The sequence below is a fragment of the Lampris incognitus genome, chromosome 10 (genome assembly GCF_029633865.1).
Source record: "Lampris incognitus isolate fLamInc1 chromosome 10, fLamInc1.hap2, whole genome shotgun sequence".
NCBI classification, from domain to species: domain Eukaryota; kingdom Metazoa; phylum Chordata; class Actinopteri; order Lampriformes; family Lampridae; genus Lampris; species Lampris incognitus.
The window spans coordinates 22345060-22417148 of NC_079220.1; the positions used below are offsets into that span (position 1 = coordinate 22345060).

At 44.9% G+C, this 72089-nt stretch overlaps 1 protein-coding gene across 1 annotated transcript; it reads left to right on the forward strand.

Annotated features, from left to right (window-relative positions):
• Window positions 1–5278: 5278 nt before the first annotated feature.
• LOC130119444 (uncharacterized) lies at window positions 5279–38513 on the forward strand. The gene is made up of 9 exons (XM_056287946.1): window positions 5279–7149; window positions 13582–13643; window positions 17733–17870; window positions 23664–23812; window positions 28102–28270; window positions 29996–30124; window positions 34781–34916; window positions 35469–35611; window positions 37913–38513. Exons 1-8 carry the CDS (start codon window positions 5279–5281, stop codon window positions 35587–35589), a joined length of 2775 nt encoding a protein of 924 aa, XP_056143921.1. The 3' UTR covers window positions 35590–35611; window positions 37913–38513.
• The last annotated feature ends 33576 nt before the right edge of the window (window positions 38514–72089 follow it).

Consider the following 72089-nt stretch of genomic DNA (forward strand, 5'->3'; position numbering starts at 1 on the left):
TTGGAAGGTGTCACCGCAGGACTTCCTGTTCTCACCTGCAGAACCTTACAGCTGGTTAGGATGCAATGTGTCAACTGAAAAGGTTATTCCATTCAAATCAGATCTGGCTTCTGTTTAAAACAGATTTTGAACAAACATGAAATAAATGAAGACACGTGTGACTACTGTGAGTTATATGTCTTTTTTTTGAAGGCTTAAATGATTACACCACTCATGTTCCCTGTTATGTTATATAAAACATACATAGCTCCATCTGGCAGAAATTACGACTGTACAACTGTGACAATAACACAATCAGCCTTTATAGGTGTGAAAGCTTATTAAAAGAGCAAGAAGAACAAACACTGAACATTACCAATGAAAGCTGCAAAACAAAAAACAAACAAACAAAAAACCAAATGAACGAGTATTGAGAAAAGGGATGAATAAATAAAGTTTGGCTTTAAACACTCAGTAGAGTGTTAATGAGAACTCATTACAAATATAAGTTCATAAGAATGTGTTCAGACAGCCAAGTGTTTTATTTTAGGGGAAAAAAAAACACCACAGAGAGTCAATACTAACACCCCAGCCTAAAAGACATATCTTTGATCCCATTAGAACTCAAAGTTGCCATGATTGCATGTTTATTCACAACACACTTGATACACAACTTGACAAATACAACAAAAAAACAAAGCAGAAAAAACAAACAAACAAACAAACAAACAAACAAACAAACAAACAAACAAACAACATTGAGTCATTGGAGGGACATGGCCAGAACAAAACTGTTGGAGAACATCATCTTCATTTACTTTAATTCAACGAAAGAACGTCCAGTGGACTTTATTGGGGGGGGGGGGGGGGGTCCATCACATTTATGACTTCATGACTGAATGCCATATTTCAACCAAACCCCTCATATTGTCATGCAAGGCATATGTCAGTTTCTCCAAAGGCTCTTCCCCAAAACAATCATCCATCATACATCTTTGAAGATCCAGGTTCACCCTTCAGGCTACATGACAATATTCTCCAACACGGGGATTGGCGGTTCGAATCCCCGTGTTACCTACGGCTTGGTTGGGCTTCTCTATGTGTCCTGGTCGCTGCACTAGCGCCTCCTCTGGTCGGTCGGGGCGCCTGTTCGGGGAGGAGGGAGAAATGGGGGTGGGGGGTGGAAATGGGGGGTGGTGGTGGATAGCGTGATCCTCCCGCGCGCTACGTCCTCCTGGCGAAACTCCTCACTGTCAGGTGAAAAGAAGCGGCTGGCGACTCCACATGTATCGGAGGAGGCATGTGGTAGTCTGCAGCCCTCCCCAGATCGGCAGAGGGGTAGAACAGCGACTGGGGCGGCTCGGAAGAGTGGGGTAATTGGCTGGCTACATCCATCCATCTCTCCATCCATTATCCAAACCGCTTATCCTGCTCTCAGGTTCGGGGGGATGCTGGAGCCTATCTCAGCAGTCATTGGACGGCAGGCGGGAAAAAATTGGGGAGAAAAGGGCCCCCCCCAAAAAAAACAGGATTCCAAGTAACTTGGCATTGTGTTTTTCCATGTTATCCATGTCAGCTTTTAAACTACAGTAAAGGGATAACTCTAAATTAAATCCAATTATAGCAGCAAGCAACTTTTTTTCCTACAAAGTATGAGTTTTTGAAATTCCATTCAAAAGGCACTTTAGGACTAACAGGGAAAATGGACAGGCTCAAAACCCACATGGACTCTCGTGAACTCGAATCACTGGACAATTGTTTTTGTTCAAGGTGGGACTCAAACTCGCAACCTTGCACCAGGACGGAGCTACCAGTCATACCGGACCTCTACACCCAGAGGTGTAGGAAGAAAGCCCAGTGGATAGTTGGGGACACAGCCACCCCAGCCATAAACTCCTCACTCTGTTACCATCTGGCAAACGATAGTAGAGCATCCTGATCCGAACCATCAGGCTTAAGGACAGCTTTTACCCACAAGCCATAAGACTCCTGAACACATAGACTCTGGACCCTTGAGCACACACACACACACACACACACACACACACACACACACACACACACACACACACACACACACACACACACATCATCATCATCATCATCATCTCTCTCTGCACCTTCCTCTCTCTCTCCTGCAAAATGCAGATGCTTCACTTTATTCTGCACTGTTCCCTTTCTGCGTGAAGGTATTAAGATGGACTGTGACAGGAGGCACCCTGGACAGGCCGCCAGACCGTCACAGGGATGTACACATACATTTAACATATTTATCACAACTACATATATTTCAATGTCAACTATTAATTCTAGACTTAATGTGTGATTTTAGTTTGAATTTAAGTTTATTCTTCACTGGCCTGTATACACGGTGCATTTTAGCTTACTTTTAGTCTATTTTTAGTTATTTTAGCTTGGTTTAGTTTTAATTTCTTGGGCTGAACTGTAAATACTCAACCTGTCATGTCATATTCTTTAGCTTTTTTGAGGCTGAACTGATGCCTAAGCATTTCATTGCCAGCGATGCCTGCCACACTGTATTGTTGTGCATTTGACAAATAAAAAAACTTGTAACTTGAACTTGAACAAAGTGCTTTGAGAGGATTATACTCCCTCACATCAAAGACATCACCCCCACAGATCTGGACAGCCACCAATTTGCCTATCAGGGGAACAGATCTACGGAGGATGCAGTCTCAACTACACTTCATACAGCCCTGTCCCACCCGGAGCATCCAAACACATATGTCAGGATGCTTTTTATTGACTTCAGCTCCACTTTCAATATGATAATCCCCCATAAACTGGTACACAAACTCAGCAACCTAGGATTAACCACTTCACTCTGTTCATGGATTTCCTATGGACTTCCTCACTCACAGACCACAAAATGTCAGGATAGGTAACAATACATCTTCAACCCTCATCCTGAACACAGGTGTGCCGAAGGGCTGTGTGCTCAGTCCAGCCCTCTTCACCCTTTTCACGATTGTACCCCCATTCACTCCTCCAACACTATAGTGAAGTTTGCTTATGACACCACTATAGTGGGACTCATAACCAACAACGAGGAGACACACTACAGAGAGGAGGTCCAACATCTGGCTGGGCGGTGTTCAGACAATAACCTGGTCCTGATCACTAGTAAAACAAAGGAGATCATTGTGGACTTTAGGAGATCCAGGAAGACCACCCCACCCCCACTGCACATACACGACAAAGAGGTGTATATTGTGGTTAACATCAAATTCCTGGGAATCCACATAACCGAAGAACTCACATGGCCACTCAACATCTCCCACCTGGTGAAGAAAGCACAACAGAGGGTTTTCTTCCCCAGGAAACTTAAACAAGCCGGTCTCCCCTCTCAGCTGCTGGTCAACTTTTACAGAAGTACAATCGAAAGCATCCTCTGTCAATGTGTCACAGTGGGGTACACCAGCTGCACAGCAGAGTACAGGAAGGACTTGGCCTGGGTGGTAAAGACAGCACAGAGGATTGTGGGAGCTGTGCTCCTGAACCTGGATGCCGTGTATGCTGGCTGCCTACAGAGGAAAGCCAGCAACATCAGCAAAGACGCAACATACCCAGGTCTGTTCGTTCCCTTGCCATCAGGGAAACGATACCGCACCATCAAAACCCAGAATAACAGGCTCAGGAACAGCTCCATCCCCAGAGCTGTAGCCTCCACCCCCCCCCCCCCCCACACACACACACATCTGTCTATAGCTGCTGAGGACTAACTGGTACTAAAGCCGCTGCAATATGGACAACTATGTGCAATAACCACATGCGCTATTTTGAACTTTAAAAGCCGTTGCTTTTTTTATTGTCTTATCATCATTTTTGCTACTTCACTTATTTTTACTACCTCACTTATTTATACTAAATGTTGTTTGTCCTTGTTTTGTTTTTTTAATCATTTACCTTGTCTAGTGTTGCTGGTCTGAGAGTCACCAAACGAAATTTCGTTGTGTGCCACAATGACAATGAAGTATCTTATCTTATCTTATCTTATCCTATCTTATCTTATCTTATCTAACCTTGCTCTAGGGAGCAGTAATTGCCAGTGGCTGGGCCAAGGTAAATTGTGGCGGAGGAGCGACAGAATGTTCTTTCCCCTCCTCTTGTTTGGGACACCAAGCGGCCTATTCTAAGATGTTTGCATGTTGCGGTATCTGATTGACCAGCGACTGAGCATCGGAAAGTAACAGCAGGGATGACATCACCCTGATCAATTTAAAGTCCAAGAGGTTTATATTATATGCGTGTAATCTGTCACGCCTCATATTACAGCAAAAAATAGAATAAAATAAAAACCTTAAGGATATCTATAGATACTAAGCCCATGCCTCTCAAACACAAGGTATATCCATGATTAATATTATACATTTAAATGGAGAATGATTTAATATGTAGCTCAGTTCATTTTTTTTAAAAGTGTGATAAAACTGACATTATTGCTAAAGCTGACATTTATATTATCGCTAATATGCTAATACTGATAGTAATTTGATACTGGTAATTCCGGTAATGATAAAAGACTAATTATAATTTGGCTATTTCTACTGCTACTACCGCCAGTATTAATAATGATAATATGCTATCATAACAGTAGTTGTTCCTTTAGTAAATTAACCAGTTCCCCCAGCGCAGCAACCTTAAAAACATGTCATGTGTTGCATGTGTACTATTTACTTTTTGTAATGAGAACGAGGAGAGAGCGAGAGCGAGAGAGAGAGAGAGAGAGAGAGAGAGAGAGAGAGAGAGAGAGAGAGAGAGAGAGAGAGAGAGAGAGAGAGAGAGAGAGAGAGAGAGAGAGAGAGAGAGAGAGAGAGAGGTATACCGGAAGTGAGTGAGCGCAGCGGGTGGGGTTTCAGACCAGGGCGCGAGAGAGGGGCTCCAGGGTGCGCGAGTCTCCGTATCATTATTGATGTCTTCGTTGCGCAGCCGCCCGCTACATCCATGTTGTCTCCGGAGGAGGACTCGGTAGGAGGCTAACGGCTAAAGGCTAGCTTGCGACCCGTTTGGGGGTTGATTTCCAAATGCATTTTTCATGTTTTGACGTCGTAGAGCGTTAAGCGGCTTTGTATTTTCCCACGGACGATTCGGAACTTTAAATGGCTGTCGCGCCGTTTACCCCCGGGCTGCCCGGCTAGGTTAGCTTGCTCCCGTGAGGGAGGAGGAGGATGAGCTTGCAGCTAGCTAGCCATCGAGCTGTTTATTTATATCAATGTTATGTAAGAACGGAGCCCGTTGTAGCCTAGCTAGCTCTACGGAACTGCTTTAGCGAGGAATAATGAATAACGCGCAACAAGATATGTCCCCAGATTTCGTCTTGATGCGCTTGGTGTCCGCGGCCGAGTACGACCGACTGGACGAGCCCGATGATTTGATGACCGGAGGAGGCGGCGGCGGCGGGTTCGGTCCCGTCAAAGCCGCGTTGGTTCACCACGGCAACATCAGCAACGGGTTCGATTTGGACCCTAGCAGCCCCTCGGCGGGCCTCGGCTCGGCCTCTCCGCATTACAGTTCGCCGCTCCCCGGGAAAGGAGAGCTGGACAGCGGAGTGGTGTTAACTCAGGCCCCGCCCGGATCCGAAGCGTCGCTGTCGCCTCCGCCGGGAGGTGCCGCGGACTTCTCGGCGGCGGCGCAGCACTTCGTCGACTTCCCGGGACCTCACGCACACGCACACGGCAGCCACGGTACGCGGGCGCAGCTGATGGTGTTCCAGAACCTGCTCCGGTCTGGCGACGGAATTTTAGAATGCGGTGTGGAGCAGCCGTCGCCGGCAGCCTTCCTCCACCGAGCGGTGAGCGGCGGCGGGGGGAGGGAGACGCAGCAGCCGCAACCTGCGGATTCGGGTCCGGGCAGCACAACATCCAGTGGGAGCGGCAGGGGCGGCGACACACATTGCATATCCTCCGCTGAGGACTCCATGCAACAGCAGCAACGACAGCATCTCCAGTGGCACGCCGTGTTAAAACTGTCCAAGGCGGCTTCTGATAGCGCTCAGACTGCATCACAGGGGGGGCCTGAACTGAACAATGACTCCGGTTCTGTTATGTGCCACCGACATCGCCTCCTGCTCACAGACCGGCTGGCTAAGTGGCCTCCAGGTTTCTTGGACCAGACCTTGCATTTGGGCCTCCTGGACCCTAGGAAGAATTGTCCTGCTGGGGAAGAGGACCCTGTCTTTGCCCTGGCCCAGAGGCTGGGGCAGCTAGGGCACAGCACAGACCTACGGGAAGGGAGAGAAGGGGGAGGAGGAGGATCTGGTGGTGGCAGCGGGGAGGAGATGGTCCTTGCTCTTCCTCGGTGCTCGTGTCATAGTGTTCTGGCTTCAGGTGTGGGTGGCATGGGGCCCGGTGAGGACCCGAGTGAGACCAGTGATGCTCTGTTAGTGCTTGAAGGTCTGGTTTCTGAAGAGGTGGGTGGAGTGGGGGAGGGAGGGAGTGACAGGGGAGTTGGGGAGATGGGGAACACAGAGAAGGGAGAGAGAGCTGGAGGAGACACATTGGGTGGAGCAGGGTGTGTGTTCTCTAGTGGGACTTTAAGTGGTTTGATGCGACAGGTTCACAGATTGGCAGAGGAGGCTGGTGTTTGTACAGAGCAGACCTGCCGTTCCTCATTGGCTGTTCTGGGCCCTACAGTGTCCTTACCCTTGCCTGCTACCCCACTGGTAGAGCTTCACCCCACCACCAGTACGCCTGCTCCCACTCTCTATGCCCCTGTCCGGCCGCAGACCTCCCAGACCACAGTAGCCCTTGCTGGGCTACAAGTCCTGCCAGACACCCTTCTCTCCTCCAGTCCCAACTCCATCTCCAGGCCCCAGCATCAGCACCAGTCTCGCTCCCAGCCCCAGAGCCGTGCCACTACCCCCAAGCTGGGTATCCCCCCTGGGGGAGCGGGTAGGGCAATCTCTCCCCTCGTTGTCTTGGAAGGGGAGGTTGGTGGAGGGGGAGGGGAAGGACAGAAGACACCCAGGGGCAAATCAAGGAAGGGTGGGTCCCTGAAGGTACGACTTAGCAAGTTGTTCCGAACCAAGAGTTCTAGTGGGGGTTCGGGGGGCCTGCTGGACAAAAGGCCTTCCCTGGCATCGTCCACGTCCTCGGGGGGAAGTCTGCTCGATGTGTGGGGATCCACCTCCAGCAACGCAGAACAGGACAGGTAAGGGGAATGAGGGAATAATACCGAAAGCCGGGTCAAATGAGACAAAAGTTAGAAAGTTTTACTGTACAGAGAAGACATAACTATGGAAATTATGGCAGCAGTTAAAAAAGTTAGCTCAATCTCTAGGTAGTCAGTATATTCACATTCTAGCTTAGTTAACACTGAAAGCTGTTGGAGGATGTAGACATAGTATACCTTCATTAGAAAATAGATTTTCACATAGTGATTTCACTGGGTGAGCTACACATGGAACACGTATAATACAAATTTGTAAAGATGTTATCTATATACACTCTTATAATTCTCTGTTAAAACAGTCTGCATTGTATGTCTAAAAAGTGGAAATAGTTAATGTTATTAATCACTGCATTTAGGAAGTAGTATGACAGATTTACAAGTTAGTGGACCTTAACTATACAATAGTTGTTCACAGCAAAGGATTTTTAATTGAAAGAAGTAATCAACACTGATATATGCATATCTATATTATGTTTATACAGTATACTATTTTTGCACGTACCATCACACCCTGAGCTACTTGAAGAACTAGAACCAAACCACTCTATAATGGCTACAGCTGCCTCATTCCCAAGTTTGTCAGCATAATGAAGTTGGCAGCAGTTGAACTCTTGTTCACTTTTTTTAATATTCAAAATCTGAATCTCTTAATAAGCCAAGTTAGTTTGCATGTACAGGGCTTATGACTGGTGGAATGCTCACTTTGAGGCTGCTCATTGCGTTTTATGCTCCCATAGCAGGTTTATGGACATATTGCTGGGATCTGCTGAGGGATCTCCCCATTGGGAAGTTAATTTGTCAATAAACCCCCTCTTCATGGGCACAACAGCTAGTACGCCTTCTCTAATTTTGCTGTGTATGTGTTAATTCTTCTGTCTTGCACCTGCCTTTACTAGCTGAGTGTGTATGCGCTATGCACCTATGCCCACAGACACTACATTTTAATGGAGGACCTCTAAGTATTTAGTTTTGTTAGGCAAGGAGGCTCAAGTGAATAATAGCTATCTTCTGTATGGAGCTGAAAAAGCAAGTAAGGAGCAAGACTATGTGACAGCCTCTCCGTAGCCCCAACTGGGATCAGGTTTAGCCAAGGTTCAGGTTTACATTGTTACGTGTCCCATTTTTCTTGCCTGTAAGGGTAGTGAAGCCAACAACGGTTAAGCCTAGACATACCACAATCAATGGTTTGAATACCAGATAACTTGTTTTAGCACAATCAGAATGTTCATTTGTCAAGTACCTTTTCACACGTCATGAATTTTGAATTAGTTGCATTCTTAACTGTGACACTTGGACATCCGACAAAATGGAAGAAAAGTAATATAAAAAGTAATATGAGTAAAAAGAAGTGAAAAGCAGTGTTGAAAAGGAAAGTGATAAATAATATGTATCCAGCTCAAGTTTTATTACAGTGCTGGTTGTCTGACGACAAACTTTATGCAGGCATTAGGGAATGTTAAAGCGTTGCCAGGTAATTTTTTAAACTTAAATATGTCATCATTAAGTTAATTTTGGTTGCATTGTGTGATGACTGTGGGAGAAAGGCACGATTGCTGTTCAACGTCTTATATTCGCTATATAAATATTGAATAACATTGACTATGTAATTTGTCTGCCACTGGGCTTGAAACCTTCCGGGAAATATCGGGATTGCTTTATGGCACACGTGTAAACATAGCAAATCAATAATCTTGGGTACGTAGGTTTTATTTTTTATTTTTCTACTTCAAATCAGTGTGCTCTTTAACATTTGTCTTTATGTAGAGCGTTCCACTAAAATGAATGACCAATTTGTGCAAACATACTTGGCTGTCAATACACTTGAACTTTTATGTCACTTTAGTGCAGAGAGGCTTTGCCGGAGCATGTATTTGTGCGATATGGGTTGATAGGTTATAGTCAAGTATGGTTTTTGAGACAGTGGCACTGATGAAAAGACAGGAGGTGGAGCTGGAGGTGGCAGAGTTGAAGATGCTAAGATTTTCATTGGGAGTGACGAAGGACAGGATTAGGAATGCGTATATTAGAGGGACAGCTCAGGTTGGACGGTTTGGAGACAAAGCAAGAGAGGCAAGATTGAGATGGCTTGGACATGTGTGGAGGAGAGATGCTGGGTATATTGGGAGAAGGATGCTGAATATGGAGCTGCCAGGGAAGAGGAAAAGGGGAAGGCCAATGAGGAGGTTTATGGATGTGGTGAGAGAGGATATGCAGGTGGCTGGTGTGACAGAGGAAGATGCAGAGGACAGGAAGAGATGGAAATGGATGATCTGCTGTGGCGACCCCTAACGGAAGCAGTCGAAAGTAGTAGCAGTAGTAGTACTGGTAGTCAAGTAGAGCAACAAGTCTGAGGTAGCAGCTGTCAACACCAGCAAAGTACTTAGTGTCAGAGTAAAGAATAACCTGTTGGGTATAACAGCTGTAACACAAGGGTTACCATTGCATAAGTACTGTTTGGGTAAGTTTAATTCAAAGTGACGCACATATGCAAGAGTTAGACAGTGTGAAAGATTGCCAACTGGCTCCCAGATTACCACAAAAGTTGGCATGGTAACCAATTCCATTTTTGGCAAAGCCATGCACTGTGGGAATCAGCAGAGTTGGAAAAACGTCTTTGACCAATCACATTGCTCTGGCTGAATATATTTCTTGTATAAATGATTGATGGGTGACGTGCCCAGGTGTTAGAGGCCCATCATTTGATCCCTAATTTTTTTTCCCGCTCAGGACACATAACTTTAATGCTGTTGTTTTAAGGTATCACCGTTCTCCTGTCATTGCTTGGTCGCAATGGTAGTACGAGCTGGTGGGAATGCAGCATCTTCTCTCAGTGATAAGTGTAAAGCTGTTCAATTTGCTCATATTGCTGTGGTGATATCAAGCAGTGTCTGGTAGGGACATGAAAAGGAATTTTTAGACCACTGCGAACTTGAATGGTCTCTTCAATGTCACAACTCCAATCTGCACACTTGGAAACATTTCTTAATGCCTGATTCAAAGGGCCGTCGTTTCAAAGAGTTGCGGCAGATAGAGTTAAAGGCAGCCTCCTCTCTTTGCTCTCAAGGCTTTATTTCTGTCTTTCTCTCTGACTTTTCCGTTCTGCCTCTTTCCAGCTTGCTGTGTTTCCCTGTCTTCTGTCTTTCTCTGTCTCTCTATGTCTCCGTTTCACTCACGCGCTATCAGTCTCACTCTGTATTTCAGGATGACAATCTGTTCCCCGGTCTGTCCCCATCTCTGTTTCTTCATGTCTGTTTGTCTCCAACGCTGTCCCTCTTAGACTCAACCTCACTCTCTCTGGTTGTTTCTCTGTCCTTTTGTGTGTCTGCGTATCTGTCTTTCAGATATGTCCTTTGATGTGTTTGTCCTTTTGCATAGTAGTTTGCCTGTGAGGTCTGTTGAGGGGTTTATGTGTCCGAGTCAGTGAGGTTATGTGTGCATTTGCATGTATTTGAGAGGGGAAAAAAAGTTCTGTTTTGTGAAAGTGTCCTCTACACCAGGGCTGAATTGAATGATTACTGTAAAGGACAACATCTCCGTCCCCACTGTCCTTTCACTTCTCCATCTCTCATTTTCCCTGTTCCTGGTCTGTCCCTTCTTCACTCTTCCCCTTCCCCACGGTTCCCTGCAACCCTGGGTAAGGATAAGTGGTTTGGATAATGGATGGATGGATGGGTATGTTTTCATTTATTCTCTCACAGTTTTATTAGCCAAATGAGTTTGCACAAACAAGGAAATATAACATGCTCACTGAAGCAAGAGAAATGATGAAAAAATAAAATTAAAACATTTGGAAGTCATTTGTCTGTTCTTTTCAGGATGCGCGCATCTCTGTTGGAGTCAGATTGCTTGATGGGAAGCTATACACTGATCAGCCAAAACATTAAAACCACTGGAGGTGACATGAATAACGTTGATTATCTTGTTACAACCCACAGAAGAGCTACTATAGCTCAACTTGTTGAAAAAGTTAATGCTGGCTATGATAGACAGGTTTCAGAACACAGAGCAAGTTTCAGAACACAGAGCAAATACACAGCAAGCTGTATTCTGAAATACAGCTTGCTGCGTATGGGGCTGCATAACTGCAGACTGGTTAGAGTGCCCATGATGACCCCTGTCCACTGCTGAAAGTGCCTTCAATGGGCACGTGAGCTTCAGAGCTGGATCATGAAGCAATGGAAGAAGGTGGCCTAGTCTGATGAAGCACGTTTTAGTTTACATTATATGGATGGCCATGTGCGTGAGTGTCATTTACCTGGGGTAGAGATGGCAACAGGATGCGCTATGGGAAGAGGGCAAGCCAGCAGAGGCAGTGTGATGCTCTGGGCAATGTTCTGCTGGGAAACGCTGATTTTTGGCATTTATGTGGATGTTACTTTGCAAGTACTGCCTACTTAAACATTGTTGCAGACCAAGTGCACCCCTTCTTAGCAATGGTATTCCCTGATGGCAGTGGTCTTTCAGCAGGATAATGCGCCCTGCCACACTGCACACATTGTTCGGGAATGGTTTTAGGAACATGACAGAGAGTTCAAGGTGTTGCCTTGGCCTTCAAATTCCTCAGAGCTCAATTCGATCAAGCATCTGTGGGATGTGCTGGAAAAACAAGCCCGATCCATGGAGGCCCCACCTTGCAACTTAAGCCGGGATCAGACTACACAATATTTTTGTCTTTGACGATGGTCCCCATGCCAGATTAGGTAACCATAGTGCCATAAATCCTTGCTGTACCTTGGCCGGGAGACTGGCAACACTACAGATATGACCCCGACCAGTCATTGTATGCTGCCTTTCATAATTTTGCACGAGTTCATAGGTTGTCAGGGGGAAGGGTCAAGAGCTTGTCAGTCATGGCTACAGGAACGTTATGTGTGATGCTGGTGGTCTTGTTTAACGAAATGAAAAACAAAAAGGGAAAAAAACGATTGTGGACACTGTTGCAGCTAGTGCTACTGGGGCATGATAACCTAGCATAGCTTAACCAGCTACTCACCGGGTTGCTGAAGTGCCTCTGCTATTTAATGCCAACATTTAGCCTATCTTTTTTGACTCCGTCATGGTCCTTCCTCGAGGAAACTTCAAAAAGGCAGGTGTATTGTTGCCACTGCTTAACAAACCTTCCCTCGATTTTGTCGTTCCACCTGACAGCAGCAACAGCAGCATTGCTTTCTCTTGGCGATGTTTACATATGTTCACCAGAGAGCACTCTGTCATTCTATTGGTCAACGTCAAGGAACACGTCAAATGAGATGTCAGGCTAGGCAGGAAAATACAAAAAATATTTGTCAGGGTGTCATGGGGTGTCCCAGCCGCCACATCGCTGTTCTTCAATTATGTCACACTACACAGGTAAAGACGCCCGTTTGTCATTTCCAACATTCATAATCGGCCCTGACGCTGGAAATTTGTTGGCGACGACAAAATCGTGTCAAAATCAGGTAGTCTGATCCCGGCATTAAAGGAATTAAAGGATCTGCTGTTAGCGTCCTGGTGCACGAGGGGGACATACACAATATTAGGCAGTTGGATTAAATGTTTTGGCTGATCGATGTATGTTTTAAACATAGTATATAAAGAACTGCATATATACAAGGTAGTATATGAATTCATTAGTGGGCAGAAAAAAGATAAACTAGGAAACACTGTGTCTTCTATACAGTATGTACGTATATAGTCTCTGATAGAGCCTGTTTAGTTTGCACATATGGAAAGCTGTAGAGTTCAGTAAAAGAAACGTGTACAAATCTAGAATGAAACGCACCTGGTCCCAAGCTTTTTCAGTGGTTTGAAGCAGTGTAGAGAAAATATTGCATTGGGATTTTATATTATTTCCTGTTTAGTTTCTGGTTTTGGAATGGAAACCATAAAATTTTGCAAGAATTTGAGTTCGTCCATTCACAGAAAACTGCAGGTCCTCTGGGGCCCAGAGTGCCTGGAAAACAAAGCCTTTATCTGCCTGGATCCTCAGTTGTGGACCTGGATGCTCCTCTGTGATACATGATTATTCTAGGGTGACTTTAAGGGAGCAATTTAATGTTCATCTGTTATGGTGCTCTGTCCCACATCCTCAGCAGTCTTTATTACATGTTACCTGTAATGTTAGCAGTATCAGGATCTTATCTTTTTCTATTGTAATGCTGACTTTAAGTTGGCAGGCAGCCTGAAATTTGAAAGTCTCCATTATTTCTCTTTGTCTTTCTGTCTTTTCTCTGTCTGCTCTCTTCCCCTCTTGCCCTGTCTTTTTGGCCTCTGTCTCTGTCTTTGTCTCTCAACTTGCCTCTCTATCTTCTTCTTTCTCTCCCTTTCTCCCTTTCTGTTTGTCGCTCTTCTTTTTCTTTATTCCTCTCTCTCTCTCGCTCTCTCTCGCCTGTTCTCTCTCTCTCTTACCCCCCTTTCTCGCTCTCATGTTAGGCTGCAGGTCTCCCGGCCCCAAAGTGCCTTCTCACCAGTGCCCTTCACTCCTGCCTTCACTGGTAAGTGTGTGTGTGTGTGTGTGTGTGTGTGTGTGTGTGTGTGTGTGTGTGTGTGTGTGTGTGTGTGTGTGTGTGTGTGTGTGTGTCGGTGTGTCGGTGTCGGTGTGTCGGTGTGGTGTAGGTATTTTTACCTGACATTGTGTGTCCATGGTTATGGGTATTTCAATTTTGGTGTTCAGGGACATTGTGCTCTTGATCACTACAGCCGCTGGAGACACCTCGTTTCCTACATTTCCTCATGTTTTTCTACTTTTTGCACAGCCAGAAATTTCAACCAAGTATTTAAACCTGTATTAAGTCTTGTTTTTTTCCCCTCAGAACAAGGGAATTATACCTCCCACTATTATTTGGAATTCATATCACTTGATTTTGTTATCTGTCTACTATGGTAACTAGATCGAACAGTGGCCTAGCTTGGAATGAAAAAATTGCGAGAGAATGAATGCAAGAATTAGAGTAGACCTCAGAATTTTAAAAATTATGAACTTTCAAACCTTTTTGGACATGTGTAATTTCAGTCTCTTTGCCTATCCTGGGAGGCATTTTTCTGTGCCTTCACTTTTTCCTGTGACCAGAAGCCTGCCAAACTGACTTGTAGCTGATCTTGGTCAATCTCGTGTAGGAGACAATCCAATCTCTGTACACAGGATTGCCCAATAAGCTGTCATCGCATTAGTGGCGGCTCTAGCATGTTTTACATGGGGTGGCAAGGGGGTGGTAGGAGGTCTTGGAAGGGTGCTATGGGGGGGTGATGTAATTCTCCCCCCTTCTGGAGAATTTATTTTTTAATATATTAATAGTTGAAAACAATCGATATACTTCAGCGGGGCCTTAATGAGGTGATTTTAATCCAAATTAAAGGCTCTATTGACAAAATAATCACTGTGATTTTTTTTGTGGGGTATTTTAGATAAATGGGTTGTTTTGATCAGAATAGAATTAAAATTGAGTGAGCGATTGAAAATAAATTGACTATTTTTCTAAAGAGAACTGGGGTTAATTTCCCATGTATGTGCGCATGACTCGGACATACTTTCTTTCTTTTTTGGGGGCCCCCCTTTTCGCCCTAATTGTATCCGGCCAATTACCCCACTCTTCCGAGCCTTCCTGGTTGCTGCTCCACCCCCTCTGCTGATCTGGGGAGGGCTGCAGACTACCACATGCCTCCTCCAATACATGTGGCATCGCCAGCTGCTTCTTTTCACTTAACAGTGAGGAGTTTCACCAGGGGATGTAGCACGTGGGAGGATCATGGTATTCCCCCCAGTTCCCCCCCGAACACGCGCACTGACCAACCAGAGGAGGTGCTAGTGCAGCGACCAGGACACATACCCACATCCGACTTCCCACCTGCAGACACGGCCAATTGTGTCTGTAGGGACGCCCGACCAAGCCAGAGGTAACACGGGGATTTGAACAGAGATCCCCATATTGGTAGTCAACGGAATAGACCACTACGCTACCTGCCACTTGGACATACTTGAAACAAAATATAAGTAGTGGTCATTAACATTATTACCATTTTTATCATTGTCATTATCATAGTTATTAATTATTACAATTATTATTCTCAAAAGTCATTGAAAAGCCTATCCTCAGAAGAAAACTGTGTTTGTTTCAGAGAAATGAATTATTAAGTTGTCATTGCACATATTTTTTTACATGTACTATACATATACAGGCCCTCATTCATGCTACTGGCTTCTTTATTGTTTCTAGACATAGGCCTAAGATAGGCTTCTATGGCTTATTGGTGCATATTCCTTCAAAACGATTTGATTTCTTCAAGTCTAATTTGTCTATTGGTATTGTATAGAACACTGCTGAGCTCTGATTGGTCAGCATCATTGAACTCATCACGGGTGCCATCAAACTTGTGTCCAAAGCTGCAGCATGAGGTGAACAAAGAGGTAAAAAGAGTTCTGATATGCCAGTCTTTCTGTCTGGGCATTACAAGGTGTTCTAGACATCACATTGGTTGTCCTTCACCATGTCAACACGACACAGGATTAAATGGCTGATTGTCATCCCTGACGCTCATTTATGCTGACGCTCCGCATCTGTTGGATCAGGCATTATCGGTGTGATTTCATTAAGTTGAGGAGGCTGTGAGTCAGTCAAAATTGTACAGTGTGTGTGTGTGTGTGTGTGTGTGTGTGTGTGTTTGTGTGTATGGGGGGGGGGCCTTAAAGCAGACCTGCGGGATATCTTAGCAAAATGTATTTAAAATGTGATGCTTTGCAACTAGTAGAGAGAGTGCAGTCCCGGCTTTCAACCCTGAACTCAGGGGCCCTTCACTTGGGTGGGCTGTTTCAAATAGTCAGGCAGCCCCGTACTTTCTGGTTTACCGTTCCACTATCAAAGTTGGTAGGATAGTGGGAGTGAACTTTGGCCTGGCTTACTGCAACACTAACATGGACTTTTGATCTGAAAGACAAACCTGACCAGGCGTGCGGGAAGATGTTTTAAGTAGGGGGGGCTGCCAACTAAAATGAAAAGTATTGTGGCGAGCCGGCATGAAAGAATAAATCGCAAGGCAGAGATCTCTTTAATCACAACTCCCGTGCCCCCATACACCACATGACCCCGGGAGTGCTGTTTTATTCACACCGGCCAGAACGGACCAGAACTGACAACAATGTAATGAGTCCTCCCTCCATGTGCCAAGTGGCGACATCAGTCCCAGTCATGGTCCTACAGTCAATTAGTCAGTAAACGGTCTCCTACTTAGTCTGAGTCGAACCCCCAAAACAGCAACACAAGAATAACCACAACATGAAGACCACATGGTTAAACACAATTTAAAATCTAACTTTTAACAGTCCCATCAGCCATTGCGCTTCCCCAGCACAGAACTGCCGACAGTCAGAGCGACCGCCTCCCTCGGTCGCTACAATATGACATTATTGTTTGTTTGTAAGGTGTGTGTTTAGCAGATTTGGAATGGAGTGTTTACTCACTTTATTATTAAAAATGTACATTTCACGCAGCCCTAGCCCACTGTTTTTTTTTTTTTTTGCATTTGCATCTTAGGAAAAGTTAGGCATACTGCTGGGTCCAAGATTTTACACAGCCACCTGCCACTACTGGGTGTGTGGTGTGTGTGTGTGTGTGTGTGTGTGTGTGTGTGTGTGTGTGTGTGTGTGTGTGTGTGTGTGTGTGTGTGTGTGTGTGTGTGTGTGTGTGTACCCACCACTAGGGAGAGCTGCAGCCCCCCTCCCCTTCCTGCGCTAATGAACCTGACTGGTCATAACACATCATTCAGTGTACTAATGTACTATTATTTTCAACAGAATTTTTTTTTTTTTAGCAATGCTATAGGACCAAAAAACAACTCCATCTGAATGGCCACTTCCAGTTCTCAACTGTTACCAGCTCTCCTTCTGCTGTTTGAACTCTGCTTCTCTGCTCCTCACTAACCTTTGTCAGCTTCATTCTAACACTTTGTTCTCCTCTTGTTTGATCTTGTTTTTTTGTTTTTCTTTTCTCCTCTTGCTTCCTTGCCTCTTTCTCTATTCCTCTTCTCTCGGTTTGTGTGTTTGATGCAGGTGAGACGGTGTCGCTAGTTGATGTGGATATTTCTCGGAGGGGGGGCACCTCTCTGCACCCCCCAACCCCCCCTCCCCCACCCAGACGGAGCCTCAGTCTGCTTGGTACTCGTATTTTCTTTATGTCCGTCTGCTCATCCATGTTTATGTCTTCCTTTCATTCCTTTTTGCCCTCTGTGTTTATTCTTCCTCCTTCGTCCTCAAGAGCAATTTAGGGACATAGGGCCAAAAGAGTTATTTTTAACTTTGTCAGTGAACGTGTTGTGAAGTGTCAGGTTCAAAATATATTTGACATATCCACAATTTAACCCAATTATTGACTTGTGGAACATAGTAGACGTTTTAAATGGTTTCTCTAGAACAAATCACCTTTTTTTAGAAATGGCCAAAATTTACCAGTATTTGGATGGCAATTGTTTCCTGCTCCATATAAATGTGACTGCAGATGTTAACGTGAATGTACAGAGAAGATAGATATAAAACAAAAACTTGGATGAATACAATAGTGAAATAATGATCTTGTTGTTTTTCATTAATCCAGATGACTTTGGTGGGCCACCTCAGCAGCAGGGGCCTTTCCTAGAGCATAGTGTGGGAGCCTCAATGCAGTCGCTCCCCCCACGGCCCCTGGCCCTGCCCCAATCCCTCAGCACCATCCAGCACAGTCTCAGCCTCAACGGTAAGTCTCTCTTGCTCTCTCGCTCTCTCTCTCTCTCTCTCTCTCTCTCTCTCTCTCTCTCTCTCTCTCTCTCTCTCTCTCTCTCTCTCTCTCTCTCTCTCTCTCTCGCTCTCTCTCTCTCACACAAACACACACACACACTTGTTTTTTTGTTCTTGTGATGACCCTCATCGACTACATTCATTTGCTACTCTGAAAATCCTAACCTTAAATGAACATACTGCTGTTCTTGCATTACTCCTGACCATTTTCCGAAGAATACAATAGGTCTCCCCAATCAATCAATCAATCAATCAATCAATCAATCAATCAATCAATCAATCAATCAATCAATCAATCAATCAATCAATCAATCAACCAATCAATCATTATCCCACTCTTCTGAGCCATCCCGGTTGCTGCTCCACCCCTGCAGACACCACATGCCTCCTCCGATACAGCCGCTTCTTTTCACCTGACAGTGAAGACTTTTGCCAGGGGGACATAGCGTGTGGGAGGGTCACATTATTTCCCTCCAGTTCCCCCTCCCCCCCTGAACAGGCGCCCCGACTGACCAGAGGAGGTGCTAGTGCAGTGACCAGGACACATACCCACATCCGACATCTCACACGCAGACATGGCCAATTGTGTCTGTAGGGACGCCCGACCAAGCTGGAGCTAACACAGGGATTCGAACCGCGATCCCCGTGTTGGTAAGCAACGGAATAGACTGCCACGCCACCAGGACACCCACAGAATACCATTTTCCGTCCATCCATTTTCCGAACCGCTTATCCTGCTCTCAGGGTCGTGGGGATGCTGGAGCCTATCCCAGCAGTCATTGGGCGGCAGGGGGGGAAACACCCTGGACAGGCCACCAGACTATCACACAGGGCCAACACACACACATCCAGGTCATGGTTATCCAAAGGAATTTAATCGAGTGCAACTGGACTTGGTATATATCCGTGAAGACGTTTCGCCTCTCATCCATGAGGCTTCATCAGTTCGTGCCTTTCTGGTTAGACCAAGCTAGTCTGACTGACTGGTGATGAAACTCAGATATTTATCCTCTTTGGAGTCGTTATCAGAGCTAATGATGTCAATGGCTCTTTGTGTTCCGATGTTTAGCAACGCCCGTCGTTATCAGAGGTATTGATACCCTGGGGCTTGAACTCAGGACTTTCTTACTGTGAGGTGACGGCACTAACCACTGCGCCACTGTGCCGCCCCCACAGAATACCATAGTTTTGTAATGTTAAAAATGTATTTGTCCTACCTTCCAGGCAGCCATTGGTTTCCATTCATTTCAGTACATATAAAAATCAAGTTTCAGAGACTTGAAATGTGCTTGAGACGTGCAAATTCATCACTGTCAGTTACATTATTGTTGCAGGATAATTATGTTGGAAGTGTGGAATGATTTGAGAAGTTGTGCTTTCCTAACTCTGTGACAAAACATTTTAACACACATGCACAGCTGAATGTATTTGTCCAGAAAGTAGTCCTTGGAACAAAGACTGTTTTACAAGTGACATTCAAATGTCCATGACTTCTTCATGGCGACAGTAACATTTGCTTGGGGAGTGGAGAATTTTATGGTGGATTTATCTCCTGAACGTTTGAATTAAAGAAAATACAGATACTGTAGATATTATAAAAAAATCTAAAACACTATGGTATGCTTTGGAAAAAGGTCATGAGAAATGTAAAGTATATGCTATTAATAGTAAATGGCCTAAAACGAGCAAAAACACTAGTATGGCCATTAAACCAACAGAACCAAATAATTGTCATCAATATTATGTAATATTATTAATAGTAATGTTTAATTGTAATAATGTGACTGATAATTGGCCGCGATGATGTTACTAATTTTTACTTAACATCGCATTTGTCAAAACAAAGTTACAAGTACCAAGCATCTAAGGAAAATAACTGAAGTGGATTGATATAATACATAAAAGTAATCACATAAAGCACATACAACAAAAATCTCAGCCAAAGCGAAAGATGGAATATGGAAAATGCTATCAAAGATTGACTAAGTAAAAGCCAAGAGTTCAACTCTCAAGAGAAAAGAATGTTTAAAAATGTTTTACAAAGTTGAGACTGACTTCGCCAGCCTGATCACTATAAGGAAAGTTGTTGTGAACCCCTACAGCAAAAGCCCCGTCACGTTCTTTCAAATGGTAAATTTTTGGTTGGTAAATTTTTGTTCAACAAAGTAGCCTGATACACTATCAAAAGAGAACAGATGGATAATTTTCATAAGCATAAATCTACTCTTACTGGTCTCGAGGATGCTCATTGGGCAGGTTGGGATTTGGACATGATTATCGTATTCAAATGCTGCTAGGTGCCCCCCCGCCCACACAGCCACATCAGGAGTTTTTTTTTGTTTTTTTGGATTTCCTCCCTTTTTTCTTTTTTTCTTCCCAATTGTACAATCACCCCACTTTTCCAAGCCATCCCGGTCACTGCTCCACCCCCTCCAGGGTTTTTCCTATCTCAGAATGGGCCTTTGGGGGGTGATTACGCATGACAGTAAGCATGATTAGTCCGTGTCGCTTCTATGCGCAACAGTAAAGTCAATGAGTCTGTGTTGCCTTATTTGACATAAATCTATGCATTTTCCTGTTATTTCTGATCATTAGAAACAAAAATTTCTATTATGCTTAAGTAAATGAAACTCCAATTAACAAACTGGTTAAAAAAATAATTTTATTACAACATTGAAAGGGGGGGAGTGGGGTTGGGGGAGAGGGGTTGAGGGAGAGGAGTGGGGTTGAAGGATTGAGGTTGAGGTGGGCAAAGATAATTCATAATGGGGAGTTGGGTTGGGGGAGAGGGGATTGGGGTTGAGGGAGTGGGTGGGGGGGAGGTCAACTCGAAAAGAAACTAACAAGCTAACATTTACGGTGCGTTACTGTAGCGAATATAAAACATTCAACTCTAAGACTAATGTAGATACAGCAGGCCGCCCAAATACAAACTATTCAGTATTTTACAACAGTTCACCATAAAATGTTTTTTTCTCCCTCCTCTCAACTGTTTTTCAACAACCCCTTCTTTTTTCTCCGCAACAACAGTACAGACAATACAATAATATGCAAATTCTTATTATTAAGAAAGGGATGATTATACATGTATACATATTTTATAGCCCAATGTTACTCATGATATTTATAAATTGAAAATAAGCTGAATTTAATTAATGCGCGCCTGTTGAGATGATGAGCGTCTGGTGGGGGTGATTTCGGTCTATCGTAACTCTGTTACACAGTCAGTGACCGGCAATCCGGAATAAAATATGTAGCTATAAATATACTCAAATCAGTACACAGAAAATAAGCTGAATTTCACTGGAAACTTAACTCACAGGTGATCCGACTCAAAGGCTGTCTTCAAAAAAGCTCTGCTGTCTATGTGCCAGCTGCCTTCTTCAACAAGCTTCGCTGTCACTGAGCTCACGCGCTGCTGCCACTCTGAGCTCGCTCTTTGCAATCGTGGGAAATCTCCGACATGACACGAAATGGACCCATAGATATGAAGCCAAAATGTTTAAGATACTGATAACCTGTCTATTAACTCGATGACTATTGGTCCAAACCATGGAAATTGCAAGAAAGGGGCTGAATGGGCTGAACTTGAAACAAGCTATTAAACACTTTTGGAGAGGATTTGAATTGCTATTTTATTGCTATTTTTATTCTCAGTTCTTATCATTTTGGCGCTGGTGATTTTCCTTTGGCGCTGGCTAAAACCTCTTTGGGGGGGGGGCGCCAAAAATCCCTCTATGCAGAAAAACCTTGCCCTCTGCCGAGCCAGGGAGGGCTGCAGACTACCACATGCCTCCTCCAATACATGTGGGGTCGCCAGCTGCTTCTTTTCACCTGACAGTGAGGAGTTTTGCCAGGGAGATGTAGCACATGGGAGGATTACGCTATCCCCCCCAATTCCCCCTCCCCACCGAACAGGCGCCCCCGACCGACCAGAAGAAGCACTAGTGCAGCGACCAGGACACATACCCACATCCGACTTCACACCCGCAGACACAGCCAATTGTGCCTGTAGGGATGTCTGACCAAGCCGGAGGTAACACGGGGATTCGAATTGGCAATCCCCGTGTTGGTAGGCAACAGAATAGACCGCCACCCAGACGCCCCACATCAGGAGTTTTTATGTAGAGCATCTTGATTATCCTTGTAGCGTAGCATATTACCCTCTTCCTTTTAATTGACCAATAATCTGGAACGTGGATGACAAGTATACAGGTGTCGTGCTGAAGTTTCACTCCCCACCAGGATTCTGCTCTCTGATAAGGTGTAGGATACAGTAGTCTTGTTTTCTTCATTTCAGTACTCTGCTGTTCATTAAAGCAAAAACTGTTTTCAGAAGGACTTGGCTCATATAGATGTTATCTATAATTGGCTTGCTAGCGTTGACGACTTAATGATAAACAGACAATCTTCAGAGTAGATTTTGGTTTTATTTTCGAGTACGTGTATAATTGCAACATTCATTTAAGCAAATCTTTTATTCGATTATTCATCCTGATTCTATATTGCGCAGCCTTAAAAGTATTTGATTCTAATGGCAACAAGGACAACGTAAGAAGGGAGGCGTAAAATTTTGGAAAAGCTGTTTTAATGGCTGCCAAAATTATAACCTCTTCTATTCTGTTATTTTATTAAATTATGAAAACGTTCTTAATTTAATAAAAGCTTAAAAAAATAGGTTGTTGAATCATGCTTTTCAATCAACATTAAAGTATTAAAAGGGAACAAATAACCTTTGTGACTGCTTTCATGATCTGTCACCTGTTTTGGGCCTTGATTTGTTTTTATTGCTAATTAATTTAGAATAAGTATTCGGATATTCTTTCGGGAGTTGCACCGAATAGCCAAAGTTAGAAAAAAAGTATTCAGGACAGCCCTATCTATTAAAAAATAAAAATAAAAATCAAGAAAAGGCAAGTGAAAGCATTAAAAAAATGTATTTTGGTTATTGCATATTAATATTAGATGTACCTGACCTATTCTTCTTTTTGTTTTTGCACACATCCAGACCTGCAAATATAACCAAAACCAACTTTTACCTGATCTGGTGCAGGAGCTGAAACTGTTTTGTCAACAAGTTATGTTCAAATAGGGTTGTTGTAGGGTTGAAAGAAAGAATACACGTTTTCCCTGTTGTTTACAACATTGTTGTGCACTTGCAAAACCCAACGCATTCACTCTCACTGTCCCTTATCAGGCTCAGCAGAAGCGACATAGAGAACAAACACACACACACACACACACACACACACACACACACACACACACACACACACACACACACACACACACACACTAAATACTACTAGATGCTACCAGATCTTTATTAGTCTTGATGATTTGGCTGCAAATGGACTTTAACGCTCTTTAAAAAATCTCAGTGAACTTTGTGAATTAAAGGATGGGCTTGAGTACCACATAATTCTATGATTATTAACTCTGGAAAACAATAACCAAAACATATAATTACATGTTAAATTTTGCAATCCTAATTCAGACCTGAGATCCTGCATTGTAGTTAATGTTTTAGGGTATAATGAAAGGAAAAAATGCAAAAAAAAAAAAAAAAGATTGAATGAGGTCATTGTTTGAGCCATATATAGCCATTCAATTCTTTCTTTTTTTTTGTCTCTTGTGGCATGTTAAATTTACAAATTTTGATAACCGGATTAAATTAGTGTACATATTTGATAACTGGAAGTGTGTGTACATGCGTGTCTCTGTCTGTGTGTGTGTTCATGTTTTGTTCCAGACACTTTCCTGCGTGGTCTGCCTAGGCCGGTACCACTGCGTCCGGATGGCCAGCCTCCCCCTCCCAGGCTGGCCCCGCGCCCTCTCCTCTGCCCCCTCAGTCGGCCCGATGCTAGCAGTTTCGCTACCAGCCTCAGAGAACTGGAGAAGGTAGGGGCTGGAGACAGCAACTACATTTTTCTTAACCTTTTATCGTACCAGGACATCGCACTACTGGGCAGCAGGGTCAGGTAGTCCTTCAAATAGATGCCACAGATTCAACCCCCTCTGAAAGTGATTGCCCCACCAAAGTGTCCTTAAGAAAGGCATTCGATCAACACCACCTCGGGTCATGCCAATCTGTATATCAATGTGGAGAGTTCAAAAATGACCACAGGCCTGCTTTGTCAGTGACCAGAAGAGAGCATCACAAAATAAGTCATGGTTTCTCAGTGGTGAAATAAAGGCATGGAAAAGATATGCATGCTTGATTGATTGGAGACTCTTAAATTGGCCACAAGTATGAATGAGTGTGTGTGTGTGTGTGTGTGTGTGTGTGTGTGTGTGTGTGTGTATGTGTGTGTGTGTGTGTGTGTGTGTGTGTGTATGTGTGTGTGTGTGTGTGTGTGTGTGTGTGTGTGTGTGTGTGTGTGTGGGTGGACGGCTGACCTTTCTAACATGTTTTTTACGGTTTCTGTCCAATGCCTCTTGGGATTGACTCTAGACAAACCGCTGTTTTGCCTTTGTTGCGCCATATTGCCTCTTTCTGTTCCCTTTTTATTGATTCATGCCATGTCAAAGTTTGGTGTTGCTTTAGGTGTGAACGTAGTGTAAGCGTGGGCGCTTTCATGACTCTGCCAAAGTTTTTCCCTTACAGCTCACACTCCTCCACAGACAATCATGAGCCCTCCCTTCTCTCCATCTCAAAACAACCCACACAGCAAACCAGAACAAAAAAGTGGGGCAGAATTGCATGGAGGTTGCTAATTTCTAGTGCTGCACGATTTGATGAAAAAGTCATATTGCGATTATTGTGGACAATATTGCGATTTGTGATTGCGATATAATAAACAAATTTATACATAAACAAATAACACACATTTGTCGTGTTGCCGTGACATTCATTTTGCATGTTTTACACAGTACCTCTTTCTGCTCAGTGTCGCTGAGCTTGAATCCAAAATTTCGCCTTATAACAGAGGGTGTGTTTTGTTTTTTTTGCCACCAGTTCATCAGTGTTAACCTGCTCGTTGTCATCGGTATCCATTTTTTCCTTCTTTCTGGTCTGCACAGAGCAGGATAGTCATGTGACCGTAGACTGCACACGCTTCACTGCCTAAACAGAGACTGATTGGTCATCTCTTAATTACGGGCATAGATATGGACACTGCATACAAACAGATGTTCACACACACATTTTATTATTTAATTAAATTGCAGCCTTTTGCGGTTATGTAATTGCATAGGCTGACATCGCGATTGCAGTTAGATTAATCGTGCAGCACTACTAATTTCCCACATTACAGCTTTTACTTAGGTGGTGAATCTAGCCTGCCATTTCCTCCAAACTCAGAGAAAAACAAAGAACAGCATTGACTAAGGACAAGGAAAATATATGCTTTTGCAGAATAACAATGCTCATTTTCTGGGGACCTTCGCTTGATGAAACTTGAACCTGTGGAAACTGGTCTTTGTCTGGTGTGGCAAGCAAAATGGGCTGATGAGATAAGATAGACTAAAGTGCGTTTTTTCACAAGCTGTTTCCTGGTACTTGGCTCTGTTAACAGTCCATACCAGGGACCTCCATGGCAAATGGAGCACTGAAGAAAAACAAAAACAAAACGATGAGTAAAAAAAGTGACCTTTCAAAATTGTCATGGTTTTTTTTGTACCTAAAAGTGATTTTAATGCGACTGAAGGTTCAAAGAGAGATGCCCCGCGCTTCCTGAAGGAGGGAGGTAGTGTAATGACCACGGATGAGTAGACTCACTAGCCCGTGGTTAACGGGTCGGACCCTTTAGTCAACTGGTTAACGTTGTCGTCCGTGTTGCGGGAGATACGGATTCGCGTCCCGGCTGTGGTGGTTCCCGGGCTGCCCCCCGAATTCGCTACAGATATCTTAGTTGTATCACCTCTTTATTATTATTCAGTAGCATGAATCGTTAATTAAAATCAAAATCTGTCTTCGTATTTTTTCCATGGCTTTACTTTTCCTTTTAAGGAATAATTAATTACCATCTTATTAAACTAATCATGTTGTATGCTAACCTGTGTTCAGTGGGACTGGCACAAGGGTCCTGTGGTATATTCTGTTAATAAGAATATGAAGTTATATTACTAACCCTGTTAATGTTTATGTATTAACCTAATGATATAAGTATCATTTACTGACCTGATTATATTCTAACTTACTTTTGCACAGTATAGTTCACACCGAAAGCTGATCAGTCTGCAGAGAGTTTCAAGTTGCAGGAGCAGAGTGCATACAGACTCTTTTGCCTCATTCAGTTCACGCATTAGGAACAGCAAAAACAGATCTACGAATGCAGATGGCAATTTTCAACTTTTCTTGAGATCTAAGATAAAAAATTTTATTAATCCAAAGGGAAACTTGTCTAATGCATTTACCCATCCAACCTTGCCAAAAATACACACAAAGGCTGGAAGGGCTCAAGCAAAGAGCAGCCACAGCACAGAGTAGGGGTTAAGTGCCTTGTTCGAGGCTTTTAACAGCAGGTGCCACTGATCTGGCTCACATCTTGCCAGATTTTGTCCTGCCTAGCCTGAGGTTTGCATCAGGGTGTCGCCCCGCCTGCCGTCCAATGACAGCATCCCTGTGACCCTGAGTGCAGGATAAGCAGTTTGGGTAATGGATGGATGGATGGAATTACAATGCTAATTGACAACTTTACATCCAATAACAAGCCTCAACACATCACAGTAGACTAAACACACTCCAACACACATGTATAGCAGATCGCTATGATCAAGCAGCAGACGCAAGAATGTGCAACACATCTTTTTCTAGCTCCAGTGGAGAAGCAATACCTATGCTTGAAATAGAAGCTTAATTTAATATTCATCGAATATTCTTAAGAGATTTTACTTGTAGTGTCTAAAAGATAGACAGTCATTAGTTAAGAGGTTGTAACCTCATACAACCTTGGTTCATTAACCCTACAATGTAGTAGAATCGGGAGGCTTTCACATCAGGGACCTGGGCCTGGGTAAGAGTACGCTTGACCCCAAAGTTCAATTCGTTTGATTAGTGCGAACACTGTAGGCCCTACAGGGCCCTGTGATGGACTGGCGGCCTGTCCAGGGTGTCGCCCCGCCTGCCGCCCAATGATTGCTGGAATAGGCTCCAGCATCCCCGCGACCCTGAGAGCAGGATAAGCGGTTTGGATAATGCATGGAAGCGCAAACACTGTGAAGAGAGTCCTGAAACTACTGTACCAAAACACGGAAGTGGACCGCTATGTGACGTCATAACTGTTCAACTGTCCTGTTCAAACATGGCCATGAAAGGATCTCTCTGGTCCACTGAAGAAATTAACATCAATAATAGTAGGCATAGTGTGAAGGTCGACTCCATTGTATGGGCTTGGGAACTTGAGATTGGTGCACTTTTCTACACTGGAGTGACAACATAAACAAATGTCATGTAGTTGATGACGCATGTCTTCTGCTTCTTCTTCTTCTTCTGCTCCTGCTTCTTCTCCTTCTGCTTCTCCTCCTCCTCCTCTTCTTCTTCTTCTTTTTTTTTTTTTTTTTTACATGGTGAAGGTGGTCACGGGGCTTGAGTCCTGGGCTGTTCCGGTGGCGTCTGGACACTGCTTGGCCTCCTCATCATATTCTTCATATATTTTATAATCACATTATAACTCTGTTATCCTCTTTCACTGTTGTATTCTGCAAATTGTGTAAACACAACGTCCATTGCATGTTGTCCATCTTGGGAGAGAGATCCCTCCTCTGTTGTTCTCCCTGAGGTTTCTTCCTATTTTTTCTCCCTGTTAAAGGGGTTTTTAGGGAGTTGTTCTTTATCCGATGTAAGGGTCTAAGGACAGGATGTTATGTTGCTGTAAAGCCCACTGAGGCAAATTTGTGATTTGTGATAACGGCCTATACAAATAAAATTAACTTGACTTGACTTCTTCTTCTCCTCCTCGGTGCATACCGCCACCTACTGCATCGGAGTGTGTAGATACGCAAGTGTACTGGGGTATGGAACAACATTACTAATGTGAAAGCTGAGCGACGGAGGGGATCGTACACAGGCGCAGTACAAAGCAATCGTACCTTATATGAAAACGCCCTTAGAAGAGATCAACTTTGACAGTGAATAACATTAACTTACGTTTTACCTGCAGTTAGAACCAGCCAAAGCTGAGTGAGTTATTATTTAAATGCTTATCATAAAGTAAGGTGTGTTATGTTCTTTATTGAACTGTTTGCAGTGCGGTTGGTACTGGGGTCCTATGAACTGGGAGGATGCCGAGATGAAGCTGAAAGGGAAGCCAGATGGCTCCTTCCTGGTCCGGGACAGCTCTGACCCACGATATATACTCAGCCTGAGTTTCCGGTCCCAAGGAGTCACACATCACACTCGCATGGAGCACTACAGGGGTGAGGCACACACACCACACGCACAATACAAGTCGAGATACACACACACGTGTGTGTGTGTATATATATATATATATATATACACACACACACACACACAATATAATGGAGCACTATGGCACCTCAGTCCTTATATGTAGATAACAGGGTTAGCTTGATTAGAGTGTTGATCATTTAAAATGTTGGATTTCTTATTCCTTGAAGCAATCTTAAAATTTAGCCTCAGTTGTCACTGCAGCAACTCCTGAAACTCGTACCTCCAAAATCCTACATTTAGTCTTGAGTCTTTTGGACCAGTTTAACCCTAGCCCATATTTGAGCCAAATCCCATCCATAAATCTGTCTCAGGCAGACATTTCATTGTTCCTGAAGACCTGTTGGTCAAGGAGCTCTTCTGTTTAGACAAGCTTAGAATGAAGCACATTTCTGGAGAGACTGTCAAAATCCTTTTAGCTTGTTTAAGCAACACATGAACCGATCCAAATGTTTTTATCACAGCAAACTTTTTACAAGGTGGCAATTTTAACATGTAGGTGACGTTGAAAATATTGGTAAACTGGCCATGGAAGGATTTGCCTCCCAGGTATACCCTCTACTGTTAGTCGTAGCATGTTAGACAGGAGGGCAAACTCCTGCAGGGTTTAAGCATGTTGTTTCACTTTGACATCACTTGCAGTGTGTTAAGAAGCTAATGTATCTGGGTTGATGCTCTGTATTAGTAGATATAAGGATACATGTCTTATGCTGTGAGGCTTGCCTTGCATCTTGATGACCGAACTACAATCGGCTAAACAATTGACACTAACTCACTGTTCATCCATCCATCAATTTATTTATTTATTTTCATTTAGCAAGTGCTAAAAATATATCTATGAAATATACATGCTAACTGCTGTTGGCAGGTATATTTGGAGCACTCAAAAGTTATGTCATGGCCAAGAGTACATGTAATTTCTAGTGGAATTAGTGTACGTTCACAATGGATAGATTGTCAATAGTGACTCAAGTGCCATGAATTCGTATCAGTCACTCTTATGGATTAAGGTATGCCTGGAAAAGGATTTTTTGTAGCTCTTATGGAAGATGGGGTTTATTCCACTATGAGTCCAATTTCATTTTTGGGGCAGGTGAGAAAAGCCTGGACCTTTTGCTTAGTCCTCTTGATGTAGAAATGAAGAAGGCAAGCAGGGATGTATATGTGCTGATAGAGGTTTGCAGGTTGGCTGGTGCAGTTCCTTGAACTGCCCAAAAAGTCAGAATTAAGGGTTTGAACTTGATACGGCTTTTTTTGTTTTTCTTTGCCCCTTTCCATTTTGTAGCTTTGTGTTGATGTGCATAAAAGACTTTGTTGTTGTTGTTTTCCCATTAGTGTATGTAAGTTTTGTACCCTGATTAGTTCAATTTGAATAATAATAACCTGAAGGGCTCGCAGGTTTCACTCTTACAGTGCATTCCTGAGACCCCCAGCATCTTCAATTGTCCCTCACTGACAGTGTAGTAAGTTTTAGCTCTCACTGAGTGTGGCATTGATGCACTGGTTGGAGTTTATTTTTTGTCTTTGATTACCAAAGGTAGTCCGTCTATGACAAGCCATCCCGAAATTCAATATGACCTGTTGAACTGCAGTCCGTTTTTGTCTTTCCTGTTCTTTGTTTTAATGGGCAGTCATGGGTGGATGTCTTATTCAGATAACCTTAAGCCAATCATGTCTCTCTGCCTCCTCAGGAACCTTCAGTCTGTGGTGTCATCCTAAGTTTGAGGACCGTTGCCACTCTGTGGTAGAATTTATAGAGCGAGCCATCATGCACTCCAAAAATGGGAAGTTCCTCTATTTCCTGCGCTCCAGAGTGCCTGGTAACTGTCCACCAATCACTGTATATCTCTGTTTGTCTGTCTGTGTGTAGGACATGATTGTGTTGTCATGGCTCCTTCTCTGCTCCTTCTGCAACCTGCTTGGCCTATGTCGTAGCGTACGTACATCTCTCTGACACTGGGAAAGAATAATGGCCTGATTATCTACTATGGGGTCATTTGAGAAAGACACAAATCAAGTAGCTGTTTTTAAGAATGTGTTTAGATGAAATATATATGTTCAGATGGAGAGTTTTTTTTATAAAGTACATGAAAGTAGATGAAACAAGAGAGGGAAAGAGGAGTAGATGGAGGGTGAGATGGAGAGAACCACCAAGACAGAATGAGAAAGTCAGCGGTAGATAGAGACATAAAGACAGTTAGCCACAGTCAGCAAGGCAGAAAGAAAGGCTTCTTACGTGCTTCTCCTTCTTTGCCTTTTAAATACATATTAGGCTTGGGTGGAACAAGGTATTATTGTATACCAGGGTATTTAAAAATCCTAAAGGTATGATTTTCAATACCCGCAAAATTACAGACACTCCTCTTTCTATTAAACTGAAACTAAGATGGTTATCCAAAGGAATTGAATCGAGTGCAACTGGACTTAGTATATATCCGTGAAGACGTATATATATATATAGATATATACCAAGTCCAGTTGCACTCGATTCAATTCCTTTGGATAACCATGACCTGGATGAATGAGAACATTCACAGACAAACTAAGATGGTGTATTGAGGCGATGTATTGTAGTACACAGCTCACACCACCAGAGGTCAGTTTCTACTCGTGGAACAGGCAGCTGAGCTGAGCGAGATGGTGACAGCGAGTGGTGGACATAACGTTACATTATAACTTTTATCTTGAGGTGACTTCTTCCAACAAAAAAAGCAGTATATTAGCCACATGATTTTATTCAACTGCCAGTCTGCCACCACCACCTGCATATCATCTCTGTTAAGACCAATGATGTGTCGGTATCCGCTGTGGCAACAAGTGTCATTGGGGTCCTCCAGCAAGGTATGCTGAATCTATGGAAGAAGGGCGGTTATTTCTTCTCTATTCATTCATTCATTCTATGGGCCATAAGTATTTAAACCCAGCAAGACTTGTCTAAGTAGGCTAATTGCATATTAGACACACAGCATTGTATGCTAGACAATGTTATACATGCAGCAATTACTTCTATCACCTGCAGCTCAGCTGTTACGTTTTTTTTATTTACACCAATACCGTTTACCCCGGTGAAATGTCAGAAAGTTATAGTTATGAAGGTATGAAAAAATAGATACTGCCCAAGCCACAAAAAAAAAAGTATATATATATATATATATATATATATATATATATATATATATATAGCACTTTCATCAACACCACTGACGGTTTCCGAAGAAAAAAAAAGCTCATATAAATAACTTTGTTAAAAGAAACACTCAGCAGTATGGAAGGGAAAGTGCTCAACAAATAAGGAGCAAAAATAATCCAGTGAGTCAAGTAAATTCTTTATGAAACAGTACGAGCCTGTTTCATGCCATAAGCAATCATCAGCTGTACAAGCTTGTTTCGTGCGTCATGCACTCATCAGCTGCCAATGTGGTTAAACAACAAAGAAAAAACACAGCCAATAAATACTATGTTGCCCCGCATCATGCCCCTAGTTACGATGCACAGCAACAAATGCGAGGATAAAAAACATTTGCAAAATTAGGTAGTTACGATGCACAGCAACCAATGGGAAGATAGAAAACATTTGAAAAATTTGAATAATAACACAAGAAACATTAAAACCAATGGGGTAAGGGTTGGGGCTTGTTTTGAAAAAGTAAGGACTTAAAGGACTTCGGCACTGTTGAAAAAGCATAACAATATAACATCCAATGGGGTACTTTACGAATGTAAATGTTTTCTATCCTCCCATTGGTTGCTGTGCACTGTAACTAGGGGCGTGACGCGGGGCAACGTAGTATTTATTGGCTGTGTTTTTTCTTTGTTGTTTAACCACATTGGCAGCTGATGAGTGCATGATGCACGAAACAAGCTTGTACTGCAGTGTATTAAAAAATAATTTCCTACACCCTATCTTAATATTCCACTCCTCATTTGTTGAGCCCTTTCATCAACACCATTGATGGTTTCTGGGGAAAAAACGCTATGTATGTGTGTATATATATATATATATCTATCAGAGATGCTGAAATAGATGTTTGCAGGTTACTTACATACATGCCTGAGGTACAGTGCATCCGGAAAGTATTCACACCCCTTCACTTTCCCCACATTTTGTTATGTTACAGCCTTATTCCAAAATGGATTAAATTCCTTTTTTTTCTCATCAATCTACACACAATACCCCATAATGACAAAGTGAAAAAGGATTTGTAGAAATGTTTGCAAATTTATTAAAAATAAAAAACTGAAATATTGCATGTACATAAGTATTCACACCCTTTGCTATGACACTCAAAATTGAGCTCAGGTTCATCCTGTTTCCACTGATCATCCTTGAGATGTTTCTACATCTTGATTGGAGTCCACTTGTAGTAAATCCAATTGATCGGACATGATTTGGAAAGGCACACACCTGTCTCTATAAGGTCCCACTGTTGACAGTGTATGTCAGAGCAGAAACCAAGCCATGAAGTCAAAGGAATTGTCTGTGAACCTCCGAGACAGGATTGTATCGAGGCACAGATCTGGGGAAGGGTACAAAAAAATTTCTACAGCTTTGATGGTCCTGAAGAGCACAGTGGTCTCCATCATTCATAAATGGAAGAAGTTTGGATCCACCAGGACTCTTCCTAGAGCTGGCTGCCCAGCCAAACTGAGCAATCGGGGGAGAAGGGCCTTGGTCAGGGAGGCGACCAAGAACCCGATGGTCACTCTGACAAAGCGCCAGCGTTCCTCTGTGGAGATGGGAGAACCTTCCAGAAGGACAACCATCTCTGCAGCACTCCACCAATCAGGCCTTTATGGTAGAGTGGCCAGACGGAAGCTTCTGCTCAGTAAAAGGCACATGACAGCCCGCTTGGAGTTTGCCAGAAAGCACCTAAAGGACTCTCAGACCATGAGAAACAAGATTCTCTGGTCTGATGAAACCAAGATTGAACTCTTTGGCCTGAATGCCAAACATCACGTCTGGAGGAAACCAAGTACCTCTCATCACCTTGCAAATACCATCCCTACAGTGAAGCATGGTGGCTGTAGCATCATGCTGTGGGGATGTTTTTCAGCAGCAGGAACTGGGAGACTAGTCAGGATCGAGGGAAAGATGAATGGAGCAAAGTACAGAGAGATCCTTGATGAAAACCTGCTCCAGAGCGCTCAGGACCTCAGAGTAGGGCGAAGGTTTACCTTTCAACACAACAACTACCCTAAGCACATAGCCAAGACAACGAAGGAGTGGCTTCGGGACAAGTCTGTGAACGTCCTTGAGTGGACCAGCCAGAGCTCAGACTTGAACCCCATTGAACATCTCTGGAAAGACCTGAAAATAGCTGTGCAGCGACGCTCCCCATCTAACCTTACAGAGCTCAAGAGGATCTGCAGAGAATAATGGAAGAAAGACCCCAAATATAGGTGTGCCAAGCTTGTAGCTTCATACCCAAGAAGACTTGAAGCTGTAATCGCTGCCAAGGGTGCCTCAACCAAGTACTGAGTAAAGGGTGTGAATATTTATGTACATGCAATATTTCAGTTTTTTATTTTTAATAAATTTGCAAAAATTTCTACAAAACCTTTTTCGCTTTGTCATTATGGGGTATTGTTGGTAGATTGATGAGAAAAAAAGGAATTTAATCCATTTTGGAATAAGGCTGTAACATAACAAAATGTGAGGAAAGTGAAGGGGTGTGAATACTTTCCGGATGCACTGTAGATGGACATGACAGAGCATACCAGTATACGTACAATGTACAGTACAGTATATACAAAATGGTTGGATTTATTTGACAGTGTTAAGTGTTCATTTGAATGACAGCCCATGGAAAGAAACTTTTTATATCTGGTTGTTTTGGGGTACAGTGCTCTGTAGTGCCTACCAGAGGGGAGGAGTTGGAACAGGTTGTGACCAGGGTGTGATGGGTCTGCAGTGATGTTCCCTGCCTGTTTCCTGAGTCTGGAGGTATATAAGTCCTGAATGGAGGGCAGGTTGGCACCAGTGATATTCTCTGCAGACTTAACTGTCTGTTGTAGTCTGTCCCTGTCCTGTTTGGTGGCCGAACCAAACCAGACAGTGATGGATGTGCAGAGGACAGACTGGACTATTGCAGTGTAGAACTGAATCAGCAGTTCCTGAGGCAGGTTGAACTTCTTGAGCTGGCGGAGAAAGTAAATCCTCTGCTGGGCCTTTTTGATGATCTGTCTACATCTATTTACCTGTCTGACAATCTATCTGTCTACCTGTCTGGCTCTCTGTATTTTTGTCACTCTGTGTGTGTGTGTGTTTGTGTGTGTGTGTGTGTGTGTGTGTGTGTGTGTGTGTGTGTGTGTGTGTGTGTGTGTGTGTGTGTGTGTGTGTGTGTGTGTGTGTGTGTGTGCGTGCGTGCGTGCGTGCGTGTGTGTGTGTTTTAGAAAACAAACGTAATCTTGATTCCCCCCCCCCCCCATAAAAGTGCACCTGTTTGTTCATCTACGTGTGTATGTGTGTTTTGCAGGTCTACCCCCTACCCCAGTCCAGCTCTTGTACCCAGTCTCCAGGTTCAGCAGCGTTAAATCTCTCCAGCACCTCTGTCGTTTCTGCATCCGCCAGCTGGTCCGCATCGACCACATACAGGAGCTACCCCTGCCCACGTATGTGTACACACACACACACACACGTACACACACACATGCACGCACACATATACACACACTTTCCAGCATACAGAAAAACACACAAATGCTCACAGACAAACATATACAACTGGTTTGCAATGACCACTTCCAAGTGCTACATCTGCCCATATATACATAGACAAACATAAACACACACACAATTATAATATATCTGTATAGAACTGTGTGAATCATTGGATTGGTTAATTGAGATGCAAATTAGTTATGACATTTCTGATTTAAACTTTTGTTTCCATTTTAGATTGTAAAATCACCTATGTCCTTTTCACCTGCTTGCTTTTCTCTCCCTTTCTGACTGTCTTTCTCTGTCTTGGCCTCTCTACTTTCTCACTGTTTTGATGGTGCTCTCTGTTTCCCCATCAAACTTCTTATTTCCCTCTTTTGTCTCTTCCTTTCTTTCCATTGTCTCTTTCTCTGTCTTTGTCTCTTCACCTTACCTCTATCGTGCTGTCCATCTATTCTCCCTCTTTTTGTCCATCTATTCTCTCGCTCTCTCTGTCTCTCCAGTCCTCTGATTGTCTACTTGAGGAAGTTCTACTACTATGACCCTGAGGAAGAGATGTACCTGTCAATCAAAGAAAGGGGGCAGGACCAGAGCTCCCAGCCAGGGGTGGAGTCTCAAACGTAGCACTGGAGCCTAATGGGATGAAGTGAGTGCTTGGCAGTTGGCCTCATCAAAATGCCACTATGGCCTGAATTAGTCTTCCAGTTTCAGACCAAATACAGTTAGGTACATAAGTATTTGGACAGTTACACAATATTTGTAATTTTGCCCCGTACACCACCACAGTGGCTTTGACATGAAGTATTTGAGATGTGATTTAAGAGTAGACATTCAGCTTTAATTTAAGGGGTTGGATAAAAATATGGCATTAACTGTTCAGGAATTACAGCCATGGATATACAGGCTCACCCCATTTTCAGAGGCTCAAAAGTAATTGGACAACAAACATAACTATGATTATAACAATTATATTTAACGTTTGGAGGAAAGTCCTTTGCAGTCAATGACTGTCTGAAGTCTTGAACCCATCGACATCTTCAAATTCTGAGTTTCCTCCTTTGAAATGCTCTGCCAAGACTTAACAGCAGCTGCCTTCAGTTGCTGGTTGTTTGTGGGTCTTTTGGCCGTTAGTTTGTTCTTCAGCAAGTGAAAAGCATGCTCAATTGGGTTGAGGTGAGGTAACGGACTTGGTCACTGATGAATATTCCACTTTTCTGCCTTGAGAGACTCTTGGGTTGCTTTCTCTGCTTGTTTTGTGTCATTATCCATCTGCAGTGTGAAGCGCCGTCCCCTCAGTTTTGTGACATTTGGCTAAATCTGAGCAAATGGTATATCCTCATAAACATCACAATCCATCCTGCTACTTCTGTCAGTAGTCACATTATCAATAAACACCAATGACCAAGTTCCATAGGCAACCATACATGCCTATTTCACAACACTACCTCCACCATGTTTGACAGATGATATGGTATGCTGAGAATCATGGGCTGTTCCTTTTGTTCTCCACACTTTTCCTCTTCCGGTACAAGTTAAACATCGCTTCATCTGTCCAAAGAACCTTGTTCCAGAACTGGGTAGGTTTTTAGATGTTTTTTAAACACAGTCTAATCTGGCCTTCCTGTTCTTAAGTGACACCAGTGGTTTTCACCTTGTCGTAAACCCTCTGTATTTATTTTCATGCAGGCATCTCTTGATTGTAGACTTGACAGTGATACCCCTACCTCTCAAGAGTGTTTTTGACTTCACTAGATATTATGAATGTGTTTGTCTTCACTAGGGAAAGAATTCTGCGACCATCCACTGTAGTTGTGTTCTGTGGTCTTCCAAGCCTTTTGGTGTTGCTGAGCTTGCCAGTGCATTCTTTCTTTTTAAGAATGTACCAAAATGTTGATTTGGCCACTCCTTAAGTGTTTACTATCCATCTGATAGATTTCCTTTGCTTTTTCAGCCTAATGGTGGCCTCCATCACTTGTATTGACACCTCTATGGACTTCATGTTGAGAGTTCTGATGAACAGTTACCAAACGCAAATGTAAATACTTGGAATGAACTCCAGACCTTTTATCTGCCCAATTTGTCATGGGATAACGATGGAAAAGGTCTTACTTGCCCATGAAACCACTTGTTAGTCAAGTGTCCAATTACTTTTGATCCTCTGGAAATGGGGTGACTATATATAAAACTGGCTGTAGTTCCTGAACGGTTAATGCAATATTTTTGTCCAACCCCTTAAATTAAAGCTGAAAATCCACACTTCAATAACATATTGGTTATTTCATTTCAAATCCACTATGGTGGTGTACAGGGGCAAAATTACAAATATTGTGTCACTGTCCAAATACTTATGGACCTAACTGTACATTGATAATGTGTCTCACTGCAGTCAGGCAGAATTGGTAATCGGGAGACTTACTGCTATGTGACACTGGGGTATAGTGCTCCACTACAGTCAGTATGCTATTATTATTATTAGCAGTAGTAGTAGTAGTAGTAGTAGTAGTAGTAGGCCTTCCTTAAGGCCACCATGATACAAATAAAATTGACTTGACCATGATAAGATCAGTCCCTATAGCTGAGTAGTAGTAACGCCATACACAGTGTTTGTTGATTGGCCATCAACAAAAACTGTGTCTTTGATGGGTTTTTCAAAAACAGGTTTTGAGATGAGTTCATAATGTTTTTTTATCACCCCGTATAAACTGGTTATATGTTTCTCATTTATTATGTGAATGCTGTCATTTTATTTTCTATGTTTGTGACTTGATGTACTCTAAATAAATCAAAGAAACACTTGTTAGGTTAAGCTTGATTAGCCCATGATTTTAATATGGGCTAGTTCAACTGAATGTCAATTCATCTTTTAAGTAAGTCACTGAGAAAAAAAAAGGTCACATACATTGGTTAATGTAAAACTCAGTTTTCTCTCTCCTTTTTTTTTTAACAGGTTTTATTCATTTTTTTCTTGATACCTGACCAGCTGACCTGAGGACTGACAGACGTGTGATTGGATACAGTCCCCTGACCGCTGACCCCTGCCCCGAGACAAAACCGCTGCCTGTCGGCTCACTCAGTCCGGCTGTGTATCAAGGCGGAGTTTCAGATGATCCACCCTCCTCAAGCTCTTTGATTTGCTCGCGGGGAGAAGGGGAGGGGCAGGGGATGTGGAGACTCCGCCTCCCTCGTGATGTCATTGGCGAGCAGCCAAACAAGCAAAGACAACTATGACAACCCTCCCACATATACACAGTTGTGAAAGACTGTTGCCTCTAAAATCCCTCTTCCTCAAAATTTTAAATAGGAAATAACAAATTGCTTTGACACTTCGCTTCACAGAATCATATTTATCCTATTCATTCATTATCCAAACCGCTTATCCTTACTCAGGGTTGCGGGTCCCTGTCCTAGTCATGAACTAGGATTACTTTTTATTACAAAGGATTAATACTAAATAAAAGGTGATGAAGTTTGTAGCAGAGTGAAACTTTTGAGAGGTGAATTGATGGAAGTTATTGACAGGTGTTAGTACTACGTTTAAATGAGCACTAACACCATGCCATCTCAGTGTGGTAGTAATTCCATACTTTTCCACAGGTTTACAGGTTAATTACACTGGAAAAAAAACCTTTAAAAAGTAAAGTCTTCCTTTGATGTTCATCGATTTAAAGACAACCTCCTCTAACCCTGTTGACTTAAAGAAGTCTATCAACCTTTACAAGCCAAAAAAATCTTCCTGTTGTGGAAACCATTATCAAATCTTAATTAATTGCACTTAAAAATAATAATTTATCGATAACAAAACAAATACAGATGTCAATAAATAGGTCTTGGAAATTACAAACAGGGATGAAGAGGATTCAAGTGGGCAAATGTCAGAATAGAACAAGTAAAACGAACCCCATTGCAGTCTAACTTGGAAAACATGTATTTAAAGAGGCAGTGGAAAAGATGACGCTGATTTCATGATTTACTTGAAGACAAAATCAACAAAAGAGTAAAAAGGAATCATCTTGGATTAGTCACACAATGCCCCCCATCCATCATCTTCAGTGTTGTGGGCCATCCTAGTTGGTAATTGCATGTAGGTTGCTTGCTCCAAAATGTCTTAATCAGCCAGTGAGCAATGTGTGTGGCCATTCACCATCATGGTTCTTTAAAATGCACCAAAAACAAACAAACAAAAAAACAAAACCGGGATGTCAGAAGCACCAGGGATTCTAGAGGTGACAGATGTTTCATAGCTGTTGTGATGGTTACAGCACTTTTACAAAAAAGAAAAAAAGCAGAAAAAAGACGTGACTACAAATATTCTGCAACGTTACCTTGATGAATGATGCTAAAAAACTTGATGTTTCACCGGAACATGGAAGTTACTGAACTTGGGTTAAAGCAAGCAAACAAAACAAAAAGAAAAACAATTAAGAACAATGAAGCGATTGGGGTGTTTCTTTTGGGAAAGTTGTACCCCGACAGATGAGATACTGCAACCTCTCTAGAGAACTTGTGACTTCACACCCTACAGAACCTCCAAGATGCTCGACGCATGGGATGGGGGACAAGAGCTGAGGGTGTCAGGATTTAAGATGGAGGAGTCATGTCAGAAAAAAAACAGACCTTGGCCAGCTCCTGACAGGAGCTCCGCCGCACACACAGTATCTAGAACCTTCAGACAGTGAGAAGACTGTGAACTACAGATCTACAGGACTGGATTTGTAGAAATTTCTCCCATGTCAGTTTGAATCAAAAGCCCTCATGACCTGCACCTTCCACAACGGCTGTATGGACTGACAAAAAGGTTGTGTGTGTGTGTGTGTGTGTGTGTGTGTGTGCGCGCGTGTGTGTATGTGTATATGAGAGATAGACATTTTCTGTCCCCAAACGCACGTTTCTGTATATATTTGTATGTTTGTGTAAATATTGTATGATGGATATATTTGTAGCAGACCAGAGTTACTTGGTGGCAAAGTTTCATTGGCATAATGGGTGTGTGTGTGTGTGTGGAGGGGGTGTTTGACATCATTGAGGTGTTACGGTTGGTTTCAAGCTGAACTGGAACCCTCTTGCTAGACGTATTTTACAGGACAAAATCGCATTGTCAGAACAAATAAAGATTAAAAAAAAGTTGTTGGTGGAAATAAATGAGGATGAGCTCCTGTCTTTCTGTAATAACACATGAATGTATAGAGACAGCTGCACCATTGCATTGTCTACCATGAGCTGCCTTTAACGATCTAAGTTGAAGCTTGCCCATTCTGTTGCCCTCACAGTAAAACAGTCCATGGATAAGAATTGACACTTGCTACTTGCTCATTCTGGAGGGAAAGTTGTCATTTCCCCATAAAATAGAATTCAGGTAATGGTAATTATTCACTGTAGCCTGTAAATTCTCGTTAATAAAAAGTGTTTAGTTATGCTTCAGTCACCCCATATAACACTTGTTGCCTCCCAATGCATACAGTAAGAGTAAAAACTGCTTAAATACTAGATGTGTAGGTAAAAGGAGGTAATGTTTGCCTTTGGTATTGATCAGTAGGTCCCATCAATCGTACAGATGTTCTGAAATAGACCGGACAACTCCTCCAAAAGGGTCGGTGATGAAACTTTGGGCTTTAATGCCCCTGCAGAAACCAATGGGTGACGTTACTACGTCCGTCTTTTTCATCCGGTTTGTGGTTTTGGGGCCCTGTCGGAATCATAAACGGCTAATCCACAGAGGCATCAAAGCCACTCATCTAGTAGGAGGAATCATTTATTGGGTTGTTTAAAAATGACTACCCAGGAGGAATGTTTGACATCGTACTTCTCTATCACCGCCTAAAGATGAAAAGGGATGGTCAGTACGTGCTTTGAATACCTTGAGATACAGGATGGGGAAAATATTCTCTCGTTCTGCCCACATGTCACTTGGATGAAGACGTGTTTTCGGATGTCAGCGTCCAAATTCGACAGCCTTCGTTGCATTACCCACCCCCCCAAAAAAAGGACAATTTCTACAAACATGACTGACGTACTTCCGCTTTGTCATGGCAGCGTGAAGATGAGGGCTCCCCATACGCCCATTTCATGCCGCGGCCGCGCCCGGGTAGCGTAGCGGTCTATTCCGTTGCCTACCAACGCGGGATCGCCAGGTCGAATCCCCGTGTTACCTCCGGCTTGGTCGGGCGTCTCTACAGACACAATTGGCCGTGTCTGCGGGTGGGAAGTCGGATGTGGGTATGTGTCCTGGTCGCTGCACTGGCGCCTCCTCTGATCGGTCGGGGCGCCCCCGGATCGGCGGAGAGGAGGTGGAGCAGCGAACGAGACGGCTCAAGAGGAGCTGGATAATTGGCCGGATACAAATTGGGGAGAAAATTGGAAAAAAGGGGAAAAAAAATAATAAAAAAAATAATCAAAAAAATTTTTTTTTCATGCCGCGGCCATCTTGGATTTTTAAAAAAACCAAGTGGTGGGAACATAGCCACGCCCCCCTTCGTACTCAATCGGAAATCAATGCAGCCGGAGCCAGCAGCAAACATGGTTTAGACTACCAACCTCGAGCACCTACCGTCATTTACCACAATATGAAAACTAAGCTGGATCTTTTCTTTTTCGAGTACTTTCTGCCTCTCCTGTGCCAGTGAGGAGAGACACACACACAGGGCTGTATTCAAAGAAGCTGTTTAATCACAATAAAATAAAAAAGATACATTTATTTTTTATACTGTACATTCAATATTTATACATTAGATTGTCCCATCTATAGTATTTTCATTCTTTGTCCTTTAACTTTAACAAAACTGTTGGTTCATTTTAAACTAAAATATGTTCGGTCAACTGTCATTCTGTTGTAGTAATAAACTGGAACTCGCTAAAAAATGGGACTGTACTGAAATGAAGTTAAATATGTTTCAATCTATCTAAGGTTTGTGTGCACTATTTTCTTGTCAGCTGAATTTAACAAAGGTTTAAAACAGTGGTCCCTGAAAATTTGTTAGGAGAGCACATACAGTCCACAGTTGGTTGACTGTTCCACTTAGTGAAAGGGGTATGACTCCATCAAAAATGTGGTACTCCTTTATGCGTCTTATTGACCGTTTGACGTGTATTCTCAAGCCAGCGATACTCTGTGTGTCTGTGAGCTCATCACAGCTAAACTGTCCACTTGGGCCTAAAAATGCAGGGATGACAAGTTTTACATCTATTTCATCGAGCAGGTCTTTGATAAGGAAGCCCTTATCGGCTATGACCTCATCACCTGACTCTAAGAGGTCCAGAACACCTGACCTCTTAGTTATCTCCTTATCAGAAATACATCCTGTGTATAGATTACTTACCAGGCTAACTGACCCCGAGGGAGTGATCCCAATTAGGGATTTCAGTGTAGTGTTACTTTTATAATGGGAGTATGTCATGGTGTTCAAAACCTTCAAACTAGCTGTCTCGATGCGGATCTCTGTGCAGTCTAGTATCACTCTTGTGTTTGGGTAGAATTCCCTGAATACTGGTGGCATTAGCTCGTCTACTGCTGCTCTACTAGGCCATATTGGGAGGGTCCCTAACATAAAGAGCAAATAGTTGGCCCACGTCATACAGTTCCTGCTGACCGTGGCCGGCGACACATTGAATCGTACAGATAAATCCAGAGCAAAAAAGCCCTGCCTCACACGGCACAAGAACAGGAAAAACTGATCAATCAGCGATAAATGCTCTGCATGGAAGCCAGACACAGAAATGTGTTCTAGGTTATGGCTGTTCCTTTGCATTTGAGTCATCGCACCATGGACTCTGCAGTAGGCTGTAAAGCTAGGAAGAGTGCCGAGGGTGTGGTAATCCTTAAAACCAGTGTAAAACCTGATCAGATTGGGCGCACACTGGAAGCGTTCTAGACCAAAACGCTCACTTTTCAGCTTTTTATTTTCGTCCTCCAGGAAAGTGATGCGTTTCTTTACTGCGTCAATCTGGTCTTCCACAGAAAGGGGCTTCACGTCGTAGTCATGATCAGGTAGAGTTGCCCAAACCTCACTGGACACACGAGGATATGTCATACATGTGGGAAGCAATATAAATCCACACATTTTACTGTTATCAAGATGATGTGTCAGAACAGAGCTATCCACTATTGAAAGATTAGTGAATATATATATATATACACTAGAAGAACCCCGCTACAATGTAGCGGTTTGGTTATCCACCCGTCTAAGTCTCCCTCCTCTTCATCTTGCCAGCTAACCGCCTTCCCCCTGCCCCTAAACCCCCCCCCACTCCAACTCCCTCCCCCAAATGCTCAGAATCATCTGAAATGCCGAGAAAAGTGGTTTACCCCCCCCACTCCAACTCCCCCCCCCCCAAATGCTCAGAATCATCTGAAATGCCGAGAAAAGTGGTTTTTAGCCATTTTTAGAAAATGCATATTTTGCATAATTATGCATAATTATTACAATAATTTTAATTTTCTGCTATTTTTATGGTCCTCTCTGGAACAATACCTACCACCTCCAAAAAAAATTAGGATCATAGGTGCATTTTTGCAAAAATGCATAATTTGCATAATGCCAAAACATTTGTCCCAGAATTTTTTTTTATATAGGTGAAAAAATCAGAGATGCTCAGAATCATCTGAAATGCCGAGAAAATTGGTTTTTAGCCATTTTTAGAAAAATTCATATTTTGCATATTTATGCATAATTTATGCATAATTTTAATTTTCTGGGATTTTTCCCTTACTCTCTGAGACAATACCTACCACCTCCAAAAAGAATTAGGATCATAAATGCTTTAGTTTTCGGTCCCGCTATCTACACTAACACACACACACACACACACACTAACACCACACACACACACACACACACACACACATTACGAAAATATATGAGTAGATATTATACAATGCAGTAATCTGCATGTTTGAAAAATTGTATTGTACTGACAGTAACAACTCACGTATCTCCCTCATGTTCCTCTTCATGTTCTTCCGCTATTAAGTCACCAATGCGACTACAAACAGGAGCAAACATTTTTCAACGTCAAACTTCTGTCTCCCTTCTAATGTTTTAGTCAAAGTGAAACTGGTCACCCCAATATTATTTAACTGGCTGTACACGGTGCAACCTCTGCAGCTCAATGCATACAGTAACGTTAAATGTACATGCAACCTCTGCAGCTCAATCCATACAGTAGGCCTACATGTACATAATGTCTGTTGCAATAATAGCAGGAGGAGTAAACATTTAGCCATATGGCATCTTAATGTGGAATTTAGTTGTAAACACGAGTGCACAACTGTAAATGTTACTCACTCATCTGCTGACTCGGGTGTCACCTCCCCAGCAGGTTGACCACCACGAACAGGAACCCTAAAAATACAAGCTATTAATGGCAGGTATTATGTTTCATTTCATCAACATCCTAAAATAATTTTCATGACAACATCCAGCTAACGTTATTATAGCTCCGCATGACCTACCGTGATGTCTGTCTGCTAGTAAAGTTAGTAAACTTAGCTACCTCCTCGGCGTAGGTTGATTTGACCATGGGAAAATGGTCGGTAGAGTTCCGGGGTTTCACTTTTGTCAGCCCAAGAAACGTCTTGCGAAAACAGTCCTCGGTGAAGTGCTTTGAGCACACCCTGGTGTTGTCTGTGATCTATAATGACAAATGATATTTGACGTTACTGTCAGCAACATGTTAACTGTCATGGTTGTAGTTAGACCAGAAAGCTAGCTAACAACGTTGCTAGGGAGCCAGCTAGCTAGGTAAAGGTGAAGGTATTGGTAGTTACCTGAAAATGTGGCCCTGTATCCCTCTTAATTTTCACCACCCATGCCTTACGGGTGTGCAGGCGTTTGGGGAAGCGGTGAAACGTCAAGGATTTATCTCTTTCCCTTCTTTGATAGGAGTTGCAGGATGGTACACAGCAGTACGACATGTTGCTTCCAGCAGTGTTTCAATGAAGTAAGAAGGGGGCGTGGCTAAATCCCCACCACTTGGGTTTTTAAAAAAATCCAAGATGGCCGCGGCGTGAAATGGGCGTATTGCTTACAACGTTAAAAAGCCAAATTTCTGTTGCACTCTGTAATGTCCGTAGACGCCTTGTCTTACTGACATAAGAATAATTCAAGAAAGAGCCGACTTCGTAGGTTCTTAACTCTGTGTAGCTTTTACTAGCGTTCATCCGAGTTACAACCTTCATAACATGCGCTTCTAACTTCCTGTATACGTCACACGCACTGCACGTACATCCGTGAGTAGGTCAAGTTAAACACGTGACCTTTCATTCATTACATCTCCCCCTCTAAGATTATTTTCTAAACATTTCTCTGAACATTTACTGCCAACAATTTTAACCTGTATATCACCCCCCTTTTCACAAAAAATTAAAAATCTCCCACAGTACACAAGTCCATACGCCTCACAAATCCAGCCGGATTGCTGGCTTGCTCACCCTGCCAGAGCGAGTAACATATGGTGTGGAAGTTGGCATTTCTGCTGCTCGGGACTCATCCGTGTTTCCACTCTCCCCTGGAGTGACATGGTCAGGATCCCTGCTGACAGAGGTGAGTGTTTTGGGTGTAGCCAACAGGTGGCGCCTGTTCCTTCTGTAATGTTCACCTTGAGCTGTCTCCACTATGTAGGATCTGGGAGTGGAGCTCTGACTGTGAACTACTGCTGGCATTGTCCATGTTTTCTGTCCATCAGGTTTGGTGAGTACTGCGTCACCTGAGTTCAGTGGGCGCAGTGTCCGCACGCCGTTCCTGCGGTTGTAGTAGAAAGCCTGCCTCGATTTGGCTGCGGCGTCAGCGGTTTTGATCAGTTCCTCTTTAGGCCAGGCCGGTTTCAGGTTATGCTGCAATGTGGGTAAGGTGGTTCTGAGTCTCCTACCCATGAGCAATTCCGCTGGACTGGCTCCAGTGGAAGAAGAGGGTGTAGCTCTGTATGTCAACAGGGCGAGGAGAGGGTCTTCCTGCCTTAATATGCTTTTGGCTATCTGAACAGCCCTCTCTGCCTGTCCATTACTCTGGGGGTAGTGTGGGCTTGAAGTCACATGGATGAAATCATAATCCTCACTGAACCTCCTCATCTCTTCTGAAACTAGCTGTGGCCCATTATCACTAACTACAATTTCAGGGATACCAAAACGTGCAAATGTAGCCTTCAGCCTAGCTACAACCTGACTGCTAGTAGTTGTTGGTAGATTTAGGATCTCCAAAAACCTGGAATAATAGTCAGACACTATCAAGTAGTTTTGCTTTTTGTACTCACACAGGTCTATGCCAACTTTCTGCCATGGTCTGGATGGGAGCTCACTTGACATTAAAGGCTCTTTTCTCTGTGTGTTCTTGTGTTCTCTGCAGAATTGACATTGCTGTATCTTTGTTGTAATGTGCTCTGTCATTTTGGGCCACCACACTGACTGGCTAGCTCTCTCTCTGCACTTAACTATCCCCTGGTGCCCGTCGTGTATTCTGTCTAAGATCACCTCCCTCATCTCTGTGGGAATGACGATACGACTGCCTCTGATGACTAAACCATCTACCGCAGATAACTCCCCTCTCACCTGATAAAAGTCTCTGACTGTCTCCGGCACTTTATCGACATACTCAGGCCAGCCGTGTCTGATGAAGCCCAACACTGTCTGGAGCTGCAGATCCCCATCCGTGCTCTGTTTTATCTCCTGCATCCTTTGAGGTGTGGCAGGCACCTGGCACACGATGGCATCAATGTGCGCTGCAACATCATCATGAGAAGCACCATCTCCGTAGCGCTGCTCTGGGCCTCTGGAGAGTGCATCAGCCACAGCTAAAGTTTTGCCTGGTGCGTATTCAGCCACTGCATTGAAACGCATCAGCCTCATTAACAGTCTCTGGCACCTAATGGGCACATTATCGAAGTCTTTGCTGTTCATGAGAGGCACTAGTGGTTTATGATCGGTGACAAGTCTGAAATTGTCAAGCCCAAACAAGTACTTCTCGAACCTTTCACATGCCCAGACGCTGGCTAAGCACTCTTTCTCGATCTGTGCGTACCTTGTCTCTGCGTCACTCAGCCGTCGGGAGCAGTAGGCCACGGGCTTCCAGTGTTCCCCGTGCTGCTGGAGCAGAACGCCCCCCAGCCCGTAGCTGCTGGCATCTGCTGACACCACCGTAGCCTTAGTGACGTCATAAAAGGTGAGTACCGGGGCGGTGGCGAGTGCTGCTTTAAGGTCTTGGAATGCTGTGTTCTGTGCAGGTCCCCACAGCCACTCTGTCGTTGCTTTAAGCAGTCCATAAAGCGGCTGACCTACAGTGGACAGCTCTGGGACGTATTTTGCCAAATAGTTCACCATCCCGAGGAACCTCTTGAGTTCCGTCACGTTCTGGGGCTGAGGAAAGTTCTCTATTCCGGCCACTTTGTCCGGGTCAGGTCTGATGCCTGCCTCGTTGATGATATGACCAAGGAAGCGGACTTGTTTCTGTTTGAACTTGCATTTCGCTTGGTTCAGTTTGAGACCTGCTGTTTCAATGACCCCCAGCGCCTCTGCTAGGCGCCGGTCATGGATTTCCTCAGTCTCTCCATGTATAAGGATGTCATCCATGTACACCTCTGTGCCCTCTAGCCCGGTCAGAGTTTCCGCCATCTTTCTCTGGAAAATCTCTGGAGCACTCGTTATACCAAATGGAAGGCGGCAGAAAGCATACCTCCCAAATGGGGTGATGAAAGTGGTGAGCCCCCTGCTGTCTTCATGCAAGGGGATCTGGTAAAACCCACTTGCTGCATCCAACGTTGTGAAGAACTTTGACCCTGCGAGCCTTGGCATTATTTCCTCCATAGTGGGCAGCACGTATTTCTCACGTTTCACCGCTCGATTCAGCCTCCTGAGGTCAGCGCAGCAGCGAACCTCTTTCTTGTTCGGTTTCAGCACCGGCACCATAGCGGCGCACCATTCTGTGGGCTGAGTCACTTTTTCAATAATGCCCTCATTTTCCATGCGCTGCAGTTCTTTCTTAACCAGTGGTACAAGTGGCAGCGGTATCCGTCTGGCTGTATGCACCGCGTATGGCTGGGCACCCTCCACCAGAGCTATCTTCACTGGGTCTGTTTTCAGCAGTCCACTTGAACCGAAAACTCCACTGACCTCATTCATCCGCTTCACTAGACCCATCTCCACTGCCTCTAGACGACTCAGCAGACAGCTGCCTCTCCCCTTGATCACATACACTGGAAAGGAGTATTGTTTCTCCTTGTAGTTGGTTGTGGCTTGAAACTGTCCTATGCAGCTGATGTTTCCACCTGGGCTTATGAAGCATGTGTCAGGAGGTCCCAGTTTTATGTTTGGCTTCAGCTTTTTAAATGTCCCTTGGTTGATAACAGTAGCGTCAGCCCCCGTGTCAATTTTAAAGGTTATTGGTACATCACTTATTGTTAAACTAACAGTCCAATCTTCCTGACTGCTCTCTTTGCCAACTTCTCCCAGAAAGTACAGCTGTTTAACCTCTTCAGTGACTTCTCTCACCGCTTTAGAGTGACATACACGCTCCCAATGTCCCTTTTTATGACACTTGTTGCACTTACTGTTCGTTGCAGGACACTTCCGCTCATCGGTGTGCTGCGTCTTGCCGCACCTCCCGCATTCATCTACTTTGTTGGTTGCCGGACTGCCGCCACCATGACGCTGTCCGCCCTTTTTGTTTTGGCGTTCGTCCCGCCATCGGACAACATTGACGTTAGCCAGCAGGGCCTCTGGTTGGTTAGCTTGGAGGCTGAGCTGCTTTGTTATTGCCTCCGCCTGGCGCACTTGTTCAATGACTTTCACCAGAGTAAGGTCCGCTGTGAGCTGGAACTGACGGGAGAGCACCTTATCTTTTATGCCCACTACCAGACGATCTCTGATATGTTCATCCCTCTTGTCCCCAAACTCACAGTGTTCAGACAGCTCATACAATGTCCGGATGTACATCTCCGCTGTCTCTCCTGGCTGCTGGCTACGTTGATAGAAGCACGCCCTCTCATGTATGATGTTACGGCGGGGAATAAAGTAGCCGTCGAACCTTTTCAGTACGATATCATAGTCCACTTTATCACCCTCCGCCGCGAAGTCAAACGAGCTGAATATCTTTTCAGCCTCGCTGCCCATTGCATAAATCAGCGAACTCACTTGAATCTCCCCGTCGTCTTTATCCAGCTTTGTCGCGAGCCTGAAGCGCGAAAACCGTTGTCTCCACTCCGGCCATTCAACGGGGCAGTCAAACTTGAATTCACTCGGCGGATTAAACTTCGGCATGACCGCTCGTGTTCCGATACACAGACTATTCTGACACCATGTAATGTCCGTAGACGCCTTGTCTTACTGACATAAGAATAATTCAAGAAAGAGCCGACTTCGTAGGTTCTTAACTCTGTGTAGCTTTTACTAGCGTTCATCCGAGTTACAACCTTCATAACATGCGCTTCTAACTTCCTGTATACGTCACACGCACTGCACGTACATCCGTGAGTAGGTCAAGTTAAACAAGTGACCTTTCATTCATTACACACTCGATTGTGTCTAATCAATTATTTTGTGTTTCAACACAGCGAATAACATAACATAGGTGTTGGCACTGACATATTTGAGCGAATTCGGGGGGCACCCCGGGTACCGCCACAGCCAGGACGCGTACCCACGTCTCCCACTCCGCAAGCGACAACGTTAACCAGTCGACTAAAGCGTCCGACTCGTCAGCCGGCGGCCAACGTGTCTACTTATCCATGCACGTTACACTACCCACCTTCTTCGGGAAGCGCGTCCCTGCGCTTAAGCATATCAGCTCTTTCACGCCTCTGGGCGCATACGCTTCCAATGACCTCACGGTCTCACCATCCCACTTCTGACACCAATGTAGCCAATTCGGGGAGGCAACCACAGGAACTGCCGCGGCCGGGACTCAAACCCGTATCGCCCGCACCGCGGGAGACATCGCTGACCGCGTTAACGTTGTCGCTTGCGGAGTGGGAGACACGGGTTCGCGTCCCGGCTGTGGCAGTACCCGGGCTGCCCCCCGAATTCGCTACATTGGTGTCAGAAGTGGGATGGTGAGACCCGTGAGGTCATTGGAAGTGCGTGTGCCCAGAGGCGTGAAGGCGCTGATATGATTAAGTTCGGGGACTAGCTTCCCGAAGGAGGGGGGTAGTGTAACATGCATGGATAAGCAGACACGCTGGCTGGTGGGTCGGACCCTTTAGTCGATTGGTTAACGTTGTCGCTTGCGGAGTGGGAGACACGGTTCGCGTCCCGGCTGTGGCGGTTCCCGGGCTGCCCCCCGAATTGGCTACAATATCTTTGTTTCTGTTGTCAGACAACTGCACGTCTATAAAAAGTGATGTGATCGAGGGTCACAACACGCTAACTGGATAAACAAGCTGCTACTACTGCTGGCGCTGAATTCTGAGTTCTGAGTGGATGATGATGCCTGGAGTAGGTTAGCGCAGGCTTGTGACGTCAGAGTTGCGACAATGGTTGTTGTGGCGAAACTCCTCACTGTCAGGTGAAAAGAAGCGGCTGGTGACTCCACATGTATCGGAGGAGGCATGTGGTAGTCTCAGTGCTGGATTTACCTATAGGCTTGGCAGGCTGAAGCCGAGGGCCTCAATATCTAGGGGGCCTCCGGCAAGGTATATAATATTTTTGACACTGTCATAAGCCTTTCTTAAACATGTTGTCATAACGCACTGTAGTCTCTAAACAACCCTTCAGAAACTTTCCTTGCATTCCATTTCAGAATACTGTCTGGGGGTCCGCGGTGGTGTAGCGGTCTGAGCGTCGACTTTGTGTCGATGCAGTTGCCCACTGGGGACCGGGATGCGCGACCCGGTCTCGTCAGATCTGACTATGGCCGGACTCGATGAAGCAGCAATAATTGGCAACGCTGCCTTCGGGAGGGGGATGGAGTCGGCTTGTGTTCGTCACAAGAATGCGTCTCTTGTGTGTGTCGGAAAAAGCAGTGGTTCGGCCTGGATTCGCCTTGTCATGAAAGTGGCGAGGCGTCTCCTTCGAGACTGCTGGCCGGAGAGATGCAGTTGGCGAACGCATACAGTATGAGGGTGGGTGTTTGAATTAGAATAGGGAGCGATTGGCCACTAAATTGGGAGAAAAAGGGAAAAATTAGAAATAGATTAAAAAAAAAAAAGAATAGTACTGTCTTAAGCTGATAACTCGACACTAGCATTGATTTCTGTATTGATTTTGTCCTTCCAGGAAAGCCGTGAGATAGATAAGTTGAAAACACAGCTGTGCAAGTACCTGCAGAGGATCTTGCCGTTTTCACCAGTCAGGTTAGTAATAAAACTACGCTGATTTATAGCGTCTTTGTTAACAATAGGAAAAAGCATACTCGTTTTTTACATCTGCCACATTTAGTATTTGCATTATGTTGCACTCTTTCCTTTAGTTTAAAACCACGTTTTCCGTGTGGAGAGTATTTCTGTTTGAACTTGAATCTAACTGCATCCATGTTTGCATCTGTGCCATCTGTGCTACTCTGTCTCAATGCAGGCTGTTGCTTTTTAATTTCCTCACTTTGACGGATTTTTGTGACAGCTTTCAAGAGAGTCAACTCAGAATCTACCTGTAACTTCTCTGAAAGTCCATGGTCTCTGATACCTACGACAAGGCGGTCTCTGATCATCTCATCTTGGAGAATTCCATACTGACAATGCTCAGCCAGTTTATGCACAGCAGTAATAAACGCTTCAACCGTCTCACCAGGCTCCTGGCTACGTTTGTTGAATTTAGCTCTTTCGTAGATCACATTATGCTTGCATATGAAATGTTTATCGAACGCTTGCTTTACTTGGTCATACTTTTTCTTGTCCTCATCCGTCAGTGCTAACGTGTTCAGAACGTCATCCGCCATGTCTCCCATAGTGTAGCGAGTTAACTTGATACTCTTGACTCTTTGCATTTATTCCTGCTGCTATGCGGAATCTTTCATAACGTCAGATCCAATTAGGCCAACTACCAAAGTCTCCAAAGTCAAATGCTTCAGGCGGACTTATTGAAAATAGAGAATCCATTGTTTTACCTTCCGAATGCTCCTCTCAAACGTTGTATCAACGCAGCTCTGTTGCAAGTGTAGGTGCATATAAATAACAGACAGAGTCGGGCTGTGTCGCTTAGTAACATGTATTCACCGGCTGTGCCCATAACGCAACTGAGGCATGTTACACAGGGCAAGTATACATCAATCAGTGCCCCCAGGGGGAGCTGTTGGCTGCATAACATTACCCTCCAACATCTCCCTTCCTTTCATAGAATACAATACCAAATAACATAATGGATAGTATTAGCCATTAGAACATTAGTGCTCATATCCCAATATTAAATAGTGCAATGGAAATAGTGCATCAAGAAGGAACAGCAAGTCAACATCAACCAAAACCTCTGCAGAACAATAACGACAAAATGGTAGCATCAGAACATCCACAAGACCACTGAATAAGAACATTAGAAGTTAACATACAGTGTATGACCTAGAGGTCAAGTCTTTCTGGAGGCTTAATCTGCCTCCCGCTCCAGGAGAAGGCCCGGCCCTTTAACTCACGGCATGGTGTGGTCACAGCCTGTGGGCGAGATGGCGGCGACCTCGGGGCTGACGACCTTGGAGACATTACCGGACTGCTGACGACTTCCTCCATGCTGCCCCCGCTCACATGGCCCCCTTCAGCTGCACACGCGCCCACAGGCTGCTCCGGTGGCCGTTCTGTGTGGGCTGACGGCTGTGGAGGGGCAACCTCTGCTGGTCGGAGATCAACCCTGTTGCGACGGTACGTGGTTCCCTCCACATTGACGAGATAGGACCGTGGTCCCACCTGCTGCAGGCATACTCCTCTCCTCCATCGGCCTGTCCTGTCACCCGGGATTGGTTTCATCCTGACAGGCTGGCCGACGTTTAGCTCTGGCAGATCCCTCGCAGTTCTGTCATATGTCAACTTCGCTGCCTGATGCTTCACCCTCAGCTTGTCTGTGACCCCAGTGATGATCTGAGGTGCTAGTAGCTGGTCGGCCACAGGGAGAAGAGTTCTCAGCCTCCGTGACATCAGCCGTTGTGCTGGGCTGCAGCGCATGTCCTCAGTGGGCATGTTTCTCCAGTGTAGAAAAGCCTTCCAGGGGTCTTCGTCGGCCCGGTCTGCTTTTCTGCATAGGCCTTTCACAATCTTCACTGCAGACTCTGCTTTGCTGTTAGCTTTTGGGTGTCTCGGGGAGGACATGACATGTTCGAAGCCCCACTCCCTCGCAAACGCCCGAAACTCTCCACAATCAAACTGACCTCCGCAGTCGGAAATGACCCGGTCAGGGATACCGTACCGTGCAAACTGCAGCTTGCACCTTTGGATGGTCGTTTCTGCCGACAGGTCTGGGAGTAGATCAATCTCCCAGAAGTCTGAATAGTGATCCACCATGAGCAGGAAGTCCTGCCTTGCGTAGCTGAACAAGTCCATGCTCACCAGCTGCCAGGGATGTGTGGGGAGCGGGTGTGACATCATAGTCTCTTTTTGTTGCTCGTGTGCATACTCGTTACACACTGAGCACTGCTGCACATAGTCTTTGATCTCCCCCTGCATATTTGGCCAGTAGAGAGTATCCCGGGCCTGTCTATAACAAGCCTCACCCCCCACGTGGTTTTAGTGGATCCGTTTCAGCATCTCAGGATGCATAGCTTTCAGAATGATGACACGCTGGCTCCTAAAAAGCACACCGTCCTGTGCGCTTATTTCATCTCTGATGGCCCAGTATTCTCTGATGGCTATGGGGCTCTCCTCTTTGTGTTCTGGCCATCCCTCCAGCATGACCGACTTGAGTGTTTGAAGACACACATCCTCCTCTGTGTGTTTTCGAATCTGTGCGAGGCGTTGGCTGGTGACGTTTAGATAGTCTGCCTGCTGAATGGCTGCCGTGTCGTACTGCACCGGTTGCATGCTGCAGACCATTTCACGTCTGTACTGAGTGTCCGTTCTCTGTGGCGGGGTGGTGGCTCTGCTGAGCGTGTCACTGATGTACATTTCAGGGCCTGGCTTGTACATCACCGTGAGGCAGTAGTTCTGAAGTGTGAGGAGCATGCTTTGAAGGCGCTTTGGTGCACTGAGAAGGGGCTTAGTGAAGATTGACACCAGCGGGCGGTGGTCGGTCTCTGCAGTCACATCACCCCTCCCATATAGGTAGTAGTGGAAGCGTTGACAAGCGAATACGATGCTCAGGCACTCCTTCTCAATCTGTGCATAGTTTTGCTCCGTCTGGTTCAGCGCGCGGGAGGCGAACGCGACCGGCTGTCCCCCCTGAAGCAGGCAACAGCCCAAACCGGTCTGACTGGAGTCGCTCTGTATGGTGACTGGCTTGCTGACATCATAGTAACGTAGTACTGGCACCGCCGTGACCAGCGTTTTGATTTCTTTCATAGCAGCATCATGTTTGGGCAACCAGTGCCACAGCACACCTTTGTCCAGCAACCTTCTCAGCGGTTCACACACCTCTGACAAGTGGGGCATGAACCTCGATAAATAGTTAACGAAGCCGACACACCGCTGAACGCCTTTTGCATCCGTGGGGTTTGGCATGTCCAGGACTGCCCTGACCTTCTCGGGATCTGCTTTGAGGCCCTCCACCGACAGTATGTGGCCGTGGAAGCGGACCTCCCTCACACGAAACTGTGGCTTTTTTATGCTCAGCCTGAGCTTCACTTCCCTGCATCTGTCCATCAGAGCAATGAGGTTTGCGTTGTGTTTGCGAACGGCCTCCTCCTCCGTGTCCCCACAGCCGACTATGAGGATGTCATCGGCTATGGGCTCGATTCCTTTCAAACCGGCCAGCAGCTCATGTTGTTTCCTCTGGTACAGCTCTGGTGCGACTGACATGCCAAAAGGGAGCTTCAGCCATCGCTTTCTACCCCACGGCGTCCAGAACGTTGTCATCAGGCTGCTCTCCTCATCAAGGTGACACTGCAAGAATGCGTCACGCGCATCCACCAGGGTGAAGATACGTGCCTTAGGCAGCTTGTACAGTACGTCATCTAAAGTGGGCAAGAGGTAATGGGACCTTTTCAGGGCTCGGTTAAGTGGCTTGGGGTCGATGCAAAGCCTCAATTTGTCTGGCTTCTTCACTATGACCAGATTGCTAATCCAGTCTGTGGGCTGAGTGACTGTGGTTAAGTGTCCATCCTTTTCATATTGGTCCAGCTGCGCCTTAACAGCTGCCTTGAGGGCCACCGGGACATTTCTTGGTGCGCACTGGACAGGGGCCACAGTGCTATCCAACTCGAAGTGAACATCACCCGGCAGTGACTCGACTGGGCTGGTGAACACGTCATTGTAAGTGTTAATGAGACAGCCTTTGGTTAGCTCACCTGTCTTGCAGTGCTCCACTTTATTCAGCTCTTCGGGAATGGTGAAGCGTATCAAGCCAAGTCTCTCGCATGTCTCCCCTGAAAGCAAGGGCTTCTGGCTGGTGCGCACAACCTCAAAGTCCAGTCTGTGCGTCTTGCCCCTGATGACACACTGTGTGCTGTACACGCCCATTGAGCTCATCCACTCACTGTTGTAGAGTCTCAGCCTGGTGAGACTTTTCTGAAGAGGCACTCTAGGCGCCAGTCTCATCTTGTCTTTCAAGCTCATCACGTTGCAGGTGGCTCCAGAGTCAAGCTGGCACCTCTGGACCCCTCTGTGCAGTGGCAGGTTTACAAACCACTTTTCCCTTTGAGTGTTCACAGCCCCCTCGCTCTCAGCTGTGTACACATCCCTCTCATCGCGGTCGCTGTCCTCCGGGTCCCCTAGCGGCGGGTCATCCACAGAGTTCAACTGACGTGCTTGCTGGCCTCTTTTCATGCATACTTTGGCAAAGTGATTAGCAGTGCCACAGAAGCGACATGACTTTCCAAATGCGGGGCACAGGTCTCGCCCCCGTCTGTGCGGTGTGCCACAGTACTTGCATTCACCTGTGCCTCTCTGTGGCTGTGCAGATGTGTTGGTGGGCTCGGATGGCCTGCTGGTAGGTCTCCGTCCTGGTCGCTGTCCATGTGCTACATTGATGCTCTCCGCAGTCACAGAGCTGCTAAGTGACATGGATTTTAACTTATTGTCCAACACCTCCGCTGCACGGCAAATGTCAATAGCTCCCTCCAACTTAAGCTCCTTTTCTCTTAGCATGCGTCGTCTGGCGCCCTCATCAGTTGTTCCCAGAACAAGCCTGTCCCTTATAAGCTCGTCTCTTATAGCTCCATATTCACATGTGGCAGCCTTTTCTCTCAGTCTCGTGACAAAAGCATCCACAGGTTCTCCTTCCTCTTGTTTAAGGTTGCCAAAAACATACCTCTCAAAGATGACGTTTTTGGTAGGTGTGAAGTATTCCCCCAGTTTGTCGAGTATCGCTCTGGCGTCTTTCTGCTCTTCCGCTGTGAGTCCCAGGTTGTGCACATAAACATGGAGGCATTCCTTCCCCATTAGCCTCCGGAGCGTCGCTGCCTGCACCGGCTTCTCTGCCTTGTCGATCCCGGTCGCAAGCAAATAATCCTAAAACTCTGATCGAAAGCTAGCCCAGTTGCTGTGAAGATCCCCAGTCATCTTCATGGGCTCCGGCGGCGGAATATTGGAAGCCATCGTCTTGGCTCGATGCTAATGCTAGCAGGCTAACTGAAACTTCTAGCTACGCTTAGTAAAAAAATAAACGCACACTGTTCAAGCAAAAGGCAATGTAAGACTCACGTTGGGTTCCAATACAGCTTCTGACACCATGTTGCAAGTGTAGGTGCATATAAATAACAGACAGAGTCGGGCTGTGTCGCTTAGTAACATGTATTCACCGGCTGTGCCCAAAACGCAACTGGGGCATGTTACAAAGGGCAAGTATACATCAATCAGTGCCCCCAGCGGGAGCTGTTGGCTGCATAACATTACCCTACAACAAGCTCCACGTTAGCGTTAGCTCTGCTAGCTCACTCAGCGAATTCAAAAGTTATTTTCTCACGTAGTCAAACTGCACGTATCATTCCGGTCACTTGCGTCGGGTGATTGTATTTATCTCAGAGGCGAGGACGACGACTTCTGACACCATGTCTTGTACTTTATAGTACATATTGTAGCGAATTCGGGGGGCAGCCACAGGAACTGCCGCGGCAGGGACGCGAACCCGTATCGCCCGCACCGCGGGAGACATCGCGAATCGCTTGACTAAAGGGTCAGACCCGTCAGCCAGAGGCCAACGTGTCTACTTATCGATGCACGTTACAATATTGTAGCAAATTCGGGGGACAACCACAGGAACTGCCGTGGCGCGAACCGTACCTATCGCCCGCACCGCAGGAGACATCGCTAACCGCTCGACTAAAGGGTCAGACCCGTTAGTCAAGGACCAACGTGTGTACTTATCCATGTACGCCACACTGCCACAGGAATTGCCGCAGCCGGGACGCGTACCCGTATCGCCCGCACTGCGGAGGACATCGCTGACCGCTCGACTAAAGGGTCTGACCCGTCAGCCAGCGGCCATGTGTCTACTTATCCATGCACGTTACACTACCCCCCTCCTTCGGGAAGCGCGTCCCTGCGCTTAAGCATATCAGCTCGTTCACGCCTCTGGGCGCATACGCTTCCGATGGCCTTACGGTCTCACCATCCCACTTCTGACACCAATGTAGCGAATTCGGGGGGCAGCCCGGGAGACCGTCGCCACAGCCGGGACGCCAACCCGTGTCTCCCACTCCGCAAGCGACAACGTTAACCAGTCGACTAAAGGGTCCGACCCGTCCGACAGTCTGTAGTGTATGGAGATACACACGAAAGCAAATGTTCTTATTTGCAGTAATATGTATTTTATGTTTGACCTCTGACCGTCGATGTCTATTGGTTGTGTATGTTGTATAAATGTACGCGCGCCACTCTGATGCGCGCCCCTTGGAAGAAGACAGAGCAAGAGGGTCACTCGTGTTTTCGTGCCTGCTTAACGCAGTCATTTTGTAACGTTACTACGGTCTAGCAAATAAAAGAAGAAGACCAAGATACACCTTGATCGTTGTATAATTCAGTTATCCTGTAGATCAGCGGTCGGGAACCTATGGCTCGCGAGCCATATATGGCTCTTCCGGTGACGGCATATGGCTCCCAGACAATTTTGAGTTGAAAAAAAAATCAGTTTGGAACTGATTTTAAAATACTTGTGATATTTCTTAATAATACTGTGTCATTTTAAAGTAAACAAATTAGTTTTGAAGATAAATTTCACGGGTCACGGGTCACGGGTCACCCGTGGGTCGGGTCGGGAACCAATGGCTCGCGAGCATGTCCGGGTCATTGTAAAGGTGAAGAAATCAATTTGATCAGATAGCCAACTAGTTTATCCGCTTCAACCCTTGTAAGGGAAAAGAGGGCGAAAAGAAAAAAAGACGGTGGTTACCGTGCATTCCAGGCTGCGTGCGCAGAGGAATCTGCATTTGTGGAGAGAGCAGGATCTGCCGTATGTCTCATATGCAATGATAACATTGCATCGATGAAACGGTCACATATAAAGCGGCACTTCGATACGCCATGCAGCACCAGAAGTCGCATTAAAAGTAAGACATATTTCATTTATTATACGTTAAAAATACTATATGGCTCTCAATGAAATATATTTAGAAATATTTGGCTTTTATGGCTCTCCCAGTCAAAAAGGTTCCTGACCCCTGCTGTAGATGCACGACACGTTTTGGCGACGAGGATGGGATTTTCCTCTTTATTTTTTATGTGCAACGGGTTGCTCCCGTCTTGACCGGTAATTTTTGAACGATGCTAGCAGCTTAGCAGCTAATGTACGCGATGGCATTGTATAGTACAGATACAGGACTGCAGTCCGACGAAACGGCAGAAACCTTCGACAGTTATGAAGAAAGGCTTATGCAGTTCTTGTCTGCGAACAAAGTTGAGCAAGATAGGAGAAGAGCCGTATTTTTGTCCGTGGTAGGACCGAAGAATTTAGCCTTGCTAAAGGACTTGATGTCACCGAAAAAGTTCAGTGAAGTTGCTTTTGCAACCTTGCTACAGACGTTGCGGGATTTTTACACGCCAAAGAAGAATGTATTGGCGGAAATATTTGCCTTTAGAAGCCGTCGACAACAGCCTGGAGAGACTTTTGCTGATTCATTGCTAGCTTGAAAGGATTAGCTTCTACATGCAATTTTGGCACGAGCCCCGAGGAGCAGCTCCGAGATCAGTTCGTGTGTGGGACATCTAACAAAGAGCTGCGCTGGAAGTTACTGAATGCCGCCATTGGCGAGGGATTAACGTGGCAAAAGATGGTGGAATTAACGAACAATTTCGAATGCACGAATTCTGGATTAGAAAGCACGCAGAAGGGACAGTCATCTGTGCATATGCGAGCAGATCATGTCGGAGTGCGGAGACACCGAGAGCCCAGGACTGCACGGAACCAGAGGGAAGTCAGCGACATCCACCAGGACTGCTACAGGTGCCATGAGAAAGGACACGGACCGGGGAGCTGCCGCTTCAAAGACTTCCAGTGTCGTGGATGTGGAAAGAACGGACATCTGGAGCGAGCCTGTCGGAACAAGCGCACCGACGCCGGTAGGGCCCAAGACTGGAGTGCCTACATTGGCAGCAGCTCGGCTGCAGAGGTGGTCATTAATTTTAGCAGCATACCAGTATGACATACGTTACAAGCCATCCTTACAACATGCAAATGCGGATGCATTATCGCATTTATTAGACTCAAGAGGCAGACTCAGATTACAGGGCTCTACACTAACTTTTTGCATTGGTTGCACTGGTGCGCCTAACTTTTTTTTTCAGGTGCACCAGCACAAAATTTAGGTGCACCCACATTTTTCATTGCGTCGCCTTTAACACCAAAAGGTCTCCTTTTTATCGCTCTTCTGTCATATAATGTGAATGATTTTTTAAAACAATAAGGTGTAAAAAAAGCTTGTCTTTATTTTAAACAGAATATATAAAGAATATATATATATGATGAATATATATATATGATGAATATATAAAGAAAAATAAAGTGTTTAAAGTGCTACACTGAGCTTAGATTGAACATTTAAAACATTTCCAAATAAAAGTGACAGTAGGGCTGGTTGGAGGAGTAGGTTTCGTTTTTAATGAAAAAACGTTCAGTGGCTCTACCTCTCTTCATTTTCACTCGTTTTGTCGCGTAGACCTATAGGCTATTATTTTCCCGTTCAAGTTCTCTGGCGCTCAGCCTACTCAGGTCGCTCGCATTTTTTGAACTGACACTACTTAGAGCAGTGAAAAGACCACAGCCAATCAGAGGCAAGGACCCGCCCGAGCTCTGTCTCTTATTGGTTTAGACCACGATACCATCAGGAGAACACAGAGAGATGCTGCACTTGCGAAAGAGATTTCAGTGTTCACCCGAGCAGCATCGGGTGCACCAGTGCGACCTATAATTTTTTTCAGTCGCACTCTTAAAAATTTTGGTCGCATGTGCGACCAAATTGGTCACACTCGAGCCCTGCATTATAGTTCTGTGTTTAGGGTCTCATTCTTGGATAAAGGGCCAATGTCCTCACAAGAGATTGCAAAACAGACAAAGACTGATGCAGTACTACAGAGAGTGAAGCACTTCACACTGAATGGTTGGTCAAAGCATTTGAATGAAGATGAGTTAAAGCCATACTTCATAAGAAACAATGAACTGACTGTTGAATCTGGCTGTGTGATGTGGGGTTTTCGGGTAATCATACCAGAGGTGCTAAGACCACAGATGTTATGTGAATTGCATGAAAGTCACCAGGGCATGGTAAAGATGAAGGCATTAGCCCGTAGTCACTTTTGGTGGCCAAACCTTGATTCTGACAGAGTCACTGGTAAACAGTTGCCAGACATGCCAGTTAAACAGACGCCAACCTGCCACAGCTCCTGTTCACAGCTGGAGCTGGCCTAACCGTCCTTGGCACAGGATACACATAGATTATGCTCAGAAGGGAAAGTTCAGCTTCCTAGTGGTCACTGATAGCGATTCACGTTGTCCAGAAGTAGCTTTGATGAGTAGCACTACATCTGAAAAGACCATAGAAGTTTTGAGGGGATACTTTGCCACTTGGGGTCTTCCAGATGAACTCGTGTCTGATAATGGACCACAATTTGTATCTGCTGAGTTTGAAACATTCCTGAAAAACAATGGGGTGAATCACATTAAGAGTTCTCCTTACCACCCAGCTTCTAATGGGGCTGCAGATCGTTTGGTGCAGAACCTGAAAACAGCTCTTGAAAAGGGAAAGAGTAGCAATATGACGTTGCAGCACTGCATACACATTTTCCTATTCTGTTATAGGAGTACACCACAGTCTACTACAGGGAAAACACCTGCAGAATTGTTTCTCAGACGTCAATTCAAAACCAGGTTGTCTCTCACTGAACCTAATTTCGCAGAGTCCATGCAACAGAGACAGGACAGTCAACAGTCCAAGCAAGCAGATAAGTTGGCACAAGTCAGACACTTCCTACCAAAACAGAAGGTGTTGGTTCGAAACCACAGGGGAGGGGAAGGTGTTAAATGGGTGCCTGGGTGCATTGTAAAGGCACTTGGCCCTGTCACATATCTTGTGAAAGTGTATGGAAAAGTGTACAAGAGACATGTCAATCAAATTACCAATCCTGAGATTGAGAACTGTAATGTGTCAGATGAATCTGATGATGATCTGAGGGTTGTTCCAAATGTATCACATGCATGTGTAGCAATGCCTGTAAATGTTCCAGAATCCACTGAGAGGGTTGTGCAGCAAGGATCCAGTGATACTGCTTCCTCCTCAGTTGCAGAGGGTGTCCAGAGGCTGCAGCGGCATGTGAAGCCGCCTGATAGATTAAATCTGTGAGAACCTAGTTGTTGTTATAACAATGTAATGTTGAAAAGATGTAAAAAAAAAAGAAAAGGAAAAAAAAAGAAATGTTGTTGTACTGGGTTCCAGTTTTAGGGGAGCAGTGTAGTGTATGGAGATACACACGAAAGCAAATGTTTTTATTTGCAGTAATATGTATTTTATGTTTGACCTCTGACCCTCGATGTCTATTGGTTGTGTTGTGGCGGACACTAGGGGCTATGCCTCTCACCCAGCAGGGCTGTGAGCTGGGGGCGTGGTTTACGTTCCCGGGCTCTCTGGTGCAAGGTTGTTCCTGTTACAGTTTGGTTTTGGAGCTGAGGAATAAAGTTCAAACTCGCCTTCGCCTCCTGTGTTTTTCCTCATCCTGCCACAGTATATGTTATATAAGTGTATACGCGCCACTCTGGTACACGCCCTTGGAAGAAGACAGAGCAAGAGGGTCACTCATGTGTTTTCGTGCCTGCTTAACGCAGTCGTTTTGTAATGTTACTACGGTCTAGCAAATAAAAGAGGAAGGCCAAGATACGCCTTGAGCATTGTATAATTCAGTTATCTTGTAGATACATGACATTTAAAAAAAAGTTGTTTTTGTTGAATCAGCAATAGAAGATCAGGACATTTCTGTAAACATACCATTGATAAATAGTATTAGATGAACTAGTTGAAGTGAGATCACATGACATCATGAATGTTGTTTAATGTGCGTTCCTAGGCAAATTGGGCTGAGCTTAGTACTGTTATCTGAGGGCTCCATATCAGCACCAGTGCAGAGCTGCACTACAGCTGAGCGTTTACAAGAAGTCACGTGGTGCAGGCAGGATCCAAAGTGGGCAGGGTTTCCGCTGATCATACATTGTTCAAGTTTGTCTTATACTTGCATTTGGTGTCTGTAACAAACAGTGTCAAGGCCTGCCAGCCGATACTTGATACTTTCTATTTTTAATCTTTATTTGACATCAATGTCAAAGCCAACGGGACTGGCCTTATTAGATTCAAAAAATTTGCTTGCAGTTTATAATCTTTTTGAAAACTTAGAATGTCTTAATTCTTGAGAGTTATTTCTTGAACTTCTGCTGTTAAAAACAGGTAAGATCTAAATTTTCTGTACTTTACACTGAAAAGTTAAAATGTACATTTGTAGCCATGTATAGGCTGACGCTTCTCTCAACTTCCTTCCATCTCTTACATTATATGCAAGGTCTTTGTGAACGATTTTTCTGTGCTTTGTCAATGTTTAATTTGTCTGTGCTAGTGTCAGTATATATATATATATATATATATATATATATATATATATATATATATATATATATATATATATATAAAGTTTCGCATTGATAGAGCTTGGTGCATACTTGGAATCTCATTTAAGATAATACTTTGCAGAAATTTTTATTTCTAAATGGACGTGATTGCTGTCTGGCTTTATGCATGATGTCAATACCTGTTTTGCAACCCTTTGTCATGCAATGTTTCCATTGTTCTCCTTTATACAACCACAAGGTATTGGCAGCAGCGTACCGTGGGGTTTCTGTCAGGGTGTTCAGTAAAACTGCCCCCCCCCCCACATACACACACACAGGACGAGATGGAAACGGATGATCCGCTGTGACGACCACTAATGGGAGCAGCCGAATATAGTAGTAGTAGTAGTTGTAATGTCTGTAGAAGTATCATCTCGACATAAAGAATCCCTTCCGAATAGAATGAGCCGACTCTGTTTTTATCCAGCACCCTCCATTTCCGTCTACCTCAACTGTCAGACATGCGCACTTCACGTCATGGTAATAGACAGTACAACAGTGACACCTACTGGTCCTATTACTTTCACCTATCACATCTCACCCCTTAAGACGATTTCTCCAAACTAGAAAAATAACATTGTCTTTCTTGTACTGACACTTTTAACAAAAATAGCAAAGACACCGAATATCTTTGTATCGCTCAGTTCACTGTCAAATTCACTCTATTTAACAAATCCAACCCTCAACTGAACATTCTAAATAAACACCTGAACCATTTTCATATTATTGCTACATTACACCTGTCATACCACCGCCCCCCTTTATAAAAAGTATAATCCCACAGTCCATAAATCCACACACCTCACAAATCCAGCCTTATTGCTGGTTTACTCACTCTCCCTGAGCAAGTAAAATTTGTCCCCCGCGCAAGATTAACTGGTGTCTGTGGAGCTGGGGTGACCTCAGTGTCTCCATCCTCTTCCAGATCGACCCAATCAGGACCCTTGCTGATGGATGTGGGTGTTTTGGGTGTGGCATACAGATGACGCCTGTTCCTTCTGTATTTCTCACCTTGAGCTGCCTCCGCTATGTAAGACTTGGGAGTGGAGCTGGGACTGTGGACGACAGCTGGTGTTGTCCATTGTTTTTGTCCGTCCAGTTTTGTGAGCACAGTGTCCCCTGGGCTCAGTGGGGGCAGAATCCTCACTCCATTCCCGCGGTTGTAGTAATATGCCTGCTTATGTTTAGCTGTGGCATCGGCCTTTTTAATTTAATCTTCGTCGGGCCAGTTTGGTTTCAGATTGTCCTGCAGAATGGGTAAAGTGGTCCTGAGTTTCCTACCCACAAGCAATTCGGCTGGACTGGCTCCGGTAGAACCTGAGGGTGTGGCTGTACGTTAACAGAGTGAGGAGGGGGTCTTCCTGTCTTAGTATCCCTTTCGCTATCTGGACAGCCCTCTCTGCATGTCCATTGCTCTGAGGGTAGTGTGGGCTTGACATTACATGGGCAAAATCATAGTGCTCACTAAACTTCCTCATCTCTGCTGAAGCTAGTTGGGGCCCATTATCGCTCACTAACACTTCAAGGATGCCATATCTTGCAAATGTAGGTTTCAGCTTAGCCACTAACTGACTGCTAGTAGTAGTTGGCAGATTTAGGATCTCCAAGTATCTAGAGTAATAGTCAGACACTATCAAGTAGTTTTGCTTTTTAAACTCACATAGGTCTATGGCAATTTTCTGCCATGGCCGGAATGGGAACTCACTTGACATTAAAGGCTCCTTTCTCTGTGTGTTCTTGTTTTCTCTACAGAATGCACACTGCTGTACTTTTGTTGTGATGTGTTCTGACATTTTTGACCACCAAACAGAGATTGGCTAGCTCTTTCTCTGCACTTAACTAGACCCTGGTGCCCATCATGGATTCTCTCTAAGATCATCTCTCTCATAACTGCAGGCATGGGCGACATTACGGGGGGGGGGCAAGGGGGGCAATGCCCCCCCAAACTCACAAAGAATAATTAAAATATCACATAACGTTATTTAAAAATAAACAAATATTATTTGCTGTAATTACACCTACGAGTCGCTGGGGGCAATGTAAGGATCTGAAGCAAACCATGTTAGCTAGCTATGGGAGACTAATTGAAAATGTCCAAATGCGTTAACACGTTATTAAGTTATTTTACAAAGAGAACAAAAATCAATAGGGCTGAAGAGAACGAAAATGAAGAATCGCGTCAGGACAATGATGTGTCTCTCACAGAGACAGGTAACATTTCAGAGCAGTCTCTGCGAGAAGTGGGCAATGCAGAGATGGAGCCTCCACAGCTGGCCACAACAAAGAAGAAAAGTTTCGAACGGTAGGATTTGGAAACTGGAAGAAGGCATTGGAAAAATACGGCGACCATCAAAAATGCAATGCACACATTTCTGCGGCTACGAAGCTAACCACTTACATAAATTCATTAAAAACTGGCAGTGTTGCTCCCCAAATCAGTACACCACAATTACGTGATTAAAAAAATCTTTGCCCCCCCCCCAATTTTGGGCCCCAAATGTCACTCACGATTGCAGGGATGACAATGCAGCTCCCTCTAATGACTAAGCCCTTCAACTAAGATTACTCCCCTCTCACCTGGTAAAAGTCTCTGACTGTCTCAGGCACCTTCTCTGCATACTCAGGCCATCCGTGCCTGATGAAACCCAGTACAGTCTGGAGTTGCAGATCCTCATCTGTGTTTTCTTTTATCTCCTTCATTCTCTGGGGTGTGGCTGGCATCTGGCACATGACAGCATCAATATGTGCCGCCACATCATCGTGGAAAGCTCCATCTCCAAAGCGCTGCTCCGGGTCTCTGGAGAGAGCGTCAGCCACTGCCAGCGTTCTGCCTGGTGCATATTCAGCTATGCCATTGAAGCGCATTAACCTCATTAATAGCCTCTGGCATCTGATGGGAACATTGTCCAAGTATTTGCTGTTCATAAGAGGCACTAGAGGTTTATGATCAGTGACCAGCCTTAAGCTATCAAGTCCGAACAAGTACTTCTCAAATCTTTCGCAGGTCCACACCCTGGACAAGCATTCCTTTTAGATTTGGGCGTACCTTGTCTCTGCGTCGCTTAACCGCCTCGAGCAGTAGGCCACGGGCTTCCAGTGGTCTCTGTAGTGATATAACGCCATGTATATCCACTGGAACTACACTAGGTGTTATGTACTACCCGGACTGTTATTATGGTTACACCACTACCATGTATGGTTATTACGTCTGCCTACTGAGCCACGATTAAACCTGAGTTCTATAACCCGGTGTGGTCATTGACCCTCGACCAATACTACCCCAAGTATTACTTCATGGTGGCAGCGGTAAAGTACTCTCTATGAAGAATGAAGATAGACTGATAAAATTGTCCGTGGATAATTTCTGTCATCATTCAAGCAAGAGTGCGCCGGAGCTGAGCTAGCCGCAAAGCTAACTAGCTAGCTAGTAACAGGAGAGGTCATGGCATCGCATCTACCGACGATGAATTGGTCAGACCCGGACCTGGGTGAGGCAATTTCACTGTATAAACAGAAAATGACTCTGTATTTAGAAGATGAAGAAATAAATGGCGCAGCTAAACAAGCTAGGAAAATATGTCGTGGAATCGGAGATGAAGGATTAAAAAGACTGAACGCCAGTGGTCTCACTGATGATGAAAAGAAAAAGCCTGCCAAACTATGGGACTTCTTTGAAAAACAGCTAAAGTTGAACGTAAATTTCAGAATCCATAGACTGCAACTGATGCAACACAGACAGAAAACAGATGAGAATATTGATGATTTTGTGACCAGAGCCAGAACACTAGCACAGAAATGTCAGTTTTCAGACGAAGAGCTTAACGAGCGTATGATTGAGCTTATTATTGCGAGCACTCCCCATGATGCCCTGAGGAATGATCTATACAGCAAACCAAAAGGATATTCCTTAGCAGAGGTTCTGGCCGAGGGACGAAAATATGAAGCCCTGACAGCAGGCAATGAACAGTTAGACAAACTTAGCCTGTCACACAATGAGAGAATCCACGCTGTGGACAGGGACCGCATATGTCGTAACTGTGGGAGAAGCCACAAACCACGTCGATGTCCTGCATATGATGATGAATGCAATGTGTGTGGTGCAAAAGGTCACTGGGAGCGGTGCTGCAGGAAGGCCAAACGAGAGCGCCAGGAACACTCCAGCCAGAGCAGGAGCGGGGTAAGTAAGTCCCACACACCACAAGACAAACAGCACAAGCGCAAAACCTATATAGACAAAAAGCAACAGAGCAGGACTCGCATACATGCTGTAGAGAGTAGCAGTGAAACAGACAGTGAGAACGAAAGTACTTACCAGAAACAGTTCCACTCCATAACTATCAGTGAAAAGTGCATGCATAGCATAGACAGCAAGCCGGCCAGAGAGGAGGCGTACACAGTCCTGAAGGTGACACCACCTGACCTACCTGGTCGTGGATACACACTACGTCTGAAGATAGACACAGGTGCGTCAGGCAACACACTCCCATTGCGTACCTTCAAGCAGATGTACGGTGAAAATGCATGCACCCAGAAACGACTGAAAAAAACCAACAGGAGGCTATCTGCATACAGTGGTCACGCCATCCCCTGCCTAGGCACCATTGACATTCCATGCCAGTACAAAGAATCCAAATGGATCAATGCAAAGTTCTATGTTGTGGACGTACCAGGGCCAGCCATAGTTGGGCTGCCAACATGTGAACTGTTAAACCTAGTGACTGTCAATGTAGATGCAGTGACCGAGAAAGGACATGCAAACCAGAAAAAAGTCAACACAAGACAGACAAAACCCAAAATTACCATATCTAACAGTGCAGACCTAAAGAGAGCATACCCAGACCAGTTTGACAAAATTGGCAACATCAGGGGAAAGGCCAAGCTCATCCTGAAAAAGGATGCTGAACCATTCATAGACCCACCACGTAAGTGCAGCATTCACATCAAAGACAAACTGAAAGATGAATTGAATAACCTAGTCGAACAAGGTGTGTTAAGAAAAGTAGAACAGCACACAGACTGGTGCTCGAGTCTGGCATACAGCACAAAGAAAGACGGTTCCCTTCGCATATGCTTAGACCCCCAAAAGCTTAATGCCAGCCTTAGGAGATGCCCACACAAGATTCCTACTGTGGAGGAACTGAACCCGAAGTTTGCAAATGCAAAAATATTCAGCAAACTTGATGCTAAAGCTGGATATTGGTCAATACACCTAGAGGAAGAGTCACAACTGCTAACCACATTCCGAACTCCATTTGGTAGATACTGCTGGAAACGTTTGCCATTTGGTCTCAGTGTCTCTCAAGATCTCTTCCAGGCAAAGATGGACCAAATCCTGGAGGGGCTCGACGGTGTCGTCAGCATAGCCGATGATATCGCAGTCTACGGAGCAAGCGAAGAGGAGCATGACAGGAACCTGACCAACCTGATGGAGAGAGCAGCCAAGACAGGTATTGTGTTCAACAGTGACAAGTGCACAATCAAACAGACAAGCATCTCATTCTTTGGCAACCTGTACACAGACAAAGGTATCAAACCTGACCCAGCCAAAATCAGGGACATCCAGAAAATGCCGACACCCCAGAACAAAGATGAACTGAGCAGATTCTTGGGGATGCTGACCTACCTGTCACCCTACATCCCAAAGTTTGCAGACAAAGCACACACACTGAGGGTGCTGCTGAAAAGTGACGTGCCTTGGACATGGGACACTGACCACCAAAAGAGCTTTGAGGACCTGAAATCAGTTATCAACGAACATGACTGCCTGAAGTACTATGATCCAAGCACACCTCTGACACTTGAGGTCGATGCATCACAGAAAGGACTGGGCGTGGCATTAGTGCAGAACAAAAGACCCATAGCTTTTGGCTCAAAGACACTGGACGACTGCCAATCCAGGTACAGCAACATAGAGCGAGAAATGCTGGCCATAGTCTATGGAATGCAGCGATACCATACCTACCTGTATGGGAAGTCATTCATTGTAGTTACAGACCACAAACCCCTCATTACCATATGCACAAAGCCACTGCATGCTGCCCCGCCACGGCTTCAGCGAATGCTGATAAAAACACAAGGATACAACTACGAGGTCACGTATCGACCAGGAAACCAGATGGTCCTGGCAGACACACTCAGCCGACTACCCAACCCTGAGAACAACAGCAACATCGAGCTGGACGAGCGCATTGACGGAATAGAGGCAGAAGTCGAGGATCCAGTGATGCTCACTGTTGCAATGATAAACTTCTCTCCCGAGAAACAGGACGCACTCCGCACGGAAACCACCAGCGACCCCAGACTCAATGCACTGAAAGAGCTGATCCACCAGGGATGGCCAGACAACATCAAAGCTCTACCAAGACAACTACGTGAGTACTGGTCATTCAGAGATGAGCTCGCAGTTGAAGCAGGAGTCATATTCAAAGGCAGACAGGTGCTCATCCCAGACTCCATGACTGATTCTATACTCGAACAGCTGCATGTAGGACACCAGGGCATCGAAAAGACATGGCGACTGGCGAGAGAAAGTGTCTACTGGATCAGAATGAACGATGACATCGAAAGAGTCTGCAGGTCAAGTAGCGTATGCGTGGAACATCAGGATGCAAATCCAAAGCAACCTCTCAACCCACACAACACACCGTCAAAACCATGGCAATCCCTAGCTTCTGATCTATTCGAGATCGATGAACATCAGCATTTACTGATTGTGGACAGATATTCTAAGTTCCCTCTAGTGGATGAAATGCCCATGCCAGTGTCCAGCCGGGCAGTTGCACAAAAAATGGAAATGTACATGTCTCTTTTTGGAAGGCCTGACGGGATACTTACAGATAATGGACCCCAGTACACAGGGCATGCGTTCCAGAAATTCACGGCTGACTGGGGAATCAGGCACGTGACAAGCTCACCCCACTATCCAAAAAGCAATGGATTCATTGAGAGGCACGTGCGACACATCAAATCCATTGTGAAGAAAACCATGAGACAAGGAGGTAACATACAAGTGGCCTTACTACAGGTCAGAGCAACACCCATCGACAGTAAACTACCATCACCAGCAGAACTGGTCTTCGGAAGGCCAGTCACCACCCTGCTGCCGAGTCGAGGGGACCCAGGCAAGGAGGAAAACCGACTCCACCTGGAGCAGAGAACAGCAAACATGAAGGAACATCATGACCGCAGCAGCGGCAGAGAACTACCTCCACTCGGTCCCGGACAGCACGTATCTGTCCTAAACAAGGAAAAAGGGACTTGGTATCCAGCCACCGTCGTACAAAAGTGCGATGAGCCAAGGAGCTACATTGTGCAAACATCAAATGGGAACAAACTCAGACGTGGCAGGAGCCACCTGCGGGAAATTCACCACCCCCATGCACTGAGGAGAGCAAGAACCCGCTTCACAGAACCTCAACGGGACACTCATGCAGCTGGAACTTCTTCCAGCCAAACCTGTGAAACACACAAGACAGTACGCACAAGATATGGAAGAGCTGTTTCCAAACCAGCTCACTACAAGGACTATGAGTAGAGACAATCACACACAAAAGGAGGGCTCTGAATATGTTTATTGTTTTTCGAGATGGACAATTTTGAGTGTGTTGTCTAAAAAAAAAAAAAAAAAGAGAAGGCAACCTCTGTGTAATGACTGTACAATGCTGATCAATGATTGTACCACATTGGAATGTTCTAGAGTATTTTGATACTGTAAACATTGAAAACTAAACAGGGGGGATGTAGTGATATAACGCCATGTATATCCACTGGAACTACACTAGGTGTTATGTACTACCCGGACTGTTATTATGGTTACACCACTACCATGTATGGTTATTACGTCTGCCTACTGAGCCACGATTAAACCTGAGTTCTATGACCCGGTGTGGTCATTGACCCTCGACCAATACTACCCCAAGTATTACTTCCGTCTCCATGCAACTGGAGCAGGACGCCTCCCAGCCCATAGCTGCTGGCGTCTGCTGACACTGCTGTAGGCTTGGTGACATCATAAAAGGCAAGTATGGGGGCGGTGGCTAGTGCAGCTATAAGTTTGTGAAATGCTGTATGCTGTGCGGGCCCCCATACCAACTCTGTCTTTCCTTTCAGCAGCTCATAAAGTGGCTGACCCACAGTGGAAAGCTCCGGAACATACTTTGCCAGGTAATTCACCATCCCCAGAAATCTCTTGAGTTCCGTTACATTTTGGGGCTGAGGAAAGTTCTCTATTCCTGTCACTTTGTCTGGGTCAGGTCAGGTTCCTGTCTCATCGATGACATGACCGAGAAAGCGGACTTGTGTCTGTTTGAACTTGCATTTAACCTTGTTCAGCTTAAGATATCGTCCATATACACTTCTGTGCCCTCAAGTCCTGTCAAAGTCCCTGCTATTTTTCTTTGGAAAATCTCGGGAGCGCTCGTTATCCCAAATGGGAGCTGGGAAAAGGCATACCTCCCAAATTGGGTTATGAAAGTAGTGAGCCTCTTGCTGTCCTTGTGCAGGGGATCTGGTAGAACCCGCTCGCTGCATCCAACGATGTGAACCACTTTGACCCGTTGAGCAGTGGCATTATTTCCTCCATAGTAGGCAGTACGTACTTTTCATGTTTCACTGCCCGGTTCAGCCTCCTGAGGTCTGCACAGCAGCGGACCTCCCTCTTATTGGGTTTTAACACAGGCACCATAGCAGCGCACCATTCTGTTGTCTGGGTAACCTTTTCAATTATGCCTTCATTTTCCATGCGCTGCAGTTCTTTCTTAACCAGCGGCACTAGATGCAAAGGTATTCGCCTGGCTGTATGCACTGCATATGGCTGCACGTCTTCCTGTAGGGCTATTTTCACCAGCTCTGTCTTCAGCAGTCCAGTTGTTCGGAAAACACAGCTGACTTCCTCCACCCGCTTCACTAGACCTATTGCTACAGCCTCAGGGCGGCCTAGTAGGGCGTTGCTTTCTCCTCTTATGATGTACACAGGAAAGGAATACTGTTTCCCCTTGTA

Bases quoted from the DNA above. Each gene is read 5' to 3' on its own strand.
- LOC130119444 (XM_056287946.1), top strand. From the start codon at position 5,279: ATGAATAACGCGCAACAAGATATGTCCCCAGATTTCGTCTTGATGCGC. The intron at 23,813-28,101 runs GTAGGGGCTGGA...AACTGTTTGCAG, and splicing joins GCCTCAGAGAACTGGAGAAG to TGCGGTTGGTACTGGGGTCC. The intron at 34,917-35,468 runs GTATGTGTACAC...CTGTCTCTCCAG, and splicing joins CAGGAGCTACCCCTGCCCAC to TCCTCTGATTGTCTACTTGA.